A 60,948-nucleotide genomic window follows, 5' to 3' on the forward strand; every position below is an offset into this window, starting at 1 on the left:
TGACCCTGGGCAAGTCACTTAATCTTTAAGTGTGCCATGCGTCCAATGTGACCTATTGTATTTGACAGCAGTGGCCAGGAAACTCATCCCGTACAAAGACAAAAAATGAAAATTTCTTCCCCTCAGGGAGTTCATAGTCTATCTGGGAGAAAACAGGAACATTTATAGGTCAAGATAAAAAGAGAAACAAGGTGATTGGTAGATGAGCTGAAGGCACACATGGACAAGCTTATTTTACTTTGCCAAGGCTTCAGAGCCTTGAAGGGTCCTTAGAACTGGTTTCCCCCAGTCCCCTCATTTTACAGATGAGGGATTGATGTGTGCTAAGCGTTGGGAATGCAAAGATAGAAGCCAAACCTTCCCCTGCCCTCAAGAAGCTTACATTCTATGGGGTGAAGAGGAGGGGGGAGACAATATGTAGGTATACATACAAAACACATTTAAAGTAGATACCAAGTAGCCTTCGAGAGAAAGGCACTTACAGTTGGTGGGGCCAGGAATGACTGATTATAGAAGAAGGGGCTGGAGCTAAGTGTTTAAGGAAGTGTGGCACAGATGATGGGGCCAGGATTTGAACCGGGTCTTCTAACTGAAAATCCACACATGTGCACCCCTACTCCCAAACAGACCTGTGCCCTTCTTTAAGAAAAAATTCTGGGGGCAGCTAGGTGGCACAGTGGATAGAGCACCAGCCCTGGAGTCAGGAGGACCTGAGTTCAAATCTGGCTTCAGAACATTGACACTTACTAGCTGCGTGACCCTGGGCAAGTCACTTAACCCCAATTGCCTCACCAAAACAAACAAAAAAAATTTATATCTTTTATTGTGAAAACACCTACATTTCTTAGTGTAGCCCTAACTCCTCCTCTTCCCTTCCTGAGTGCCATTCTTTATAACAAAGAATTGAAAAGGAATGGTTAAAAAAGTACAAGAAAACTAATCAACATGTTGAAAGAGTCTGACATTACATGTAGTGTTCTATTCCACTAGCTCCCTGTCTCTTCAGGGGGGGGGGGGGAGTGTCTTCTCCTATCTCTGTTTTGGGGCCAAGCTTGGTCATTGAAATTCCACGGTTTTCACTTTGGATCGTCCCCCCCATGTCCATTGTTGGAGTCATTATTCGTTTTCTTCTGACTCTACTCACTTCACTGTGCATTAGTTCATATGAGTCTTCTGACGCTTCTCTGAATTCTTCACATTTCTGGTTTCTTAAAGACTAGTGAGATTCCATTTCATTCATGTACTACAACTTGTTGAGACATTCCCCAATCTCTCTCTCTCTCTCTCTCTCTCTCTCTCTCTCTCTCTCTCTCTCTCTCTCTCTCTCTCTCTTTTTGGGTGAGGCGATTGGGGTTAAGTGACTTGCCCAAGGTCACACAGCTAGTAAGTGTCAAGTGTCTGAGGCCAAATTTGAACTCAGGTCCACCTGAATCCAAGGCTGGTACTCTTATCCACTGCACCACCTAGGTGCTCCACCACATAGTAGATTCTTTTTTGTGTGTGTGTGTGTTTTTTTTTTTAACTTTTTTTGGTGAGGCAATTGGGGTTAAGTGACTTGCCCAGGGTCACACAGCTAGTAAGTGTTAAGTGTCTGAGACTGGATTTGAACTCAGGTCCTCCTGACTCCAGGGCCAGTTTTCTATCCATTACGCCACCTAGCTGCCCCTTACATAGTAGATTCTTAATAGTTGAATTCAATTGAGGCACGGTGAGGAGAAGAATGGACAGAAACCATAGCCATACAGCTAGTAAGTATAGAAGACAGAACTTGAAACCAGAGGCACTTGAGCAGCTTATTCACACCATAGGTCAAGGGTTATTATGTGTTCTGCCTTCCAGGGGTAGAAGGGAGTGGAGAAGACCAGGATGGTGCAGGGACACACTAGCCCCAGAGCTGGAGGAGCTGGGTTCAAATCCAACTCCTGATGGTTGCTACCTGTATGACCTTGGGTCAATTTCTTGATGTCTCCTTTGTGAAATGGACTTGATGATTTCTGAGACTCCTCTTGGATCTAGATCTATGAGCCTCTGGGTGACCTTGGCCAAGTGACTTCCTTGCTGCTGGCACTCCAGGACAGGGAACATTCCCAAAGAAGGATTCACTGAAGGGCCCTCGGTCAGTCTATACTAAATACAGTCCACAATCACTAGGGGGAAGATAAGGCATCTGCCCAGCATCTTGAGGAAGGAGCCAGAGTCCAGGGGCGGTGAATCCAAAGGTGCAGGGGGCTGAGATGCATTCAGAAGAGGGATCTAGTAGTTCTGGAGTTGGGTTCAAACCTTACCTTTGATGGTTACCACCAGTGTGGCCTTGGGCCGGTCACTGCTTCTCAGGCCTCATTTTCTCATCAGTAAAATGAAGGCCATTGGACTACCCGGCCCCTCAGGCCCCTTCCAACCCTAGATGTGTTATCGTCCTCTCTTTCCTGTCCTTCAGGGTGGTGGAAAGCACAGGATTTAGAGTCAGGAAGAGTTGAGTAAGAACCCTCATTCCGACACCCTTAGTGACTATGAGATCCTGAGCAAATCACATGACCCCTCTGAACCTCGGTGTCCTCTGTAAATTGGGGATAATGATAGCATCTGCCTGACAGGGTTAGTCTGAGGATAAACTATGTCTAAAGGGATTTAAGCTTCAGAGTCCTGGTGAAAGTGCTGGTAGTTATTATCATCCTTCCTGTGCTCTGCTCCCCTCCGAAGAGTCGCCCCATTCTTTGGCCTGGACTCTGATCTGCTCTGAGTGTCTCTCTATCCATCACCCCATCCTGGAGACTAGGGTATCCCCAGTGCTGGGCAGCCCCACGTGTCCACTCCAGCCTGGTAAGGCAAGCTCGGAGGACAGGTTAATAAGCAGACAAAAGAGCAGGTACTTTTCACAGCCGAGCACCCAAGGAGGCTTCCTGCGGGGGGGGGGGGGGAGCGGGGAGTTCATTGGGGTTTGGGGAGGAGGGATTGACCCTCTTAGGCAGCTAAGAACTGCCTGGTTTCTGGAATGAGGACCAGAAGCTGAGCATGAGTCCCGCAAAGTGCCTGGCTTGCTGAGGCCCTCTGCCCGGCCCAGCAGCATCCCAGCATTCCCTCTGCCGCTGTTTGTCTTGTGGCACCAAACTATTTGGCTTCAGACTGCTGGTCTGGATGCCCCCAAACTGCCTTGAATATTGGGCAGCCGAGAGGGGAGCCAGGGAGCTGTGGAATGAGCTCTGGGCATGGAGTCAGAGGTCCTTGGTTCAAATTCCAGCTCCCTGCTACCTATGAACCTACCTCCTGTCCCTTGACCTCAGTATCTAACACTTCTCTCTCCTAACCTTGAAATTCCATTTTCTAAGGCTCCTCCCAGCCCTGACATCCCCTGTTCTAAAGCCCCTCCCAGCCCTGACATCCCCTGTTCTAAGGCCCCTCCCAGCTCTGACATCCCTTGTTCTAAAGCCCTTCCCAGCCCTGATATCCCCTGTTCTAAAGCCCTTCCCAGCCCTGACATCCCCTGTTCTAAAGCCCTTCCCAGCTCTGACATCCCCTTGTTCTAAGGCCCCTCCCAGCTCTGACATCTCCTATTCTAAGGCCCCTCCCAGCTCTGACATCCCTTGTTCTAAAGCCCTTCTCAGCCCTGACATCCCTTGTTCTAAAGCCCTTCCCAGCTCTGACATCCCCTGTTCTAAGGGCCCTCCCAGCTCTGACATCCCCTGTTCTAAGGGCCCTCCCAGCTCTGACATTCCCTGTTCTAAAGCCCTTCCCAGCCCTGACATCCCCTGTTCTAAAGCCCTTCCCAGCCCTGACATCCCCTGTTCTAAGGGCCCTCCCAGCTCTGACATCCCCTGTTCTAAAGCCCCTCCCAGCTCTGACATCCCTTGTTCTAAAGCCCTTCCCAGCCCTGACATCCCCTGTTCTAAAGCCCTTCCCAGCCCTGACATCCCCTATTCTAAGGGCCCTCCCAGCTTCCACATTTAATGTTCTAAGTCCCCTCCCTTGCCCTTAGCTTTGACAGTCTCTCTGGATCATTCTACTTCCGACATTCCACATTCCAAGGTGCCTTCTGGCCCTTTCACCTCTGACTAAAAACATTTTAAGGCCTTTAGCAGTCCTCATTATCTTGGGGTCCCGTGATCTGAGGAACCACCTTTCTTCCAAAGTGGCAAAGTCAAGTCCCAAAGGTTTGACTTAGGAGGGGCTCAGTGCCACCCCTGCTCCCCTTTGCTCGGGGACCTGGTTGGCACCTTTCCCCTCAGGAGGCCAGGACAAGTGTGACCTAGTGTCTAATAAATCACTTTATTTCCTGTTCCCAGCAACTCCGTGGAATAGGCAACCCAGCTATTAACACTCCCATTTTAAAGAAGAGGAAGCTGAAAAGAACTTGTGGAGTTACATGGCCTTTAAGTGTCTGAGGCAGGATTTTGAACCCAGATCTACATGACTCCAGGTCCAGTAGTCTTTCTTTAACACAGTAGAATGAGAACTAGGAGGAATCACAAAGGTCACCTAATACTCCAATCCCTTTTATAGGTGAAAAAACTGAGGCTGAGAGAAGGGAAACCACTTGCTCAAGGTCACATTGGTAGTAAGTGGCAGATGAAGAATTTGAACACAAGTCCTCAGACTCTAAATTAAAAAAAGACAAAAACTAGTATTTATTAAGCACCTGTTCTGTGCCAGGCACTGTGTCCAAGGCTGCACCATCTACCTCTGACTGTGCAAGGTCATAATGAGGCGGGGAAGGGAGAGAAGGAGCTGGGCTTGTCTTCACGATAGGACTGTGGCTTGTAGTTTCACTGTGAGTCAGGGGCCCACTGGGACCCCAGCTTCCTCTTGGCTCCTGCTGTGCTGTCCTTGGAGGTCCCCTTTAGAGAGCAAGTTCTGCTTTTCTGGGGAGGGCCCTACAGTGAGCTGGGTGGGTTGAAATTCTTGTTCTAGGAGGTGATTTCCAGAAAGGAAATGAAGTGTGGGTCCTCTGTAGGTCATGGAAGTTTGAAAGCAGCGCCCTTTGAGGCTGAGATGAGCACACTTGTCATATTATTTCTATTTCCTTCAACAGAGCCTGGTGGCAGTCAGGCCATTTGCTCATTAATGAAATGCTTGTTAGGGCTCTGTGGCAGTGAGTAACGGGAACTGCCCTTTCCTTCCAGGCTACCTGAGGACAAAGGGTTCCTGTCTAGTCTCTGGTATATGTCTCACACAGGGTGGAGTGGACAGAATGGTTGGTGTTAACTGACCACAGACAGATCATTCTCCAGCTAGGGGTTGGTGATGTCACTACCTAGTTTTGCTTGAAACGGTTAGCTAGTGTGGGGAAGTTTGGGGAGGTGGGACTGATGAGGCAGCCATGACATCAGGGATGCAGGTTAATAATAGTAATATTAATAATTACTAGTATTCATTTATTACTTTAAGGTTTACAAAGCCTATTCCAATATTTTATTCTAAGGACTACAGGTACTCTTGTCCCCATTTTGTAATGAGGAAACTGAGTTTAGAGAAAGGATGTGACTTGTCCATAGCCATATAGCTAGTAAGTATAGAAGACAGAACTTGAAACCAGAGGCATTTGAGTAGCTTATTCACACCATAGGTTAGGGGTTGTTATGTGTTCTGCCTTTCAGGAGCATTTACATTGTAAAAAGGAAGGTGGAGAGAGGGCGATCCCATCCTCAATCCAACCAACCCAATTCAGTCTAATCTAACCCCATCTAACCCCAACCAGTCCATTCCATTCTAATCTAACCCAGTCTGATCCAATCTAATTCATCCCAACTCATTCCCATCCAATGTCATCTAACCCAACCAAATCCCATGTCATCCTAGCTAATCCAACCCAACCCACCAATCTAATCCAAGCAAATCTAATCTGATCTCATCCAACCCAACCCAATTCTATCCAACCCATTCTAACCCAACACAATCTCATCTAATCCAGCTCAATCTAACCTAACTCAATTCATCCCAACCCAACCCAACCAACTCTAACCCAGTTCTGATCCAATCCAATCCAACCTAACCCAGTCCAATCTCATTCCACTCAGACATAACCCAGTCCGGATTTAACTCAATCCATTGTAATCCAACTCAATTCAATTCATTCCCAATCCAATTTATTCCAATACAATCCAGCAAATATTTATTAACTTCCTGCCTTGTGAAAGTCACTGGAAACATAGGCTTAAAAATGCAGAACAGTGCCCTGCCCTCAAGGATTTTACATTCTGGTGCAGGAAGAGAGCACACAAATAGATTATAGCCTCCTCCCAAATAAAGAAACAAATAGATTATAAATCTATAATTCGAGGAGGAGCAGAAAGAACACTGATAAGTAAGTGAATGTGAAATCACTCCCATAGGAAATCGGAGCTCAAGATGAGCTTTGAAGCTAGGTGGAGCTTACAGGAGGGAGTGCATTCCAGATAGATGTAGGGGAGAGCTAGTGAAAACTGGAGGCAGAAAATGGGAGTTCTAAATCCAGGGAAGAGCAAAGTAAGGCAGTTTGACTCAAATAGAAGTCAAACACTAGGCCTCCTGGCCAAACAGCAGCCCACAACACTCCCCATCTGGATTCTGGACCAGATTAAACCGCAATTGGGAAATATTTAACAAAACAAATAAAAATACAATAAAGCAAAGATAATGTTAATTTGTGGTTTTCTAAGTCAATATGCAGCCATTTCTATTTGAGTTTGACACCACTGGACTGGAACATGGCATACAAAAATGAAAGGTAGGCAGGGGCCAGGTGGTGAAGGATTTTAAAAATGACAAACAGACAAGTTTGTATTTGATCCTAGAAGGCAAGAGAGAGTCCCTGAAGTTTCTTGAACTAGGGACTGGCCTTTTTAGATCTGAGCTTTAGGAAGACAATTTTGGAAGCTTTGGGGAGGATGGGTTAGAGAGAGGGAAACCAGGCGGACAATCAGGACTCTTGCAATAGTTGGGACAGGAGGTGATGAGGTCCTGAACTCTGTGTGAGGGGAGAGAAAGGAACAGATGAGAGAGAAATTGTGGGGATAGAGATGATAGGACTTGGTAACTGACAGCATATGGGGGTCAAAGGTGAAGGAGTCAAGGATGACTAAGATTTCAAACTTGGGTATCTAGAAAGGTAATAGTGGCCTCGGAGACAGAAATTGAAAGGAGAGGTAAGTTTGGGGAGGGGAGGGGCAGTATCCATCAGTAGAACTTTAGGCATCTATGGTAGGATATTGTTGGCAGGGGAACCTTCCTTGTGCCCATCTGGTCATGTGATGTAGGCAGCCAGCTACTCTGCCCATGCTCAAAACTAGCCATGCATTTGTTAAGCTCTCCTGGGGTCTGGCTATGTGGACATTGACAGCTAGGGGAGAGCCTGGAACACTGCACGGTCAGCTATACATTGTGGTTTTTCCCAAGTCACCTCTAGTCTATGGTATTGTGGTTGTAATTGTTGTCTTCTTGTTGTTGTTATTGTTTGTCCTTTGTTCACAAAAAGGACTATGACATCGGGGTGATGTCATGACTTGCACCGAACTGGATGTGAGGGAGGGCCGTGCAAGGTCACCAACCTCACTCTTTCCTCCAGAGCCATCTGGGTCCAGTGGCAAGATATCCATCAGGATGACTGGAGATGCCCCGGATGTTGAAAGCAATTGGGGTTTAAGTGATTTGCCCAGGGTCACCCAGCTAATAAGTCTCCGAAGTGAGATTTGAACTCAGGTCCTCCAAATTTCAGGGCCAGTGCTCTCTCTATCCACTGTGCTACCTAGCTGCCCCCGTGGCTGTAATTAGTATCAACCTAACCATCCCCAGGTCACATTTGAACCCAGCCAGGCGTGTGTGTAAGGCAGGAGAAACTGAGGGGAGAGGAGAAATATGTATTTCAATACAGACATTATAATTCTGGGCTGGAGACACCATCAGCTGGGAAGACCAGGAGGTGATGTTGGAGATGAATTTTGAAGTAGACTAGGGTTTCTAAGAGACAGAGTAAGGAAGGAACACCTTCCAGGCATGGATATATCCAGTGCAAAGTCCTGGAGATGGGAGATAAAGTCTTGTGTGAGGAACAGTAAGATCAGTTTGACTGGATTGTAGAGTGCCTAAACAGGTGTTTAGAGTCTGTGAAGGGCTTTAAATGTCAGCTAGGAATGTGTATTTGGTTCTGGAAGAACTAGGGAGCCCCTGGAGTTTATTGAGTAAGAGAGGGCAGATCTGGGATAAGGAAAATCACTTTGGCAGCTATGCGGGAAAGGGGGAGATTTGAGGCAGGGAGATGATTAGGAAGCTATTCCAGTAGTCCAGTTGAGAACTCAATTTCCTTCTCTGTAAATTGAGAGAGTTGGATTAGATGATCCTAGAAGGCCCCTTTAGATCTGACATTCCATGACTCCATCTCCTTCTTTGTTCTGTGGGAGGCAGTGACGAGGGGCTGGGGAAGAAGGGGGAAGAGTGGGAATGAAATAAATTCTGGCTCTTATTCTCTCCTTTCCTCTTATACCCATTAGACCTCCTTGCCTCCCCTGGTGTAGGGATTGTTCCGAGGAAGGCTATCAGGGTGGTGGAGGGCCTGGGATCTGGAGGATGGGGAGAAGAGAAGACTGGGGGGGGGCGGTGGGGGCGGGATAGCTCCTGAGGGCAGTGCTGTGGGACAGAAGGGGGATTAGCCTTTTTCCACTTGGCTCCCCAAGGGCAGAATTGGGAGAAATGCTGGGCAGTACCAGGAGGCAGCAGATAGAGGTTCGATATCACCGTCAAAGGAAATCCCCCAAATACTTTCTACGTTCAGAGTTTACTCCCCTGGACAAGACTAGATTGTCCTCCTCCTCTTCTCTTTCCTCCTTGTCTCAGGTCTCCATCCCAGCAACTGCGGCGGGGGGAGGGGGGCATTTCAAAAGGCATTGATTGGGTGGAAAGCTTTTTGGACCTCCAAGGTGGCATCCTGCAATCCCTCCAGCCCCTGGTCTCCCTATCGTCCCCATCTCTTCCAGCTTCGCCCTTCCTTCCTGCCCTCCTGCCCTCCTGCCTCCCTCCTCAGGGGCAGCCTCTGCCCAGCCTGTGAGCTCACAGCCTTCAGTGTGGCGTGTATGGGATGGCTTGGATCCCGGTGAGTCACTCCCACAGAATAGCAGCATTGCTTCAGAGATTTTGGAGCCGGGCGCCGGGCAGGGCCCTGTTTGTGTTGGGCCGGCCCTTCTCAAAGGTGCACTCAGAGACTGATCCAGGCCGGGCAGGGGCGCACACACAGGAGCTCTGTGTGAGGGAAGCGCCGTTTGGAGGGAGCACAGGCTGTCCCGGGCCCGGGCCGCGGGTGGGGTGAGGAGGGATCTCTGTACGGGCAGCCCAGGACAAACAGCTTCTGTGTCTGAGCAAACAGGAAGCCTGACAGGGCGGGCACAACCTGAGCCCTACTAGGTAAATAAGCTGCAGGGCCCAGGAAGGAAAGGCAATCGGGGCTCAGCGATGGCGTGATCCTGCCGCCCCCACCCTGCCCATCCCAGCTCTCCTCACCCCTGGCTGCGGGGCCAAGCTTTCATCCTGCCAGGGGAAGTCGTCACCCCCTTCAGTTCTACAGCATCTTCTACGCGACAAACAGGGCCAAACTTCTTCCTGGCTTGCTCAGACCCAGCAAGGCTGCCCTGAAAGTGACCATCCAGACCCTTGGGGGGCAGCTGCTTTCCCCGGGGGGACCAGAGAGCCAGTCTCAGGCCAGCAGTAAGTAGCCTTCTGATTTCAGGCTCTTCTGCCTGGCTCCCCCAGACCCCCAGATGGCCTTACATCCACTCAGTGGATCTTGTATGAACCTAATTGTTTGCGCATCGTCACCCTGTTAGAATGAGCTCGTTGAAGGCAGGGTCTGGGGATTTGCCTCTTTGTATGCCTGAGGCTCAGCCTGACACACAGTAAGGACCCAATAACTGTTTGTTGTCTGACTTCCTGACTTCCCCTCCTCTCCCCTCTGCATTTACTCCCCACCAGCCCCTGTGGGTGAATAACAAAGGCAGGAGGGATGTCCCAGGATGCGCACGCACCATAACCTGGCCTGGAATAAGCTGCGCTTAGTAGGAGGGCCTGTCAGAAGTCTGAGGGTCCCCTTGTGGGGGAGGGAGGAATGAATGGCCCCAGAGAGCCAAGCATTAACACACACAGTCGCATTCCATTTATCGACCAATCAGTCGATCACCAAACATTGAAAATACAGAGTTGGCCTCAGAGTCAGGAAATTGTGCTGGCTGTGTGACCCTGGGCATGTCTCTTTGCTTCAGGAAGCCATCTAAGGTTGTCCTCTGCAGAGAAGATGCACAGGATGTCATCACCAGGAGCTCCCTACGCCTCTGAGAGCACATGTCCAGCCCAAAAAAGTGTGCCTGGCCCTGAGCTCTGTGCCAGGGAGCCATTTGGTGCCCATCCCTCAATTTCTGCCCTTTCCCGTGGGTCCTCGCCTCTTTGTTTCCTTTAGCATAACTGATCTAAGGCATCTTTTTAATAATAATTAGCACACAGTCCAGGAATGTGCTAGACGATATGCGAGAGTGGTTGTGATGTGAGTCATGCATTCACTCACTCACTCACTCACTCACTCACTCACTCACTCACTCACTCACTCACTCACTCACTCACTCATTCATTCGTTCATACATACATACATACAGACCATAAGCATTTATTAAGCACTTACTGTGTACCAGGCCATATTTAAGAGGCTGGGGATGCAAAGACAAGTGAAGCAGTCCCAGGCTTTAAGGAGCTTACTGCATTCTTTCAGGGAGAGGGGAGGTAACATGTACCTAGAAAAATCAATGCAAAATGTTTGCAAAATAATTTCCTAGAGAGGGGCACAAGGAATCCCTGGATTCCTTGTCAGGTCAGGTTAGAGCGGCCACTAGAAGGAGAACACATTGTTGTTTTTGTTTGTCCTTCGTTTTCGAAGAAAGCCAGTGACCTCACGGGGTGATGTCTTGACTCATGTGTGAACTGAATTTAATTGAGGCAGGGTTGTACAAAGTCGTCAGCCTCGGTCTGTCTTCCTGAGTCATCGAAGTCCAGTGGTAGAACAAAAGTCAAGATGACTGGTGGTGGCCTGGGATGATCTTGTCGTTTTCCCTTGGTCTAGAAGTTTCTTTTTCTTTCTTTTTTTTTTGTGGGGCAATGAGGGTTAAGTGACTTGCCTAGGGTCACACAGCTAGTAAGCGTCAAGCGTCTTAGGCTGGATTTGAACTTGGATCCTCCTGAATCCAGGGCCGGTGCTTTATCCACTGCACCACCTAGCTGCCCTGATCCTGGCATTTTCAATGTCTGACTAAAGCTCTAAGCCCTACACAGAGCCTGCTTTAGTGGCCTTCATGGCCATTGCAATAAATTGTTCTCATCTGCCCATTTCACTGGGGAAGTCTTCTTCTTCTTCTTCTTCTTCTTCTTCTTCTTCTTCTTGGCAATTGGGGTTAAGTGACTTGCCCAGGGTCACACAGCTAGTAAGTGTTAAGTGTCTGAGGCCGGATTTGAACTCAGGTACTCCTGAATCCAGGGCCGGTGCTCTATCCACTGCGCCATCTAGCTGCCCCATGGGGAAGTCTTCTTATGCCTGGGGTAGCCATCCCCCTCATTCACCACCTGTCAGTTACCCTTAACTTGGTTTATAGTCCGGGATGTGGCCGCCGCACATGCTACAGTTTCTTGGAGCCACAGGTGAGGGTAAGGACACAGGTAAAACATGAGCTTTCTCCAAGGCAGAGGTGAGAAGGGGCGTCCGGCTTCTTCATGTCAGGCAGGAGGGGACTCCTGTGCGAAGACCTGGGGGTGGGGAATGGGACTCATATACCAGAACAAGCAAAGAGGCTGGATGTTGTCTGGAATAGAGCGTGTAAAGGGGAGCAGGTGCAATCAACTCAGAAAGGTAGGTTGGGAGCTAGATTTTAAAGGGCTCTGAAAACCAAATACAGATGGAGGAGCTTAGTAGATACCCTGGGCACTGTGCTAAATGCTGGGCAAAAAATACAAAAATTAAAATTAAAAGGGCAAAACCAGCCCCTGTCCCCAAGGACCTTACATTCTAATGAAGAGATTATATGTGTGTGTTTAAGTCATTAAAGTTTAAAACTGTACTAAGAGGGGCAGCTAGGTGGCGCAGTGGATAAAGCACCGGCCCTGGAGTCAGGAGGACCTGAGTTCAAATCCGACCTCAGACACTTGACACTTACTAGCTGTGTGACCCTAGGCAAGTCACTTAACCCCAATTGCCTCACTAAAAAAAAAAAAAAAAACCAACCCCCCCAAAAACTGTACTAAGACTTTTGGGATGCCTTGTATTTAACAAACACCTAGAAACTCCTGGCTGGCTTCTTGAGCTGGGGGGTGCCGTGGTCAGGACTGTGCTGTGGGAACATCACAGCGGTGTGCTGGATGGATTAGAGCTGGGAGAGACTCCAGGCAGGGAGATGAGTTTGGAGGCTCTTACAACAGCCCATATTCGAGATGATTGTGATTAAGGGTGGCGATGGATGAGTGGAAGGAAGAGGACTTTTACAAGAGATATTTCAGAGAAAAATAACAAGATGTGAAAACTGATGGAATGGAAGGGATGAGGGAGAGGGAAGAGTTGAGGACGACTCCCTGGTGGTGAATTTACAGGTCCTGAAGTCAAATCAACAATCATTTTAAAAGTGAAAGTCAAGCCCTGAGCTAATCCTTGGGAATACAAAGACAGGCCCGAAGAAAGTCAGTTCCTGCCCTCAGGGAGTCTTTCTTTCTTTCTTTCTTTCTTTTTTTTTGCAGGCAATGGGGGTTAAGTGACTTGCCCAGGGGCACACAGTTAGTAAGTGCTGAGGCTGGATTTGAACTCAGAAAGGAGTCATCCTGACTCCAGGCTGCCTAGTCACCACTCTTCTGGATAACATTCAGTTTATAGATGCCTTTCCTAAAATGTGGCCCACAGAACTGAATACAGTTCTCCAGGTGTGGTCTGGTCAGGGCAGATTATAGAAGGACTTCCTCTCATTCCTAGATGTTGTCTCTCTTAATGTAGCCTTAAAGGGCATTAGCTTTGATTGGCTATAAGGTCATACAGCTGTCCTGAATTGAGTGAGCTAATTTCCTAAAAAGCCTAAATCTTTCCCAGTGAATGGCTGTCTAGCCATTCCTCCACCATTTTATATTTGCGAAGTTTATTTTTTCAAACCCAAGGTTAAGACTTCCTCTCCCTTTTGAATTTAATCTAATTAGATTCAGGGGGCAGCTAGGTGGTGCAGTGGCTAAAGCACCGGCCCTGGATTCAGGAGGACCTCAGTTCAATTCTGGCCTCAGACACTTGACACTTACTAGCTGTATGACCATGGACAAGTCACTTAACCCTCATTGCCCCCCCCCCCCCCCCCCGCAAACAAATCTAATTAGATTCAGTTCCTGTTCTAACGTGTCCTGATTTTTAAAGATTCTTATTTTCTCTTGTAATGTGTTGGCCATTTCTCCCAGCCTGGTGCCTTCTATATATTTAATCATCATGGCATCTCTGCTTTTATCCAAGCCACAGAGAAAAATGTTAAATAGCACAGTGCCGAGCAGAGATTCCTAAAGTACTCTATAGGACACGGCTTCTTAAATTTTTTCCACTAGACCCTTTATTGCCTGATAAATTTTTATGCGACTCCAGGTATATAAAATAGGTGTACATAACCTTTTGTATGTTATTTTTTTTTGTTTTGGTTTTTTTGTGAGGCAATTGGGATTAAGTGACTTGCTCAGGGTCACACAGCTAGTAAGTGTGAAGTGTCTGAGGCTGGATTTGAACTCAGGGACTCCTGAATCCAGGGCCAGTGCTCTATCCACTTCGCCACCTAGCTGCCCCTGTACATAACCTTTTACTGTTGCCAAATTTTTCATGACCTCCACATTCAGTTATGTGACCCTATATGAGATTGTGACCCATAGTTTAAGAAGCTAGGCTAGAGGAGATCCCCTTTCCAGTTTGTTTGTTCGTTCGTTCATTCATTCATTCATTCATTCATTCCCTCTGATGTACCAGCCTCTGTGAATATAAAAGCAATAATGAACAGTCTCTGTTCTCAAGGAGCTCACAAGATACAAAATACAACAAAATCCAAAGTAATTTTAGTGTGTTGAGGAGAGTGCCCAAAACTGCTCTAGTGAGAGAGAAACAGACACAGATACAGAGACAGAGTCAGGAAAAGCAGTGCTAGGAGTTGACACAGTGTCAGGGGTGAGGGGAGAGAGAGCAGTCCAGGCATGGGGTTAGGTATGGAGATCAGAGGTAGGATTTTATGCACAGGGAACAGCAAGTAGTCCGCTTAGCTGGAATGCATTGTGCGTAAAGGAAGTATTCAGGTGAAAGAAGTCTGGAAAGGTAGGCTGGCTTCTGACTGGGCAGGGATTTAAGTGCTAAACAAAAAAGGTGGTATTTTTTCCTAGGGATAATAGAGAACCACTGAAGATTCTTGAAAGGGGGAGTGACGTGGTTGGACATCTGCCTTAGGAAGATTATTTTGACTCCTGTGCAGAGATTGGATTTGAGAGGGGAGAACTGAATGCATGGGCTAAAGGGATCAGAACTAGTACATGGGTGACAGGAAAATGGATATTAAACCTTTAAAGACTATTCTTTGGGTCTGGCCATTCATCCAGTTCCATATGTACCTATTTATCCTATTGCCTGGTTTTTTGCTGAAATCAAGGTGAATGATCTCTATAACTTTCCTCTGGCCTGTTGTTGTTTAGTCTTTCAGCTGTGTCTGACTCTTTGTGACTCCATGGACCTTAGCGTGCCAATGTGGTCCAAGGGAGTTTTCTTGGCAAAGACCCTGGAGTAGTTGGCCATTTCCTTTTCCTGTGGATTAAGGCAAATAGAGGTTAAGGGATTTGTCTAAGGTTCCCCAGCTAGCAAATGTCTGAGGCTGAATTTGAACTCAGGACTTCTGACTCCAAGCCTGGCACTCTATCCACTGTGCCATCTAGCTGCTGATTCCCCTGACCTAGCTGTCTCTTAATTCTGTCAAAAAACACAGTGAGGTTAGCCTAGCACTATCTATTCTTTTAAAATAAAAAACCCCAACAACATTATTTTAAATTAATAAACACTTTCCTGACCCATTTTTCTCCCATGATTTGGTCTTGACAGTACCATGCTGGACACTTGGGTTCTTGATCATTGCTTTCATTTCTGCATATTCACTAGCCATCCCTTTAATTTTACACTCTAGAATTTGTCAATAATAGAAGTCAAGATCACTGGCCTATACTTTCTTCCTTTTTTGGAAAATCACAAATCTACAATTGGAAAGGACCTTAGAGGCTACCTAGTGTAACTGGGACTCAGGGAAATTCAGCCATTCACTCATAAGATCTTTGAGCTAAAGCTAGAAGGGACTTCAGAGGCCCTCCAATTTAACCTCTCTTTTACAGGAAACTGAGGCTCAGGGAAATTCAGTGACTTGTCCAAGGTCACACAAGTGGTAGATGTCTGAGGTGGGATTCGATGCCAGGTTCTCTGACTATAGAGTGGGTACTCTTTCCATGACCCCATGCTGCCTCACTCAGGACCCCACTGGCTTTTCTTCAGTCTTGCAGCACCCCTCCCATTACCCCATAATGTTTCAGAGGTCATCAGCCACTTTTATCAGTTCTTGCAGAAGCCTGGACTCTGATTCATTTGGAATAGGTGTGCTCTGCACAGGGGCTCCCTTCTATTTAGGGGAGGCTTATGGCCCCATCTCCAGCAGTGGGCCTCGGCTGTACAAGACTCGCCCTAGGAGGAAGGGGCCTGGCTCTCTGGCATCCTCTCTCAACAGGGCTGTGGGGCTCTAGGCATGTTAGAACTTGACCCCGATTTAAGCAGCTTTTCTCCATCACGTCATCAGGACAGAGGGATTTCATACTTGCCAACATTAGCATGAGATCAGGCAGAGCCTGATGGTTCTACACATGATTTCCCTGTAGCCCAGAGTGGAGGGGGAGTGGAGGGGAAGCAGGATCCATCCCTTAGCACACATTCCCCAGCACGTGCAAAGGGCCACAGACAAGAGTAACAATAACTTGGATTTCTATAACTCCTTTAGGTTTGCAAAGTGCTTTACATAGATTAGCTCATTTGATTGTCTTGAGACTTAGGTGCTGTTAACCTCATTATAGGGATAAAGTATCTGACCCAGAGGGCAGCTAGGTGGTGCTGCAGTGGATAGAGCACGGGACCTAGAGTCAGGTTCAGATCCAGCCTCAGATACTTTACTAGCGTGTGACCCTGATCAAATCACTTCACCCTGTTTGCCTCAGTTTCCTCACCTGTCAAATGAGCTGGAGAAGGAAATGGCAAACCACTCCAGTATCTCTGCCAAGAAAACCCCAAATGGGGTCAGGAAGAGTCAGATACAACTGAAATGACAGCAGCAACAATAGTCTGGCCCAGAGACATAGCTGAGATGACTGAGAAGGAAGAAGCGTCACAGAATCATAGATTTACAGCCAGAAGGGACCTTAGTGATCAGGTCCAACTCTCTCCTCTTATAAATGAGGAAACTGAAGATCAGAGAGATTAAGGGACTTGTCCAGGATCACAGATCTACTGTCAGAGGCAGGATTTGAATTCAGGCCTTCTTGACTTCAAGTTCCATGTTCTACACTACCTACCTGCCTGATAATAAAAAGAATAACTCAGATTATGATAGGGCTCGATAGTTTCCAAAGCAAACTTTACATTCCTTATGTTACTTCAGTCTTATAACCTCTTTGTCTGTTTGTTTTTTATTGTTGGTGGGTTTTTTTTTGTTGTTTTGGTTTTTTTGGTGAGGCAGTTGGGGTTAAGTGACTTGCCTGGGGTCACACAGCTAGTAAGTGTTAAGTGTCTGAGGCTGGATTTGAACTCAGGTCCTTCTGACTCCAGGGCTGGTGCTCTATCCACTGCACCACCTAGCTGCCCCTATAAGCTCTTTTTGAGGGAGTGCAAATACTATTATGGCCATCTGACAGATGAGATGACTGAGGGGTCCAAGTCTGTGTGGAAAGAAGTGGCTGAGCCTGGGACAGAGGGGCAGTGGGGTGAAGCTGAAAGAACCTGGCGTCTGCTGTCTAAGAATGGGGATGTGAATCCTGCCTTAAACACTTCCTGCCTTAGGGGCTGGAACAAATCTCTCACTTAATGTCTCTAGGGTAACAGACCCCATGTCTCTGTCAAAGGAAATGGTTGGACTAGATGGTCGCAAAGATCATGTAGCTTAGAATGGATTCTCCAATGAATTGACCAAGATCACACAGGGAGGAAGGAGCAGCTCCAGAATCTTCAGATTCCCAATTCATCCTTCTCTCCATTATACCATGCTGTGTCAAGTTAGGGCATTTATTAAGTGCCTACTGTATGCCAGACACAGTGTTAAGTTGCAAGAATACAAAGAAAAGCAAAAGACAATCTTTGATCTTGAGTTCTTAGTCCAACGTGAGAGAAAACATGAAAACAGTTAATATAGAAAAAAGATATTTATTTATATATGTAAACATGGGAGACAGCGTATGATCAAAGACCTTCATCAGAGAGAGTTCCAGAGCTGTCACTTACCAGCTATGGGACTTTTAAGCCCCAATTAAAGACTTCTGCAAAAAAACCTTTCCCTTTATGCTAGTGCCTTCCCTTTGCTGATTATATCCAACAGGGATAATAATGACACCTACTTCATAGGGTGCTTGTGAGGAACAAATGTGATAACACATCCCAAATCTTAAAGCCCTATATAATATTAGTTATTAATTTTAACATTAATTATAATTATTTATAATCTACTATAGTTATTTATTATAACTATATACTATAATTATGTACAATACTAATAATTGTTATTATAGATGTGACCCAAGGAAGGATTAGACTGCGCTGGGATACAGACCCCTCTCCCTCAGTCCCAGGTACAGCAGCTCACCAAGTATTTGAGCCAGGGTGGTTACAGTGGAAAGCCAGTCTTGGCTTTGCCACTTACTACCTTGTAGTACTACCTGTCATTTTCCTGGTCATCCCTCAGTTTCCTCATTTGTAAAATGAGGGGTTTGGTTTGGATGACCTCTGAGCCTGCTCTAGAACCATGTATGGGATGGAACAAATTCTTGGGATTTTCAGTAGCCTTGAGGCTGGAGATCCTGCTTCCCTGCCCCTGGTTTGCTCTCACAGGGACTGGTTAGGCTGGTTTCTGGCCCTGGGGCATTAGTTGACGTGGTGACTAGGGTTAGTAGTGGATCAGGATGGAGATAGTCAAGAAAGTCAACAAGCAGAGGAGTTGATGGAAAGGTCACTTTGGGGTTGAGTTTGGGGTTTCTTCTAAGATGGTGATTCCCCAATTTTTCCATGTGATCCCCAAATGGGAGTCCTTGGACCCCCCATCCTATTCTCACTCATCTAATGACTGATGTTGAAATAATGCCTTAAAGATACAGATTTAGAGATGGAAGGGACCTTAGAGGTCATTGACTCTAGCCCCCTCATTTTGTTATTATTCATTCATTCATTTTCTTTCTTTCTTTCTTTCTTTTTTTTTTTAGTGAGGCAATTGGGGTTAAGTGACTTGCCCAGGGTCACACAGCTAGTAAGTGTTAAGTGTCTGAGGCCAGATTTGAACTCAGGTCCTCCTGACTCCAGGGCTGGTGCTCTATCCACTGCGCCATCTAGCTGCCCCTTCATTCATTTTCAGTCATGTCTGACTCTTTATGACCCCATTTGGAATGTTCTTGACAAAGCCAGTGGAGTGGTTTGCTATTTCCTTTTCCAGTTCATTTTACAGATGAGGAAAATGAGGCAAACAGGTTGAAGTGACTTGCCCAGGGTCACACAGCTAATTAGTGTCTGAGGCCAGATTTAAACTCATGAAGATGAGTCTTCTTGAATCCAAGCCCAGGAAAGTGTGGCTTAGGGCAGCTAGATGACACAGTGGATAGAGTGGAGCCAGGAAGACTCATCTTTCTAACTTCAAATCTGGCCTCAGACACTTACTATCTGTGTGACCTTAGGCAAATCACTTAACTCTGTTTGCCTCAGTTTCATCATCTGTAAAATGAACTCGCAAAGGAAGTGGCCAACTACTCTGCTATCTCCTCCAAGAACGCCCCAAATGGGGTCACCAAGAGTCAGATGTGACTGAGATGACCCAACAACAACAAACTGAGGCACAGAGAGATTGAGTTTTTACAAACACTGCCATTTGACCTTCATAACTACCTTATGAGGTAGCTATTATTACCCCCATTTTATAGATAAAGATAGTGAGGCTAAGAGAATGACTTGCTCATGATTATGGGATCAGATTTGTTACTGATGTTATATCTAGCCAGAAGGTATCTCAGAGGCCATCAGTCCAACCCCTTCATTTTATGGATGAGGAAATAGAGACCCAAGAAAGCCAAGCGACTAACTCCACATTGTCTGCCGGGTCACACTGTCTCTCCTATTGCTCTGCTCTAGCACAGAATAATTGTGGGAGATGTCATTTGCTGGACAGTGATAATGGTTTGGGCTGGGAAGAAGAATTTAGTGAGTGACCTAGAACAATCCCCCACTTTTTGCTGCACCAGTCTAGGAACCAAGGGACTCCCAGTGTGAAAAATCCTATCCTTGACGCAATTACCATTCTAGACTGAGAACCCATCATTCTAGAGCTGAACAAACATTGAAGAGAACCATTTTTCTAGGTTCTAGGTTCATCTGAACATGGTGAAAAATCACATAGGGTAGTAGTTGTAGGTACATTCCTTAGCAGAACAAGGGTGGAAGATGACTGAGTTGTCAGGAAGTTGTATTATATCCCTAGCTTCACTACAGAGAGGTTGTGTGACCTTAGACAAGTCAATTCCCCTCTCTGTGAAGAGTCTTAATTTCCTCCTCAATAAAAAGGAGTTGAACTAGATGCTCTATAAAGTTCCTTCCCAGCTCTGACATTCCTAAGGCCCTCTTAGATCTGACATCCCCTATTCTGAGGCCCCTCCCAGCCCTGACATCCCCTGTTCTGAGGCCCCTCCCAGCTCTGATATTCCCAGTTCTATGTTCTAAGGTCTGAACTATCCTCTGTGCACATATGGCTATTAGCAGGCCATCTCTTAGATTATAAACTCCTAGAGGGCAGGGATAGAGGCTTGATACAAAGTAACCAGCATAGCACTGTATTCAGTTAGGCACTTAGAGGATTTTTGTTGAGAATGAGTAAGTGACTTCTATAAGCTTGCAGAGCGGATAGTTGGCAAAAGAGAGGATTTGAACCCAGGTCCTCACTCTTCAGAATCTATGTGCTTTCCTTTCTAGCTCTGAGATTCTGTAGTACTGTCCCTTCTCGTTGTTAATTGCATGATTCTATGCCCACATATGTGGTCAGACATAATCACATGTACCCATGTAAACACAATCATCCTTTCACGAGTGCATGTGCTTTCGTACACACACACACACACACACACACACACACACACCCTGCTAAACTGTTATTTAGTTCCAGTATGGAATGTAAAATTACATGGTTGGAAGACTGATTTGAACAAGAAATAAACTCGTACCCGACCACAACTGACATGGCTCCATTTGGAAGAGAAGAGTTGCTGTTCCTGTGTACTAAGAATTCTTTTCATTTACCTGTTTCTACAACAATCAGGCAGTCCACAAACATTGATTAAGATTCTACTATGTGCTGGGCGCTATACCAAGATCTGGTGAGTCTTCTTCAGGGCCAAGTTGATGCCAACAGCTCCCTGGCTTTGGCTCACCCAACTCTGTTGGTGAAGATGGCACTGCCGGATACTCTGGATGCCAGCCACCACAGGGAGGGGCAGCGGTTTCTCATCCTGGTGCCATTGTTACCCCTTGACTTGGATCAGCAGGATTCTTTTGAAGTGAGCTCTATTTTTTCAGTCAATCCTTGAGAGATACCATGGAAAAGTAGGCAGAGTGATAGACTTGAAGGCAGAGGATACATGGGTTCAAATCTAACCTCATATACTCACTAGCTATGGGACCCTAAGCAATAACAATCATAACAGCTAGAATTTATATAGCACCTACTATGTGTCAGACAATGTGCTAAACACTACAGATATTATCTCATTTGACCCTCATATTGACCCTGTGAGGTAGGTGCTCTTATTACCCCCATTTTATTGTTGAGGAAACCAAGGACCAAAGCAGAAAGAAGTTAAATGACTTGCTTAAGGTCATACATGTAGTCAGCATCTGAGGCAAATTTGAACTCCAGGTTCAGTGTTGTATACACTGTGCCAGCTGACAGCCCTAAAAGAAAGTCGTTCATTTTCTGAGCCTGAGTTTCCACATCTATAAGATTGTGGCTTCATGGTTAGAGAGCTGATCTCATAGCCAGGAAGGTCTGGGTTCAGTTCTTGCCTGTGACACATTTTGGCCATGTGACCCTGGGAAAGGCAACTCTCCCTGGGTTCTTTGTATTTTTTTCGGTGCCCCGTTAGTTGCAGTTGGGTGAAGCCTGTGTACCCCTTGTCAGAATAATGTTTTTAAAATAAAATATACAGGTTTGCAAAGGACACCGATTATATTGAAATACATTTATCAAACTATTGAAAAACTGACCCCAGGTTAGGAACCCCTGCTCTAAGACTAATTGCAGAGAAGGTGTTGACCTGAATTGGTGAAGACAGTTCTCTCATTGGGTAGTTCTTCATAGCAATGAAATGGTAGGTCCAGGCCCTATCTTCTATCCTATAAAATCTGTAGTATTTGTCTTATAGGGGAGCTATGAGGGTCAAATAAGAAAATCAAGCAGGTGTTCTTTCTTTGCAAACCTGAAAGAGTCATATATATTTTTGTTAGTCATATCCAACTCTTCGTGACCCCATGCATGTCTAGCAGTTCATTTTCTGGATCTGGGGATATGTACATTTCAGTCACTCTCTTTGCACAATTAAAATTTGTTTTTCAGAGTAGTTGGATGAATCCGCAGATCCACCAACCATGCATTAGTGTGCGATGGATTATTATTATTATTATTATTATTATTGGTTCTTTTCTTGAGTTTTGTTTACTGTAAATTTCTGGATGTCTGCTGTTTTTCCTTCATTTTCCATTGCACCTACCTTCCTTGGAAGGTATGACAACATTTTTCCTTACTTCTTTTTCAGTTTCAACTTTGTTCAGTTAGATTGGCAGAGTTTGGGAGGATACATTCATACAAGCTCTAGGAGGATACATTCATTCATACAAGCTCTTTGTAAGTGTAATTAAGTCCTAGCCAGGAGTTGATAATTCCTATACTTTTAATTCAGAGATCCAAATAATTTTCTCAAACATCAATTCTTTTTTAAAAAATAATATCTCCCCAATTACATGTAAAACACTTTTTTAACATTATTTTTTTTTTAGTATTTTGTTTTTCCCCAATTAACATGTAGTGGGGGGCACTAGTAAGTTGGAGGGGGACAGGAAAGGTCTCATGTTCTGAAGAGGTAGTACTTGAGTTGAGCCTTTTTTTTTTTTTGGTGAGGCAAGGGGGGGTTGGGTTAAGTGTCTTGCCCAGGGTCACACAGCTAGGAAGTGTCAAGTGTCTGAGGCCGGATTTGAATTCAAGTCCTCCTGAATCTAGGGCTGGTGCTTTATCCACTGTGCCACCCAGCTGCCCTCTCCAATTAACATGTAAAAATAATTTTCTATATCCATTTTTAAAACTTTGAGTTCCAAATTTAAAATTGATCTTTTAAAATTTTGAGTTCTAAATACTTCTCCTCCCTCCCTGAGACGGTAAGCAATTTGATGTAGGTTATATATGTGCAATTATGTAAAACATATTTCCCTATTAGCCATTTTGTAGAAGAAAACTGGAACCAAAAAAAGAAAAGAAAATGAAGAAAGTAAAAAAAAATAGTATGTTTTAGTCTGCATTAAGACTCCATCAGTTCTCTCTCTAGAGGGAGATACCATTTTTCATCACGAGTCCTTTGGGATTGTCTTGGATCCAATACAGCTAAGTCATTCATAGCTGATCCCTGTTTCAATATTACTATTGCAGTGTATGCTTGTTCCCCTAGTTCTGCTCACTTCATTCTGCATCAGTTCACGTAAGTCTTTCCAGGTCAAACACCAGTTCTTAATAAAAAACAACTGTCATTTATATAGCTCTTTAAGATTTGCAGAGAGTTTTATGAGTGTCATTTCACTTGATCCTCACAACAACCTTGGGAGGTTGGTGCTATTACTATCCCATTTTATAGGTGAAGGAACTGAGGCAGAGGCAAAGTGACTTGTTCAGGGTCACACAGCTAGTAAGTGTCTGAGGCAGGATTTGAATCTAGGTTTTTTTCTGACTCGGGTGGTCTTTATTAATAGGATCATAGGTTTAGAGGGAAGTTATTGAATTCAACGCATTCATTTTACAGATAAGGTAACCAAGATTCAGAGAGACTTGCCTATAGTCACATTGCTTTTATTTATTTATTTAGTTTTTTTTGTGGGGCAATGAGGGTTAAGTGACTTGCCCAGGGTCACACAGCTAGTAAGTGTCTGAGACTGGATTTGAACTTGGGTCCTCCTGAATCCAGGGCTGGTGCTTTAAGTCACATTGCTTTTAAATGTTGATATCACAATTTGAAGCCAGTTCTCTGGACTCCAATTCTAACCTTCCTTCTAATATTCCATCGAAGACCAGTTATGCTTAGAGCTTGATGTATGGTACAGACATTAAGGTTTGTAAGAGTGGGAGCCCTGGATTGGAGCAATCCAGATAGACTCCCTGGAAGAGGATGTAGGATTTGTTTTGGGCTGGGAAGGACAGGGGTGGGATTTGGAGAAGCGGAGAGGAGGGCTAAGGATATTCTAGGGAGGGACGGTGGGATGGGAATAGCATGAGGCATCAGGTATGTCAGTTTTGGAGCCAAAGGTCCTGGGTTCAAATTCTGGCTGTACCACTTGCTGCCAGTGTCACCTTGGGAAAATCACTTCTAACAATAATAATGTCACTAATTTTGTTTGTGTGTTTTTTTTTTTTAGTGAAGCAATTGGGGTTAAGTGACTTGCCCAGGGTCACACAGCTAGTAAGTGTCAAATGTCTGAGGCCGGATTTGAACTCAGGTCCTCCTGACTCCAGGGCCGATGCTCTATCCACTGCGCCACCTAGCTGCCCCATAATGTCACTAATAGTATTTCTGTGATGCTTGGTTTGCAAAGCATTTTATGTATTTTATCTTATGTAGTTCTCAGAACAACCCTATGGCAGGTGCTATTATCATCTCTGTTGTAGATGAGGAAACTGAGGCACAGAGACATTCGGTGATTTGTCTAGGGTCAAACAGCTAGTGAATGTTTGAGTATGGTTAGCTATCCGATCTCAGGCCTTCTTGATTTGAAGTCCAGCATGGTGCCCACTAAACCTTTTTTTTTTTTTTTAGGCAATTGGGGTTAAGTGACCTACCCAGGGTCACACAGCTAATACATTTCTGAGTCCAGATTTGAACTCAGGTCCTCCTGACTCCAGAGCTGGTGCCCTATCCACTGTGCCACCCAGTTGTCCCTTTTAGTTATCTCTTGACCTCAGGATCCTCCTCTAAAATTGAGGAGATTGGAGTAAATGACCTGCAAGGGCCCTTCCAGCTCCATATTTATGAGCCCATGAGCCTAAAGGGTAGCCAGTGTGGACCTTGTAGCTGGACGTCCTCATTACACCGGATGGCTTCTGAGGACCCTTCCACCTCCTTCAGTCTGTGATTCCAACCTGGTCAAGTTACTGAGCCAAGACCTGAAGTTTTCTGACGTCAAGTGCAATGGGATTTGCATTCTAGCTGAGGACTTGGGTTGTTACTCTTGGGGTGGGGAAGTCATTGGGGCCTTGGAGTTGTGGCAGGACAGACAGGGTGGACACAGGGATTTGGGTCCCTGGGCTGCAGGCGGTCAAAATGGCCAAGAGTTCACTCTTGGCTTGAGTGTCAAATCAACCCATGGATCTCTATTCAGCACCTGCTTTGTGCTAGGTACTATATCAGGTATTGGTGATACCAAGACAAAAATCAAACAGTGCCTGCCCTCAAGAGACTTACATTCCATTAAGGATCTGCTGAAGCAGTCCATCAATCAATAAGCATTAATTAATTAATTGCCTTTTATGTACCAGGCACTGTCCTAAACACTGGGACACAAAGCAAAAGCAAAATCAGTCCCTACCCTCAAGGAGTTTACATACTATCAAGGGCCAATCAATCAATCAATCCATTAGTCAATAAACATTTATCAGTTACCTACTATGTACTAGATACAGTGTTAAGCACTGTGGACACAAAGCAAAAGCAAAATCAGTCCCTACCCTCAAGGAGTTTACATACTATCAAGGGCCAATCAATCAATCAATCCATTAGTCAATAAACATTTATCAGTTACCTACTATGTACTAGATACAGTGTTAAGCACTGTGGACACAAAGCAAAAGCAAAATCAGTCCCTACCCTCAAGGAGTTTACATACTATCAAGGGCCAATCAATCAATCAATCCATTAGTCAATAAACATTTATCAGTTACCTACTATGTACTAGATACAGTGTTAAGCACTGTGGACACAAAGCAAAAGCAAAATCAGTCCCTACCCTCAAGGAGCTTACCTTCTAATGAGTGAGACAACATATGCAAAACTAGGTCTATACAAGATACACACAGAGTAGACACAAGGTATCATTGATAGGGGAGGCTCCTGTGCCTTGGAGCATCAATACTATTATTATTTTTATTCATTAATTCATTCATCTATTTATTCATTCATTCATTTATCTATCGATTCATTCATTCATCTATTTATCTGTTCATTCATTTATTTGTCTATTTATCCATTATTTATGGTTTTATTTTTGTTTTTTTTGCGGGGCATTGAGGGTTAAGTGACTTGCCCAGGTTCACACAGCTAGTGTCAAGGTCGGATTTGAACTCAGGTCCTCCTGAATCCAGGGCCGGTGCTTTATCCACTGTGCCACCTATATGCCCCTCAATACTATTATTATTATGAAGATGATCTGTATAGAATTCTTTCCTGATGAATGAGGGGCTCCTGAGGGTCTGGGTGTATATGTAGGGGGAAGGGTTCCACCTAGGAGCTGAACTTTGCTTTGCCTCAGAGCTCTGATATCTAAATTATATCACTCTGGGGGCAGCTAGGTGGCGCAGTGGATAAAGCACAGGCTCTGGATTCAGGAGTACCTGAGTTCAAATCCAGCCTCAGATACTTGACACTTACTAGCTGCGTGACCCTGGGCAAGTCACTTAACCCCCACTGCCCTGCAGGAAAAAAAAAAATTATATCACTGTGGTGGTCCCTGCACTATATTAAACATCTCACTAACCCCTCCAGGCTCTCCTTGGCTGCCCAGGAAATGAAGAGACTTGTAATTAACAGACTATTCCTATTAATGACATGACTGACATCCCCATCTGCTTTTCCTGAAGGAAGATGGTTGAGTGTCAGAGATGAACTGGCCAGCCCATTCCCAGAATGACTGGCTGGTCCATTCCCAGAACAACTGGCCACCATGCCAAGTCTAGTGGTTCCAAGCCTGCCATCCTGGCAGCTGGGTGGCCTAGTGGACAGAGTACTGGGCCTGAGTCAAGAAGAATTGACTTCAAATCCAGCTTCAGATATTTATTAGTCATGTGAACTTGGGCAAGTCACTTAACCACTGCCTGTTTCTTCATCTATAAAATGGGGATCATAACAGCACCTATGTTGCAGGTTTGGTGTGGGGATCAAATGAGTTCATATTAATAAAGCACTTAGCATGGTGCCTGGCACATAGTAGATGCTTAATAAATTCTTGGTCCTTTCCCCACCCCTTCCCTTCCTTCTTCTGGGAGAAGTGGTCCCCAGGTTAGGGAAGATATGCTGTTTTCCTCTCTAAAGGGCTCCCACTCTGGCTGGGTCCTTGATGACCCTCCCTCCTTTCTCCCTCCTCTCCCTTAGGGTGATTCTCAACTCTTCCTCTGACCTAGGGACTCTTAGCAATTTTTGTTCTTGGCTGACCACAGGACAAACAAAAGCCAAATGATTGATTTATTACTATGTGTACGTGTGTGTATTTTTGTGTGTGTGTGGGGAAGTGTGACATGAGGAATGTGTTTGCGCCGATTAAGAAAAACAAGCAAATAATTTTCAGACAACCCCAAGAGTGAGAGGGTCAGAAGCTCCAGGAAATTTGCCCCCAGCGCCAAGCCACCTAACCAAGAGGATGCATTCTTTCCAGGCTGTTGTCCACAGAGGGCTGCCTGCTCCTGACCTTGGCTTGGGCTCCCTCCCTGCAGGTGGGCCTCGAGGGTGGCAGTCGTGGTAAAGAGAGGATGTGGGTAGGTCCTTAGGATCTAGGGCTGGCCAGGTCCTTTGAAATAACCCAGTTGAATTCTCCATTTTACAGATGAGGAAACTGAGGCCCTCAGAAGTCAAGTGGTTTGCCCAAGATTTTGTCGTTGTTTTTTGGGGGTCTGGACTTATGAATTTATTGGAGGTGGTGGTGGAGGGGAAGGGACTGACTCCCAGTATGGAAATTCCCTCCCCAATGCAGATCGGTCACTCATCTGTAACTTAATGTCTTAGACACTCCTTGGGAGCATTGAGGGGTTGAGTGATTTGTCCAGGGTCACACAACCAATATCTTTGAGAGGAAGGACTTGAACCTAGGTCTTTCTGAACCAGAGATTTGTCCTCTAACCACACTTCCTTTATACACATAATAAAAATAGCTGAAATGTCAATGGCTCTTTAAGGTTTGCAAAACACTTTACAAACATTGTTTCATTTGATCCTTGTGACAACCCTGGGACATAGGTACAGCTGCTATTATTACCCCTATTTTTCAAATGTGAAAACTGAAGCTGAGGTGAAATGAGGATCATAGATTGAGAGCCAGAAGGGACCTCAGAAGCCATCTAGTTTTATGTTCTCATTTAAAAAATTGTATTTTATTTTTTCAATTATATGTAAAACAATTTTTTATGTTTTTTCTAAAAAATGTGAGTTCTAAATTCTTTCCTTCCCTCTCTCCTTCACCTCTCTTCTTGAGAGGGCAAAGAATTTGATATAGATTATACGTGTGCAGTCATGTAAGACATCTCCATATTAGTCATGCTGTGAAAGAAAATACAGACCAAAAGATGCTTCCCCCCCCCCCCCGACCAAAGTGAAAAATATTGTGCTTCAATCTGTATTCAGACTCCATCAGTTCAGCATTTTTCATCATGAGTCCTTTGTCTTGGATCATTGTATTGCTGGGAATAGCTAAGTCATTCACAGTTGATCACTGTTACAATGTTGTTGTTACTGTGTATGTTTTCCCAGTTCTGCTCACTTCACTTTATATCAGTTTGTGTAAATCTTCCCAGGTTTTTCTGAAACACTCCTGCTCATCATTTCTTACAACCATGTTATCGTTTTTTAAAAAATGATTTTTTTTAACACTCTCATTTTTACTGAGTACAAAGATGGTCAGGAAGATTTGTCCAAGGTCTCCCAGGTAGTGGGCAGAAGAGTCAGGATTTGAATCTAGGTTCTCTGACCCCAAATTCAGCTCTTATTCCAAGTACTATGCAACTCCCAGTTTATGCCTTGCTTGTCCTATAGGGAGGGAACTCTCTGCCCTCCTGTCCCCACCCCCACTCCCCTACTGCCTTGTATCCCCCATTCCTATCCTCTCCACCCTCTGACCCAGTTTCTCAGCTTCTGAGGGCTCAGTTCAAGGACATTTAGGGAGGGGCAGCTAGGTAGCACAATGGATAAAACACTGGCCCTGGATTCAGGAGGACCTGAGTTCAAATCCAGCCTCAGAAACTTGACACACTTACTAGCTGTGTGACCCTGGGCAAGTCACTTAACCCTCATTACCCCACCAAAAAAATAAAAATAAAAAAAGGACATATATAGAGAGAAAGTATCATAGGCTCATTGATCTGAACAAGAAGGGACCTTACAGTCCTTCAAGTCCAATCTCTTCCTTTTACAGAGGAGGAAACTGAGGCCCAGAGAGGTATCATAGTTCACCCCAGGTTACCCAGGAAGTAATTTCATGATTTCATAGATTTACATTTGGAAGGGACCTCAGAGGTCACCTAGTCTTTCCCCACCCCCAATCTTACAGATAGGGAAACTGAGGCTCAGAGAGCCTGGAAAAAATTACTCTCCCAATCACAAAGCTAAGTGATAGATGGGATTTGAATTTAGATCTTCCTGTCTCCAGGTTCAGCATTCTATACTGTATGACAAGATACCTCTCATCTCGTCTATCTTCCTCATTTTACAGCTGGGGAAACTGAGGCTCAAAGCAGTTATCATTCACTTGGAATTGCCTAGAAGTGTCAGAATCAGTATTTGAACCTGGCACAGTGTGGCATGTTCTAGGGGCCTGCTCAGGTTCTGTGGCTCCAAAGCCAGGTGTCTTCCCCTTCTTACCACTGCCTTTGCACATCCTGGCTCCCAGGCTTGTCCCCACTCCCTTAGGGAGCTCTACCCTCTTCTTGTCAAGTGTCCAAGTCTGGGGGCTTTCTGTGTGGGTCCTGGGTGGGTGGGGGAGGGGGTATGCTGTCCTCTTCTAAGTACTGGCATTCCCTTGGTGTATCTTGGCTCCTGGGCTGGGCTCCTGTGGTCACTCAGTATTTATAGGTTCTATGAAAGAGGGGCCTGTTCTGTGCCCCGCTGCCAGGGCTGGCCCAGCACAACCACATCTAGGAGAGGCCTCTCGTTCCCTGGTTGAAGTCCCCTCTAATTACAAGGGCTTCTTTGAGACGACAGCCAGCCCCGGTCCCAGTGTCTGCAGACATGGGCTGCCTGGGCAGGGGGCCTTTAGCTCAATCCCCCAGCTTGCTCTTAGGGGGGCCTGGGTGGTCATAGGCGCTGGCCTCTCCCACAGCAGAAGGGCAGGGTTTCTTCAAAGCCCTGGGTGGCCCTCCCTAACTAGGGAAGTCAGTTCTCCACCCCTCTAAGATGCTGTTCATCCCCCACCTCCACCTCGGCTCACCTTTCTTTCTCCTTTCTTGTAGAGGAAGCCATTAGTGGGAGAAAACCGGGTGCCAGGCATGACGGATCCCGAAGACCCCCCCAGACCCAGCCCTGGGGAAGCAGGTGAGCCCCCTGGGGATGAGAGCGGACCTCCAGGAGAGACGTTCCCCCTCTCCTCCTTGGCTAACCTGTTTGAAGGGGAGGATGGCTCCCCTTCGGCAGGAGGGGAGCCGAGCCGCAGCCCACCTGCCCCGGGGGATGCCCGGCAGAACCTGCGCATGAAGTTCCATGGGGCATTCCGCAAGGGCATGCCCAACCCCATGGACCTGCTGGAGTCCACCATTTACGAGTCCTCCGTCGTTCCCGGCCCCAAGAAGGCCCCCATGGATTCTCTCTTTGACTATGGTACCTACCGGCACCACCCCAGTGACAACAACAAACGGCGGAGAAAGAAGATCGTGGAGTGAGTATCCCTGGGCCGTGGGTGGCCCTTCCTTGATATCTCTAACCACCTCCTGAGTTACCCTGGGCAAGTCATTTCCTTCCCCATGACCTTAGTTCCTTCCCTTGGGAAATAGGGACAATAGGGACGTTGGGTTAGATGGCTTCTCTTATTCTTTCCAGCTTTTTGCCGCCCGTGTACCCTGGAGCAAAAGACTCAGCCTCAGGGGTAGCTAGGTGGTGCAGTGGATAGAGTGCCGGCCCTGGAGTCAGGAGGATCTGAGTTCAAATCCAGCCTCAGACACTTAATATTTACTAGCTGTGTGACCCTGGGCAAGTCACTTAACCCCAATTGCCTCACCAAAAAAAAAAAAGAAAGAAAGAAAGAAAGGAAGGAAACAAAGACTCAGCCTTGGTTTCCCCATCTGTCAAAGGAAGAGACTGGAGCAGATGTCATTTGTGGTCCCTTCTAAAGCTAGAGGTCTGAGGCTCTCAGAGTGAGAGGGGCAGCATTCTCCTCTGGCATCCTTCTTTTTGCCCCCTTTGGAAGGAAGTCAGAGAAGACAGGATCCTGGGCTGCAGGCATTCTTTGCAACTGGCTCCTTTCCTCTGGAGACCCCAGCCAGTGGCTGGTGCCATGGGGAGAGCCTGAGAGTTACCCTGATTCAGGGCTGGAAGTGATCTTAGAGCTTATCAAGTCTAGCCACCTTCACTTTACAAATGGGGAAACTGAGGCCCGGATAGATGAAGAGACTGGCTTGAGATTGCATGACTAGTGAAAGTCTGGTAGGATCTGAACTCAGGTCTTTCTGTCTCCAAGTCCAGAGGATGTGGTTACAGTGCCCAATGCTGCCACTTTCTACCTGTGTGACGCTGGACAAGTCTCTTCCCCCTGTGTGGCCCTTGTTGTTCAGTGGTCTCAGTCATGTGTCACTCTTTGTGACCTCATTGGGATTTTCTTGGCAAAGGTCCTGGAGCAATTTGCCATTTCCTTCTCCAGCTTATTTTATAGATAAGGAAACAGGGCCAAACAGGGTTATGTGACTTGCCCAGTGTCACACAGCTAGTCAGTGAGGCTGGATTTGAATTCAGATCCTCCTGACCCTGGACCCAATGCTTTATTCATTTGTCCTTAGTTTCTCCATTTGTCAAATGAGAGGATGGGACTAGACTGACTGACTTAGTTTCTTCATCTGTCAAATGAGAAGGTTGGACTACACACCTCTAAGGCCATAGACAAGCTTTAAATTCTGTGATCCTGTAGGTGGGGACTCCCAGGAAGGAGGAAGGAGAGATGTGTTTGAGTCTTAATTCTCTTTGTCTTTGAACTGGGTGTTTTACTTCTCAGTTTTCTCATCTCTAAAATGAGAATACAGAGTTTCCCTCCCCATACGACTGTTTTGAAGAAAGCTCGATGTAAACATTGTGAAAGGTCATGGGACTTGGCCAAGGTCACACCCTGCAAAATAGGGACAATCCAGGCCTAGAACCCAGGCCTCCTGACTTCCCAGTCCTGGGCTCTCTCTGCAATGAAGAGGACATGAGGAAGCACACGTGGAGATAAGACTTGGGGAGTTCTGAAAGGCCATTCTCCCCACTCGGCTACCTGAAATTTTAACTATTTGATATTCATTTATTTGGATAAAGCATTGTTCTCTCCCTGTTATCAGAGCGTCCTGAGCAGGGTAGTAACACACTCTGCCCCTCACTCCTTAGTTTAAATACAATTTTCAGATATTTGGTGGGCAATGAGGTTTCAGAATTGGGGTTTGGGAAATTGTTTAGAAGGTTTAGAAGGACCTGGATCCTAAGGGACAGAGATACTGAAAGAGTAGCAAGATCATAGAATTAAAACTGTAAAGGTCTTTGTGGGTGGGGACTTCCTCCCTCCCTCCTTCCTTCCTTCTTTCCTTCCTTCCTTCCTCCCTACCTTCCTCTCTCTCTTCCTTCCTTCCTTCCTTCCTCTCTCTCTTCCTTCCTCCCTTCCTTCCTTCCCTCCCTCCCTTCCTTCCTTGTCTATTGCAATAGTCTACTCATTGGTCTATTTGCCTCCAGTCTCTCCCTACTGTCCCTACTCCTGTCCTCCACTCAGTTACAAAGTGATTCTCCTAAAGCTCGGGTCTAGTCCTTGTCATCCCCTCCCACCCGCTATTAAATAAACTCCAATAGTTCCTTCTCATTTTCAGGCTAAAGTCTCTGCTTTGGAGCTCGGTGCTGCATGACCTCTCCCATCCTCCCCCACGTCACACTCTCCCTACGCTGGGACCCAGCGATCCCGCCTCCTTGGCCGCCTCTTCCTCCGTTTTCTCTGGCCGTCCCTGTGCCTGGAATGCTCTGTTTCCTCATCTTTGCCTCCTTCCTGGCTTCCCTGACTTCCTCCAAATCCCCACTAAGATCTCGCCTTCCCCAACCCTCTTCGTTCTACTACTTTCCCTCTACAAACCATTTCCGATTTATCTTTTTTTTTTTTCAGTGAGGCAATGGGGGTTAAGTGACTTGCCCAGGGTCACACAGCTAGTGTTAAGTGTCTGAGGTCGGATTTGAACTCAGGTCCTCCTGAATCCAGGACCAGTGCTCTATCCCATTTCTGATTTATCTTGCATGCAGCTCGGCCGGATGTGGCTCTGGGCATTCTTGTAACCCCATTAAGACTATGAGCTCCTTGAGGGCAGAAACTGCCTTTTACCTCTCTTGGCTCCCTAGCACGGTGCCTGGCACACAGTAGGTGCTTAATAAGTACATGTCTGTTGACTGACTGACTGACTGACTGAAAAGCAGTCCATGTCTTTGAGGATCTCACAGTCTAATGGAGGAGACAAGAAACTACATACAAAGCAGATGGAAGGTAGAGTCTTAGAGTCCACAAGCACTTGTTAAGAGCTTGCTGTATACCAGACTCTGGGCTAAGTCCTAGAAATACAAAGAAAAGCACATTCTCTGCCCCCAAGGGGTTTATGTTCTAATGGGGGAGACAACATGTGAATAACAGAAGAGACATCAAGCATAGGTGGAAGGTAGTCCAAGGGGGGAGACACGAGCACCTGAGGCATTGAGAAAAGGCAGAGAAATAGCGTTTTCATGACTTTAAATATGCCTGGGCTCGGGGAGCTGCTGACCCACTTGAAGGCTCCGGGGGTGACCCAAGGCAGGGACATGCCTCTCCTGGCTCCCTCAGGCTGCACCTCTTTGTGGGGCTGAACAGGGGAAGGAGGAGCCGTCACCTAGACCCTGGCTGGCTGAGGGGAAGCTGGAAGGTTAGTGCTCAGAGATGGCCGAGCCCCCTCCTTCATGCTCAGAGGACAGGGCAGAGGGAACTTGTTCTCTTGAGTCTCCCTGGACCCACCCACCCCTGGTAGCTGCTGTGTGGCTTTCGAGGGATGGCCCTCCTGGCGCCAAGAACAGACTTGGCTTTGTGAGCTCCCTGGGGCACCTCCTGGCTGCTTGCTGCCCACCCTGTCCAGGGCTGCCTTCAACCTGAATGAGACCGGTATGCTCCTGGGGCCTGGGAGAAGCCCAAGAGGTCCCAGCCCTCAGCTTGGGCTCTGTAGCTGGCAGCTGCACAAAGACCTTCAGAGGTTGGAGGGCTGTTAGAACATAGAACATAGATTATCAGGTCTGGGAGGGCCCTTAGAACAGGGGATGTCAGGGCTGGGAGGGGCCTTAGAACAGGGAATGTTAGAGCTGGGAGGGGCCTTAGAACAGGGAATGTCAGGTCTGGGGAAAACCTCAGATCAGGTAAGTTTTAGCAAAGGGAACACTGCAGTTAGAATCTGTGGAAGACCACTATTAGTCCATTCCTTTTATTTTAGAAATTAAAAAAAACAAAACCCCAAAACCCAAACTAAAAAGCTTAGGCTTAGAGAGGAGGACTTTGCCAAGGTCACACCGCTGGGCCTAGAATGCAGGTCTCCTGACTCCCCAGGCCTGGGTCTTTCAGTCCCTCCAGGATCACTTTTTTTTTTTTTTTTGGTGAGGCAATTGGGGTTAAGTGACTTGCCCAGGGTCACACAGCTAATAAGTGTTAAGTGTCTGAGCCTGGATTTGAACTCAGGTCCTCCTGAATCCAGGGCAGGTGCTTTATCCACTACACCACTTAGCTGCCCCAGGCTCACTTTTTTTTTTTAAACATATAAGGTATTTTATTTTTTCCGTTACATGTAAAGATAGTTCTCAACTTTTGTTTATACAAGCTTTACAATTTCAGATTTTTCTCCCTCCCTCCCCTCCCTCCCCCCTCCCCTAGACAGCAGGTAATCTGATAGAGGTTATATCTATATATCTATATACACATACATATATATAGATATATATATCTATACACACACATATATATATACACATAATAACATTACTCCTATTTCTGCATTAGTCCTGTTATAAGAGAAAAAATCAGAGCAATGATGAAAAACCTCAAAATAGAAAAAAAAACAACAGCACCAAAAACAAAAGAAATAGTATGGTTCATTCAGCATCTATACTCCACAGTTCTTTTTTTTTTTCTTGGATTTGGAGATCCTCTTCCATCATGAGTTCCCTGGAACTCTTCTGTACCATTGCATTGGTGAGAAGAATATAGTCCATCACAGTAGATCAACACTCAATGTTGATGATACTGTGTACAATGTTCTTCTGGTTCTGCTCATCTCACTCATCATCAGCTCACGCAAGACCCTCCAGGTTTCTCTGAACTCCTTCTGCTCATCATTTCTTACAGCACAATAGTATTCCATTGTATTCATATACCACAACTTGTCCAGCCATTCCCCAATTGATGGGCATCCCCTCAACTTCCAATTCCCTGCCACCACATAAAGAGCAGCTATAAATATTTTTGTACATTTGGGTCCCTTTCCCCTTTCCATGATTTCTTTGGGAAAAAGACCTAAAAGTGGTATTGCTGGGTCAAAGGGTATGCACAGCTTTATCGCCCTTTGGCCCAGGCTCACTTTTGAAAGCTGTCAGTGCAGAAACAATTGATGCCATTTGGGGGCACGGCATCCCACATCTCATTTGCATGTCATTTACATGGTTGTTTCCATGGTGCTTTACACATGGGATGATCCGTGACCCCGTAGGCACTGAGTGTGATTTGTATCACTGATCCCTTCCCTCCCTCAGTATCCCAGCTCCTCCTCCTTTGTAGGCTGGGGGCTGGTCCGGTTTAGAAAAACAACTGCTTGGACTTCCTACACACACACACACACACACACACACACACACGTGTGTGTGTGTGTGTGTGTGTGTGTGTGTGTGCTTCACTGCTCTCCAGGAATGCCCCCTGGGGTAGGGGCCACTTGGTTCAGGCTGGCAGAACCCCTGGGGAGGGGAAAAGTGGGGGCAGAGCAGAGAGTAGGTTGGTCTTGCTAATCTGCCTTCCACTTTGGGGGTTGAGGAAGAAGGGGCCCAAGATGCCTCTTAGAATGAGCTTAGGGCCCCAAGTCTGGAAGCTGGGGCATGGGAGCAAGGCAGGCCTTTGCATGAGATTGGGCACCACTACCTTCCTTTGTGTTGTCAGGATTCAGGGCTGGGAGAGACCTTTGTGATTGTCTAGTTTCTCATTTGACAGATGGTTTAACTGAGGCCCAGAGAGGTCAAGCAGCTTGCCCAGGGTCACGAAGGAGCGAAGCTGGGACTTGAACCCTTGTCTTCTGGCTCCTAATCCAGTGCTCTCTGCTCCCAAGCCCAGAGACTGAGAACCAGTCTGTGTCTGTGTCTTTGTCTTGGCCAGAGCTTTCTCTGGGTCACTGGTTTCTGGGAATGAACGCCCAGGTGGCTTGCGACTGTTCCTGCTGCTTCATACTAGGCTTCCTTCACAGCTGGGACAGTGGAGGCTGGGCTGGGGAACAGTCCCAGGGGGCCATGTGTGCAGTTAGGTTTGGGAAAAGGGGTTCGGGTCACACAGGGGAGAAAGACACCTGGGGGTCCTTGCCTTGCCATCTGCCCAACTGCTGGTCCTCATTCTCTGTGTGTATATTTATGTATGTTTGTGTGTATATGTGTTCATATGTATGTATACATGCACGTACATTTGTGTGTAGGTATGTATCCATTTATATATCTACATGTACTTGCATGTGTACACGTGTGTTTATTCATGTGATTGTGTGTATGTCTGTGCACAAGCATGAATTTAATGCGTGTTTCTGTGTACATGTATGTTGATATATTTAAGTACATGTGTGTGCTGGGGGGGGAATAATGGCAGGACCCCCAAAGCCAGCCTAGTTTGCTTTTTCCCTGAGGTGGTCATGCATGAGTCCGCCTAGCTTCAGATCTTCATTCTCCCACTGACTAACAAGTCACTTCCTTTCTGTGCTTCTATTTCTTCACCTGTAAAAATAGAGTTAACACTTGTAGCAACTAATTTATGAGATCAAACCAAGGAAGAAGCATTTATTAGGCACCTACTGCATACTGGCCTAGTAAGATGCAAAGACAAAAAAGAGGCAGTCCCTGCCCTTAAGGAGCTTACATTCTATCAAATGAAGAAAAAAAAAAGGATTTTTTTTTTGGCACAATGAGGGTTAAGTGACTTGCCCAGGGTCACACAGCTAGTGAGTGTCAAGTGTCTGAAGTCGGTTTTGAACTCAGGTCCTCCTGAATCCAGGGCCGGTGCTTTTTCCACTGCGCCACCTAGCTGCCCCTCAGTCTAAGTCTTCCTGCCTGATTCATTCCTCCTCTCTCCTGCTCTCTATCTCTTACTTTCTATAAGATCATCATAATCTATAGTCATAGGATTAGAGCAAGAAAAGTCTTCAGAAGCCATCTAGTCTGACTCCCTCATTTTACAGAGAAGGAAACTGAGGCCCAAAGAGGGGGAGTGACTTGTCCAAAGTACCACAGAGCTGGGATTCTTTTTTTTTTTTTTTTAGTGAGGCAATTGGGGTTAAGTGACTTGCCCAGGGTCACACAGCTAGTAAGTATTAAGTGTCAGAGTCTGGATTTGAACTCAGGTACTCCTGACTCCAGGGCCGGTGCTCTATCCACTGCGCCATCTAGCTGCCCCCAAGAACTGGGATTCTTGAAACCAAATCTTGTGCCTTTGCCAATGTGCTATGGTATACCCTCCCCATCTCCACTTCAGTGATAGTAATCCTGGATTGTGGCACTATAAGGGTATTTATTTCTATTTTACAGATAAGGAAACTGAGGTTTAGAGAGGTGAACTTAGAGTGGTGACACTGTCAGTAAGTGGTGGAACTGAGATTAGAATCAGCTCCTAACTCCAAGTGATGATTACTCTAACTCACTTAGGTCTCTGTCTCTCTTGTCTCCTGTCTTTCTGTTCTGTTTCCTCCATTTCTCTCTCTGTCTATCTCTCTGTCTGTCTGTCTCTGTCTCTCTTTCTGTCTGCCTCTGTCTCACTGTTTGTCTGTCTCTCTCTCTCTCTCTCCCTGTCTCTGTCTCTGTGTCTCCCTCTTCTCTCTCTCTCTCTCTCTCTCTCTCTCTCTCTCTCTCTGTTCATTCTCCCTCCCCTCTCTTCTACTTTCCTTGTGTCTCTGTCTTTGTATGTCTCTTTATCGGTCTTTCTCCATCTATTTCTGTCTCCATTTTTGTCTGGGTCTCCCTGTCTGTTCCACCCTGTCCTGCTTTTCTCCCCATTTAGATCTCCTCCAGTTTTTCTCTCCTTCCCTCCATGCTGTGTCTCCCATCCCTTCCCCTCTGGTTGCTAACTCAGACCACCCTGGGCAAACCCCGTGATGTGGAGGCCAAAGTGGGTGGAGTCTTCTCTGTGTGGGAGCAGTGAGACCCCCCCCGATGTCCTCTGCAGGGGCTCAGAAAAGCCTGTTTTCCCTTTCTAGGAAGGAGTCCCAGAGCCCCAAGGCCCCAGCTCCCGATCCACCCCCCATCCTCAAAGTCTTCAACCGACCCATTCTTTTTGACATCGTGTCCCGGGGTTCCACTGCTGACTTGGACGGGCTCCTCTCCTTTCTGCTCACCCACAAGAAGCGCCTGACAGACGAGGAGTTTCGGGGTGAGCTGTGGGAAGGGGCTTCGTGATGGGAGCAGGGGTGCGGACCTGAAGCTTGAGACTGCTGCCTCCTTCCCTTCTGCGGTGCTGCCTGGGCTCTTTCTGCTTCCTTGGGTTGGACTTTTCCTTCTCTCTTCCTCTCCCTGACCTTTTCTGCCTTTGGCCTCCCCTCCCCCCCAGGTCTCCCTAGTCCAGCATTCCCTTGGCAGTGCCCACACTCCTTAGAAACTGAGGCTCAGCTTGGTCCCCAGAGGGCAGAACCAGGAGCAACCAGTGCTAGTTGTTGTAAAAAGGCAGATTTAGATTTGATGCCCTGAGCACTCAAAAACTGCCCCCCCCACCCCTTCCCAACAAGGGTTGCCCCAAAGTGGGAGGGGGTGCCCTGGAGGGTGACAGCTTCCACCTTCCTAGAGATCTTAACTTGAAGCTGGACTACTGATCGTTCGATATTTGCTAGTGGGGATTCTTCTTTGGGTATGGGTTGGGTCAGGTGACCGCTAAAGTTCCTTCTATGTACGATGCTAATTAATTCTCTGAATTAGAACTCAGACCTCTTGACTCCCGGATCGAGCTCTTTCCATTGCTCCCTCCTAATGAATACCTTGTATTTCTATACCATTTGCTTTCCAAAGCAATTAATACCCCTTGCTAAGGTTGGCCAGACAGGCATCCTCAGCCCCATTGGTTGGACTGTCTTGCTGAAAGTCCTACAGGCAGTGAGGGGCAGAGATGGGTCTCGATTCTAGGACTCCCTTCTCTCCTCTCCCAGCGAAGTTTATTCCATTCTACCTTGCTGCCCTACCCCTGCCAGCTCTGTGGGCAGCAGGGCAGGAACCTCTGGATACCTGCTCATCTGCCAGGCATCCATCCTTTCTGCCTTTGCAGAACCTTCCACAGGGAAGACATGTCTGCCCAAGGCCCTGTTGAACCTGAACGGTGGACGCAATGACACCATTCCTCTGCTCTTGGACATCGCTGAGCGCACTGGCAACATGCGGGAGTTCATTAACTCACCCTTCCGAGATGTCTACTACCGAGGTAGGGAGGGAGGGAGGTGCTGGGGGCAATGTGCCAATTCTTTTAACCATTTATCTCCCTAGACTTTCTGGGCCATCATGAAACTAAATTCTCCTTCCTTCTTGGATCTCAAAGGAGGGGAAAGAAATAGGTTGAAAGAGCAGAGAAAGTGAATCCATCCAATTCAAAGAGGCAGCAAAGATTTGAATGAATGCATGCACGCATGAATGAATAAATGAAAAACACCGATTTTAATTAGGAAAGTAAATATTCTTTTTTAAAAATAAAAGTATTTTATTATTTTCCAGTTACATGTAGAAATAGTTTTCAAGATTTGTTTATATAAGATTTCCAATTTCAAATTTTTCTCCATCCCTCCCCTCCCTCCCCCACCTCCCCTAGACAGCAGGCAATCTGATATAGGTTATATATACATAATAACATTAAACACATTTCTTCATTAGTCATGTTATATGAGAAGGATCAGAGTGCAAAGGAAAAACCTGAAATCAGAAAACCAACAGCATCAAAAGCAAAAGAAATAGTATGGTCCAATCAGTATCCATATTCCACAGTTCCTTTTTTTCCCCCTGGATTTGGAGAGCCATTTCCATCATGAGTCCTTTGGAACATTCTTATTCCATTGGATTGGTGAGAAGAATCTAATCTATCACAGTTGATCAGCACATAATGTTGATGATACTGTGTATAATGTTCTTCTGGTTCTGCTCATCTCACTCATCATCAGTTCATGCAAGTCCTTCCAGGGGAAAGTAAACATTCTAAGGGCACAAAAAGAGAAGCAAAGACTGTTCTTATTTTCAGGGTTATATTCCAATAGAGGAAGAACACATAGATAAGGGAGTTATGACCAAGGAGAGGTGGGTCCCAGGGTACTTTGGTTCAAAAAGTTACAGGGATTGTGATTTTTGATCCAAAGGCCTATGCTTCAATCCTGGCTCAGCTGTGTACTTGCTAGATGACTTCAGACCAATCACTTAACTTCTTTGGGACATAGTTTCCATATCTAGCTGACCTCTAAGGTCCTTTCTGGACCCAAATCTATGATCCTGCAATGTGAATGAATGGAACTTGTCCAGTACTGTGGCCACTGGGGTGTCTCTGGGGCTTGCTCCGTGGGGAGCCCTGAGTCAAAGAGGTAGAGGCCAGGTCCCATCCCTACCCTGCTCTTGGGTTCCTCTGACATCACACACTGGGAACATGTGGAACATTATTTCCAAGTGGAAAGAGTAGGGGGGTCTGGAAGAGAATGGGAAATATAAACCCCCAGTACCTAGGACAGCGCCTGATACAAACGAAATGCTTAATAAATGCTTGTTGGGTGCATAAATTAATAGGTGTATGAATGCTGCAGGGAGGTGGGTTTCAGTCCAATATAAGGTAACACTTATTAAAACTTGATATCTTTCTATCTATTATGTTCACATCTTTTATTTCTAAATATATTCCCCACTCCCTTATTCAATGAACCATCCACTGTAAAAAAGACTAAAAAAAGAAATGGAAAAAACCAGCGGGGGGGGGGCACAGCTAGTGGATAAAGCACCAGCCCTGGATTCAGGAGGACCTGAGTTCAAATCTGTCCTCAGACACTTGACACTTACTATCTGTGTGACCCTGGGCAAGTCACTTAACCCTCATTGGCCCACACAAAAAAAAAAAAAAAAAGCAAAATTTACCAACATATTTACTGGGTTCTAATGAGAAGATTGCTGTCTAAAAAATTAGGAGGTTGTTCAAAGTAGTGAGTTTCCCATAAGTGGAGGGATTCAGGTAAGGCTATGTGCTCCGGGGTTACCATAGAGGGAATTCCTGCATTGGGTGGGAGGTTGGACTCGACCTGTAGGGTCCTTTCCTTTGGGCTCTTAGGGTCTATGGTTCCCTATTGTAGGGGTGGGAAAGAAGGGAAGAGGGGATGCTGAAGGTCCTGGGCTTCTTGGTGATATTCCCATTGGTCTTAGGTCAGACCGCCCTGCACATCGCCATTGAACGTCGCTGCAAACACTACGTGGAGCTTCTGGTGGCCCAAGGTGCTGATGTCCATGCACAGGCTCGTGGGCGTTTCTTTCAGCCCAAAGATGAGGGTGGCTACTTCTACTTTGGTAAAGGAGGGTCTCAATTGAGGAGGAGTTGGGAGAGGGGCAGGATTGGAGGAATACTCAGTCAGACTGAGACACGTCCCACCCCAGGCGTATCTCTCAGCTCAAACACAGATTCTAGCTCTTCTCTCCCCCATCAGGTGAGCTGCCCTTGTCCCTGGCCGCCTGTACGAACCAGCCCCACATTGTGAACTACCTGACGGAGAACCCTCACAAGAAAGCAGACATGCGGCGCCAGGACTCTCGGGGCAACACAGTGCTGCATGCGCTGGTTGCGATTGCTGACAACACCCGGGAGAACACCAAGTTCGTCACCAAGATGTATGATCTCTTGCTCATTAAGTGTGCCAAACTCTTCTCTGAGAGCAACCTGGAGGCTGTGGTCAATAATGATGGCCTTTCACCCCTGATGATGGCCGCCAAGACGGGCAAGATTGGGGTGAGTGGGCATAAAATAGACATTTACCGAATGCTTTAAAGTTTGCAAAATTATTTATGGACATAGCCCTGGGGTCCCACCTAACACAAAGCTACCCCATGATTGTTCAAGGCATTCTTTGAGTCAGCATCCACTCAAAACCCTGGTTCAGAAGCCCCCACCAGCGTGTTGGCTTTAACCTACCAACCTGAGAGCACAGGTGGTCAAAGCAAAATAATTTCACCAAACAGTATAGCAAATGAAGTGACAATAAAAGATTTTCCTTCATCGTGTACACACGAGATATACTTTGCCTATAGGTATAGGGATATATATAGGGATATACACACTTGTGTATGTATGTATATATGTGTGTGTCTTTTTAGTCTTTGTTATAGTGGATGGTTCATTGGGTAAGGGAGTGGAGAATATATTCAGAAATAAAAGAGATGTGAACATAATAGATGGTTAGGTCACAAGTAGAGAACTTATATGATCACATCACACAACTACTACATGGTGCAGTAGATAGAAGACTGGAACTGAAGTCAGGAAGACCTGAGTTCAAATCTAGACTCTGACATTTACTCGTTTTATGATTATAAGTTCCATTTCAGCTTTAACATTGTCCCAACTCTGACATACCCTGCTCTAAGGCTCCTCCCAGCCTTGACATTCCCTGTTCTAAGGCCCCTCCCAGCTCTAAACTTTGTGGGATCCCCCTGCTGTCATTGTCTGAATCTTACCCCAACTTTTTAGCAGCTAATATGATATATTTCTATCTCTATATTTATCTTTCTATAGGTATAGCTATACTAATGAATCTGATCAATGCTGCCACCTGCTGGCTCTTCATAGTATTCTGAGCTGCCTTATTTCAACAAAACTGTTCCCAAAAGTCAACCAATGAACCTTAATAAAATGATGTATACCCTTTCCCCTAAGCTTCCAGAAGTGGATGGATGGATGGATGGATGGATGGATGGATGGATGGATGGATGGATGGATGGATGGATGGATGGATGGATGGATGGATGGATGGATGGATGGATGGATGGATGGGTGAATGAACAAATGAATGAAAAAGCATTTATTAAACACTACATGTTGAGCACTGTGTTAAGCATTGGGGATACGATGCAAAAAAAAAAAGAAAGAAAAAAGACAAGCCTCTATCTTCCAGCTTCAGGATTGTCATAGGATCATACATTTAGAGCTAGAAGGGACCTCAGAAACCATTTTCATTGATGAGAAAACTGAGACCCACCCTGGGGAAGTGAGATGCTCAAAGTCACTCAGCTAGTAAGTGTCTGAGACTGGATTTGAACCAGGTTTTCCATTAAATTCCGTGGCCTTTAAAAGGTGCCTTCCTAAACCCTGAACCTTGGGCATTTCAAAACAAGCTTCTCTTCCCTTCTTGCCCTCCCAGAAGGGTTTTTCTTCCCCATTCTCTACAGCTCAGCATCTGTTTTCTTTCTCCCTAACAAAACCGCTCATTTCTCTGACTTTTCTTCAACCCCCTCTTTCCTCACCCCCTCACCTCAGCCCCTGATCCTGTCTGTTTCTCAGACGGTGGCCCAATGGAAACAGTCCTTGGCAGACCCAAAGAAGCAGCACAGGCCATTGGGAAAATCACTGCCTATAGAATTAAAGGACCTGGGGGGCAGCTAGGTGGCACAGTGGATAAAGCACCGGCCCTGGATTCAGGAGGACCTGAGTTCAAATCTGGCCTCAGACACTTGACACTTACTAGCTGTGTGACCCTGGGCAAGTCACTTAACCCTCATTGCCCTGCCCCCCCCCCAAAAAAAAGAATTGAAGGACCTGCTTGTGAATCCAATGCACTTACTATTTCTGTGACCTTGGGCAGGTCACTTGGCCCTCAGTTTCCTTATCTGTAAAATGAAGCATAGTCCAGATGGCCACTAGAGGCCCTTCTAAACTGCTAACCCAGGATCCTATGCCCAAGGTCCCAGTGCTCACTTTGCCACTTTCTAAGACTCTGGGACATTTTGTCTTTCTGAGCCTCAGATTCCTCCCCTACCCCCAGCAACTTCAGAGTTAGATTGTAGGATACGTGACATTTCAGTGTTGTAAGGTCTTTTCTGGATCTGATGTTTTAGTATGTCTGTGTTCTAAGGCCCCCTCCCAGTCCTGACATCCCCTATTCTAAGACCCCTCCCAGCTGTGACATTCCCTGTTCTAGGTTCCCTTCTAGTTCTGACATACTGTGGTGGTATTGGTATTATTTGAAGTATTTAAATGCTCTGAATTGTAAACTAATATTCTGAATAACATTATGAGGTTCTCATAATCTTGTCATAATTAGGTAATACAAGTGATGCCCGTGACCGCTGCTCACATGGGGAAATCCAGTGTCCTGTAATGCCCCCCAAACCACACACCCTCCCTTGGACCATACGAATGGGTTTTCTAGGGATGGGAAGAGGAAAGGGGAGCAGGAGCTTCTGATCCCTGAACCCTCAGCTTCCCACGTGTCCCCAGGAAGATGTCTACCGCCTCTCCTTCTCCTTCCAGGTTTTCCAGCACATTATCCGACGGGAGGTGACAGACGAGGATGCGCGACATCTATCTCGCAAGTTCAAGGACTGGGCATATGGGCCTGTGTACTCTTCTCTCTACGATCTGTCCTCACTGGACACCTGTGGGGAGGAGTCCTCAGTTCTGGAGATCCTGGTATATAACAGCAGAATTGAGGTAAGGCCCGGCTGGACCAACAGGGCTGCCATATGTTAGCTGTGTGACCTTGAGCAAGTCCTTTCTCCTCTCCACTCCTCAGGATTCTTATCTGTAGCATCCAGATGGGGGTTTGGAGTCTCAAGCCTTTTCTTGCACTAGATTCTATGAACCTACTGTTTGTGCAAGAACCCCTGAAGGGCCTCTTTGGGTTTCAGCTCTGATATTTTCTGGGTTAGCTGCCTACGGCAGGGACTAGAAAGTGACTTAGGCAGTACTTGACTCCTTAGAATGTGAGCCCCCTGAGAGCAGGGGTTATTTGGCTTTTCCCTGTATCCCCAGTGCTTAGAGCAATGTTTAGCATACAGGAGGTGCTTAATAGATGCTTGTTGATTAATGGGAGGAGGAGGTATTCCTGACTCATGGAACTTGATTTTGAAGGGTGACCAGCACTTGGAGAGATGGGAAAGAAGAGGAAGGGAGAGGAGATTCCAGGGGCTGGGTTAGATTAGCAAAGGAATGGAGGCAGGAGGGTCTAAAGAGGTTGGTGTAGTGGATAGAGCACTGGCCCTGAAGTCAGGAGTACCTGAGTTCAAATCCGGCCTCAGACACTTGACACTTACTAGCTGTGTGACCCTGGGCAAGTCACTTAACCCCAATTGCCTCAAAGAAAAAAAAATAAAGATATTGGTGTGCCATTGGGAATTCCAGGTACATGGAGGAGAGGACTGGAAGACAAATGAAGTTGGGTCTTGAATACCAGGCAAGGCAGTGTAGACTTGCTTCTTGTCCTAACCTAGATCTCTGGAGAGCTTTAGGGAAGGAGTTGGAATAGCAGAAAGGGCCTGCTGGGGGTGGGGGTGGGGGGGAGACGGCCACTGGGTCTTCATGAGCCCAAGGACACTGGAATTGGCTGGATCTCAGATCTGGGAAATGGGGGCAGCTAGGGACCCCATCCTCTCCTTGATTCTCCTTCCATCCCCTCCTCCCTAGAACCGCCATGAGATGTTGGCCGTGGAGCCAATCAACGAGCTGCTTCGAGACAAGTGGCGAAAGTTTGGGGCCGTCTCCTTCTACATCAGCGTCGTCTCTTACCTGTTCGCCATGATCATCTTCACCCTCACTGCCTACCACCAGCCCCTGGAGGGCACTGTGAGTCCAGAGGCTGTCCCAAGGGCAGGGTGGGAACCTGGCCCCAATCCTGTGGGCCAACCAAGCTGGTGGAGTCTCTCGGGGACTTCCCAGATCTCCCTGGAATGGATGCCACTGGTGTTGGAAGAGGTCACTCTCAAGTGGATCAAACCTCTGGTCTTGTAAAACAAGCCTTGGCCATGCCCAAGAAGCCAGCCTAGGGCAGCCCAAGCCGCTAGAGACCCCAAGGTAGCAAGGGAGACTTGGAATAATAGAAGGGAAGCTTTGGAGGTCATGGGAACATCTGCTCCTAGGGAAGGCTGGGGCTGCTGGGGCAGCTGTCTGATGCTAGGTCTGCCTTTCTCCTGTCCTCCCCAGCCTCCGTATTCATACCATACAACCGTGGACTACTTGCGGCTTGCTGGAGAGATCATCACCCTTTCCACCGGAGTCATATTCTTTCTCTCCAGTGTGAGTGCAAAGTTCTCCCCCTCTCTCCTCTTCTCCCTAACTCCTCCTTCTCCTCGTTTCTTCTCCTCCTTTCATCTTCTGCTTCCTTCCCCTCCTGTTCCTTGTTCTCCTTCCCCTCTTCCCTTTTCATTGTCTCTTTCATCTCCCACACTCCCTTTTTTCTCCTCCTTCCCCTTTCTTTTCCTTCTCTTCTTCCTCTCCCTTCCATCCATTTCTGCTCTTCCCTTCTTATTCTTTTCCTCCTTCCCTTCTTTCCTCCCTCCTTCATCTTTTTCTTAAAGGATAATGTAATAGCTTTCCTCATGTAATTGAAAGACTGACATATTGAAGAAAGACCATCTTAGTTCTGCTTGGCCCAAGAGGAAAGAGCTAGGAGCAATGGAAGCTGCTGAGAGGCACAATTGGGCTTGTATAGGGAGCTGTATGGAAGAATTGGCTGCCCCCAGAAATACAAGACCCCATTAGAGATCTCCCGACAAAAGCTAGATGACCACTTGTTGGGAATACTTTAGGGAGGAAGGACTCTTTTTTAGGCATGGGTTGAATTGGGTGAACCATGAGGTTCTCTCCATTATGAGATTTTGTAAAAGGTTTCCCATCAATGGGGGCCTTTAAGTGGAGGTGATAGACCAGTAGTCCAGGACGTCGCAGAGGAAATATTCTGCTATTATTTGGATTGGCCCTTGGGTTCCTCCCAGTTATGAAACTCTGTGTTTCTCCTCCCTCTGATTCTCTTTTACTTTCTCTTCTACCTCTTCCCCCTCTATGCTTGAACATGGCTAAACATGGAACACTGGACTTGGGGTCAGGATGACTTGGGTTCTAGCCCCACCTCGAACACTGGTTATGTGACCCTGGGAAACTTAACCTCTGTGTGCTTCACTTACCTCATCTATAAAATAAGGGGGTTACACTTTAGGGCCTCTAAATTCCCTTCTATGACCCCAAAACTTAGCACAGTACCTAGCCCATTTGTTGTTGCTCAATCATGTCTGACTCTTCATCACTCTATTTAGGGTTTCCTGGCAAAGATACTGGAGTGATTTGCCATCTCCTCCAGCTCATTTTACAGATGAGGAAACTGAGGCAAACATGGTTAAGTGATTTATCCAGGGTCATACAGCTAGTAAGTGCCTGGCATATAGCAGCCTCTTAATAAATCCTTGTTGACTGACTGACTTCATCTCCCTTCCACAGATCAAAGACCTTTTTATGAAGAAGTGTCCTGGGGTGAATTCTCTCTTTGTTGATGGCTCCTTCCAGCTGCTCTAGTAAGTTCCAGGACGGACATCCTTGAGGATATAATAATCTTTCCAGCATAGATAGGGAATACTGGTTAATCCAGTATTTTGGTTGACAGAGAGTCAGCATGTCCAATGTTGTTCATGGCTTTCCAATTTTCAAAGAATTAGGACCAAATACAATTCACTCCACCAGACAAAGTGCCATTTTCCTTTGATCCTAATCAATCCAATTAACCCCTATGAAGCCCCTACTATGTGCAGAGCACTAGGGATACCAAGGCAAAAAGAAACATATGAACCAGAGGATGCTTGTGGATTAGGATCCTGCCCTGAGATTCCCCTTCTGACCATCATTTACTCCATGGAGTAGTCCTGTGGACTTGTTGCCTGCACCAGTAGGATATAGGCTCTCTGAGGGCAGGAAGTGCTTTCTTTTGGTCTTTGGATACAAAGAATGCTGAATGAACCAATCGGTATTTATCAAGAACTTAGTATGTGCCACGCCCTGGGGATACAAAGAAAAATGCTTGTTGATTGCTTGTTAGGGTTAACTCTATGGTGGACAACTGAGAAAGACCACTGGATAATAATAATGATAACAATAATGACTAGTATTTATATAACCTTTCAAGGTTTTATAAAGCATCTCATTTGGTCCTCAGAACAACCCTGGGAGATAGGTGCTTTCAGTCTCCCCATTTTACACTTGAGGAAACTGAGGTCGACAGGGTGAGGTGACTTGCCCAGGGTCACACAGCTAGTAAGTGTCTGGAGCTGGATTGGAACTCAGGTCTTCCTTTCTCCAGGCATGGGGCTTTATCCACTGCACCACCTAGTGGCTCCTATAGGAATAACAGCTCAGTATGATTTCTGGAAGGTCATGGATACCTCCTATTCAGTCTCCCTCACTGCCTTCCAATTTCATGGGAGATTGGAAACTAGAGTTGCATTCTAGTGAATAAAAAGGGGACATTTGGGAGTATAGGAAATCCCTTAAATGGAGGCAGGGGGCAGCTATCAGAAGATGTTTTCATCTGAACCAGAGCCTGATCCCCCTCCAGTGGCTGGATACTGTCAGAACTATGGTGGGGACACAACTTACTCCTTAAAGATATATATAGATTGGCGTCCTAGATTTGGGCAGAGGACCTGAGTTCAAATCTCAGCTTTGCTGTTGGCTAGCTGTATGACCTTAGGCAAGTAAATTCCCCTCTCTGAGCTTTAGTTCCCCCCCCAAGAAAGGGAGCTGGACTAGGGGGTCTCTAAGTCCTCCCCAGCTCTTACTTCTCCCAGCGGTTCATTTCCTAGGTTCAGCAGAGTTCCAGGCACATGGTGGCCTTTGTCCAGGCTCCTCCTATTAACGCCCCCCCTTTCCTCCCATTTCCCCCCAGCTTTATTTACTCGGTGCTAGTGATTGTCTCTGCTGGATTGTACCTAGCGGGGATCGAAGCTTACTTGGCAGTCATGGTCTTTGCCCTGGTCCTGGGTTGGATGAATGCCCTCTACTTCACTCGGGGGTTGAAGCTGACGGGGACCTACAGCATCATGATCCAGAAGGTGGGCTGGGATCCCGGTCTGTGTACCCATGTTGCATTGAGGTGGTGGAGTGATTAGAGCACTTGATGGGGAGCCAGGAAAGCCTGAGTTCAAATCCCTCCTCAGACATTCCCTAGCTATATGACACTGAACAAGCTCATTCTTTCATGTGAACCTCGGTTTCCCCAATCTCCTAAGGGAGCTGATAATAAAAACTGTAGTTTTTATTATCTGTCACTGGGTGGTTCATCCAATGGGGCAATGTAAGAGAAGCACACAGTTTGGGGAAAGGGAGACGAGCTTTAAGTCTTCCTTCTTTCCCTTCACATCCTGGCTGGGCATCTCAGATCCTGTTCAAAGACCTCTTCCGTTTCCTGCTCGTCTATCTCCTCTTCATGATTGGCTATGCTTCAGGTAAGCTCTGGGTTGTCAGGTGTGATTTGGAGGATGGGGAACACATGGAGTCAGAGAGGAATTCTTTGGGGACTGGCTCACCTTCTAGTCGCCAGGGTGCTGAATTTGAATTCAGAGGATCTTTTTTCAAATCCTAGCTCTGCCCGTTTACTGTCTACATGACTTTGGGCAAGTCATTTAACCTTTCTGTGCCTTGATTTCCCCATCTGCAAAATGATTTATTGGAGCTCATAGTAGGAGATAAAGGTGTATTAATAATCTGGATGACAATTCCTACAATTTATAATCTGTAACCTAGATGTTGTAGGACCATAGATTCAGAGGTAAGGGACCTCACGGGTCACTCCTTCATTTTATCCATGTGGAAACTGAAGCTCAGTGACTTACCTGTCTATGGTTCTACAGTAAATGTCCGAGGCAGGATTTGATCTCGGGTCTTCCTGATTCCAAGCCCTGTGTGCTGTAATGTTGGGATTGAATTGAATGACCTCTAAGGTCTGTTCCAGTTCTAAATCTGTAACCTAAAGGTCAGTTGCGTCCAGTTATAATGTTCTAGCCAGTTAAATTGTCCTTCTTGGCTGGCTAGAAAATTTTAGTTAGAAGCTAGGGGCTTGGAGCTGTCCTGGCCCCATCCCGAGCATTCGGGGCATTCAGGAGCTCTGGGTACCCCTGCCAATGACCCAGAAGGTCTGGAGTCTTGGTCACTGGTTCTTGCTCCTTACTCCCCCAGCTCTGGTCTCACTGCTGACCCCATGCCCCAGCAGCACCATCTGCAGTGGGGAGAGGGCCAACTGCACAGTCCCCGGTTACCCATTCTGCCGGGACAGCGAGACCTTCAGCACCTTCCTGTTGGACCTCTTCAAGCTGACCATTGGCATGGGCGACCTGGAGATGCTGAGTAGCGCCAAGTACCCCGTGGTCTTCATCATCCTGCTGGTCACTTACATCATCCTTACTTTTGTGCTGCTGCTGAATATGTTGATCGCTCTCATGGGGGAAACGGTGGGCCAGGTGTCCAAGGAGAGCAAACACATCTGGAAGCTACAGGTGGGGAGAGCGACCAGAGCCCAGCCCTTGGGAGTCAGGAGATATGGGCTTGAGGGCTTGAGGGTGGGGGGGAGATCTAGAACCTGGACATCAGAAGAGATGGGCCGTGAAAGTTTGGGGAGATGCATTTGAGCGTCTGAAGGCCTGGGTCTGGGGAGGCTGGAGAGGTGACCTTGGGAATCATGAGGCAGTGCCTGGGACATAGCCCTGAGCCCAGGAAAGGGAGGAGAAATTCAGGGTTGGAGAACATTTTAGAGCTACCTTCTTTAAGGGACCATTCCCTGGGTCTTGGAAGTCAGGAGAACCTAGGACTCTGGAGACCCGGGTTCTAGTGCCCCCTCAGCCATTGACTTGCTATGTTCCTTCGGACAAGTCATTTTTTTTCTCCCCACGCCTCAGTTTTCTTCTCTCAAATGGGAGATGTTTTCCCCTGCCCTATTTGCCTCCTAGGGTTAATGTGAAGGACCATGTGAGACAGTGGGTGTGAAAGGACTTTTAAAAGAACCGAGAGGGCAGCTAGGTGGCACAGTGGATAGAGCACCGGCCCTGGAGTCGGGAGTACCTGAGTTCAAATCTGTCCTCAGACACTTAACACTTACTAGCTGTGTGACCTTGGGCAAGTCACTTAACCCCAATTGCCTCACTTTAAAAAAAAATAAAAAAGAACTGAGGTTTCCTTTGGGAGAACCCCCAATCCTTAATGTTCAGTGACTTTTGAATGGCTGGTGGGCATGGGGGGGAGCCCTATGAGATCAGAGCACTGAGAGGCCAGGTGGTCTCCCCAAAGCCTAGCACAGGGGACCCCCCTGACCTCCACGCCTCCAGAAATGGGACCACTCTCTTTTAACCCTTTGAGTACTGGATTAGCCACTTCTTAGCCTATGAAGGGATCATTTGCCTCTCTAGGTCTCAGTTTTTTCATCTGTGAATTGGGGAGAACATTCCTTACTTTACTCACTTTGTTCTTTGTTCTGAGGTTTCCTTCCAACTCAGCCATTTTAGATTCTAAGGCACCTTCCAGTTCTCACATCTTATCGTCTACAGCCTTTTCCAGCTGTCCGGTTCTATTGTCTCTGTTCTAAGGAGTCCTCCCCTCTCCCATTCTTTGGTCTACGTTCTATTGAAATCACTAGGAAAGACGGGCTATGATAGCTGTCACATCTTTTGTCCCCAGCCAACCATTCTCCCCACAACGCTCCCTGGAAGTGGCTTCTTCTGAACTGATCAACCAGCCCAGTGTCTTTAGGTGTTTCTCTTGTTAGGTTAGAACCCCCCCCCCCCAACAAAACCCAGCACCGCCCTGTGACGAGTTCTAATGACTTCCATCCTGAGGCAGTGGATTGAGCTCTCTTATTTGAAGGCAGAGAACCTCACCAGAGGGGGTTGCGTTTCTCTGGGCCTCAGTTTCCTAGTTTGTAAAATGAGGAGTTTAGACCAGATTGTCTGTAAGATCCCTTTTTTTTGTGGGGCAATGAGGGTTAAGTGACTTGCCCAGGGTCACACAGCTAGTAAGTGTCAAGTGGCTGAGGCCAGATTTGAACTCAGGTCCTCCTGAATCCAGGGCTGGTACTTTATCCACTGCACCACCTAGCTGCCCCTGTAAGATCCTTTTTGATTCAGACATCCTTTCCTATGTTCTAAGATCCCTTTCAATTCTAACATTGAATATCTGTACTCTAGGTCCCTTGGAGCACTGCTATTCCATGTTCAAAGGTCCCTTCTGGATCTAACATGTTCTGTGTTCTAAGGTTCATTCAAGCTCTAACATTCTAGGCTGTTTGTTCTAACACCACTTCTAATCCTAATGTTTTCTGTTCTGAGGTTTCCTCTAGTACTAATAGTCTGTGTTCTATGTTCTGAGATACCCCACCCCCAGCTCTCCCATTCCATATTCTAAGGTGATTTCTAGTTTTAACATCTTATGTTCTGTATTAAGGGCCCTTCTGACTCTTGTAGTCTAGGTTCTATGTCCTGAGGTCCCTTCCAGATCTATAGTTCTGTGTTCTAAGGGTTCCGCTAATATTCTCTGTTCTATGTTCTGGGGCTCCATCTAGCTCTGACCTTGTGGTTCTGTGTTTGAAAGGCCTTCTGAGGCCAGTGTTCTCTCTGTTAGAGGTTCTTACAGCAGTAAATCCTATGATCCTTGCTCATTGGGACCAAGCAGAAGGTGTGATGGGACCTCACTTGCATTTTTTTCAGGCCTTGATTTATTTCTTCCAGGTGTCATGCAGGTAGTACCTGGGTGGAGGGTGGGTTTAACTAAGCATATTAAGCTGGAGGCAGAATGGGTGGGGGAAAACGGTGGCCTGATGGTTCTTTTTGCCTCTCTTTCTTCCTCTCCACTCCAAAGTGGGCCACCACCATCTTGGACATTGAGCGTTCTTTCCCGGTGTTTGTGAGGAAGGCATTCCGCTCTGGAGAAATGGTCACAGTGGGCAAGAGTTCGGATGGCACACCAGATCGGAGGTGGTGTTTCAGGTAACTGCTCTTCCCCATTGCTTCCAGGGCAGCCTGTGCGTGGGACCTAGCTGGAGAAAATTTGCATTGTACATGTCCGGGTCAGGTCACCAGGATGCCCTACCAGGATGCTTTCTATCCATATTTCATATTTCTATCCATGCTTCCTACTGGGGAGAAGAGTGAGCTCCTCCCTGCTCCACAGTCTTTAAGCTAAGCTCCAAGGTGGTGGTCCCACCACCTTATGAGAGACACTTCCCCCACTCCACTCCACCTCATCATCCAAAGGGGTCTACATTCCCCCAGCATAAAGTTGTTTTTTTTAATTATAAAAGTATTTTATTATTTTCCAGTTACATGTAGAGATCGTTTTCAACATTTGTTTTTATAAGATTTCTAGTTTCAAATTTTTCTCCCTCCTTCCCCTCCCTCCCCCCCTCCCCAAGACAGCAAGCTATCTGATATAGGTTACATATGTACAACAACATTAAACATATTTCTGCATTAGTCACCAGCATAAAGTTTTAAAGCCCACATGGTTGACCGAGTCCCTTCTCTTCAACTAGCAAGGCTCCAAAAAAGGCCTGAAGCTTCATGACTTTGTCCCTTCCAACTTCCCAAACTCTAATCCCATGATACACTGTGAAGCTCCAGTGACTTTCTCTGTGAATCAATCAGTCAATCAAGTGCCTACCATGTGTGGGGCATTGTGGTAAGTATTGGAGATACAGAAAGGGGGCAAAACAAACAAACAAACAAACAAACCAACCAGTTCTTGCCCTCAAGGAGCTTATGGTCTAATGAGAAAGACCACATGCAAACAACTATGGACAAATGGAGATAATTAAGTGAGGGAAGGCATTAAGAAGGGGAAGAGAAGGCTTCTTAATAAAAGATGGGACTTAAAGGAAGCCAGAAGGTGGAGATAGGATGGGGAGCATTCCAGGCATGGGGGATGACCAGAGAGAATGCCCAGAGTCAAGAGATGGCAGGGCTTGGTTGTGGCCCGGTTGGGAGACCAGTGTCACTGGAGTGAGGAGTATATGGTGGGAAGTAAAGTGTGAGAAGACTGGAAAGGTGGGAGGGGGCCTAGGTTATAAAAGGCTTTGAATGCCAAACAAAACATTCTATATTTGATCCTAGAGGCAATAGGGAGCCACTGTAGTTTATTGAGTAGGGGAGTGACATGATTGGACCTGTGCATTAGGAGAATCACTTTGGTGGCTGAATGGAGGATGGATAGAATTGGGAAAAGACTTGAGACAGGCAGACACTCCCCCCCAACCCCCATCACTGTTGTTGTTATTATTGTTGTTGTTTAGTCATTTCAATTACATTTGACTCTTTTTTTTTTTTTTTGGTGGAGCAATGAGGGTTAAGTGACTTGCCCAGAGTCACACAGCTGGTAAATATCAAGTGTCTGAGACCAGATTTGAACTCAGGTCCTCCTGAATTCAGGGCCAGTGCTTTATCCACTGTGCCACCTAGCTGCCCCCACATTTGACTCTTCATGACTCCTTTTGGGGTTCTCTTGGCAGAGATACTGGAATGATTCACCATTTCCTTCTCCAACTCATTTTACAGATGAGGAAACTGCGGCAAACAGGGTTAAGTGACTGCTCAGGATGAGCCAGCTAATATCTGAGGCTGGATTTGAACTCAGGTCTTCCTGACTCTAGGTCCCTTTGAGCTCTGCTATTCTATGTTCAAAGATCCCTTCTGGATCTAACGTGTTCTGTCTTCTAAGGTTCCTGGCTCACTATCCACTATGCTACTGAGCTGCCCACACTTGATCACTAGTGTCATTTATTAAAGATTACACCATTGACATTTGTTTTCCTTTGTAATCCTATGCATTTTATTTTATACATTTAAAAACATAGTTCTAAGAAGGGGACATAGGTTTCAACAAACTTTTCCAGGTGGATCTTAAAAAAATTTTTTTTTAAATGTTGTGCGGGGGCAGCTAGGTGGCACAGTGGATAGAGAACCAGCCCTGGATTCAGGAGGACCTGAGTTCAAATTTGGTCTCAGACACTTGATACTTACTAGCTGTGTGACCCTGGGCAAGTCACTTAACCCTCACTGCCCTGCAAAACCAAAACAAACCAAAACCAAAAAACACAAAGCAAAACAAAAAAAAAGTTGATTTGGGAGGCAGCTAGGTGGCGCAGGGGATAAAGCACCAGCCCTGGATTCAGGAGGACCTGAGTTCAAATCCAGTCTTAGACACTTGACACTTACTAGCTGTGTGACCCTGGGCAAGTCACTTAACCCTCATTGTCCAGCAAAAAACAAAACAAAACAAAAAAGCGCAAAAAAAAAAATGTTGTGCATTAATATTTGACTATAATTGTTTCCTTTTTTAACGTCTTGGTATATTTCCTTTTTTACTTCAATCAAAATGATCAGTCAGTCAGTGCATGTGTTAAGGTTTTCTTGCCAGGCCGTGGGCTAGGTGCTGAGGGAGACCACATGAAGAAACATATCTACAAGATCCGCACTAAAGGAACACTGGGTTACTTTGGAAGAATTCATTTCTTTCTTTCTTTTTTTTTTTTTTTGGTGAGGCAATTAGGGTTAAGTGACTTGCCTAGGGTCACACAGCTAGTAAGTATCAAGTGTCTGAGGCTGAATTTGAACTCAGGTCCTCCTGAATCCAGGGCCGATGCTTTATCCACTGCACCACCTAGCTGCCCCCACTGGGTTACTTTGGGCAGGGCAGCACTAGCAGTTGTGTGGCTCAGGAAAGGCCTTCATGTCAGTGACCTTCCCTTCACAACCAACAGAGCCCTCCCTCCTAACAGAGAAATGAGCAGAAGAAATCAATGCGTCGGACATGTTTGATGATATATGCTTCACGTCCACCACCTCTTGTCTGGGAGTGAGGAGCCTGGGAGAGGCATTGTGCTTAGGGGAAAGAGCAGTAGATCTGAAGGCAGAGTGGATGTGTGTCCTTGTGGAAAGATTCGAGTCAGAGGCCTGGGGTTCACATCTCTTCTCAGTTGCTTCCTCCCTCGCTGGGCTTTCGCTTCCTTATCTGTGAAATGAGGAGGGTTCCATCTCTAAAAGGATGACTCTAGCCCTCTGGGTCAGTGCTCAGGTTTGAGCCTGTGGAACTGTGGTTCTGAAAACCCTTCATAACTGCCCCTTCCCGCCAATCCCTCCCTACCTTTCTAGTCTTCTTAGGCCTCACTCCTTTCCATGTGTACTTTGATCTCCTTGAATACGATTTTGTAAATATGAGGCTCCATCTCTCATCTCTGCATGTTGTCACTGGCTGTACCCATGCCAGGATCACCCTCCCTCCTTGTCTCTGCCTTCAAGTCTCAACTGAAAAAAGCCTTACTTGCTTCCCCAATAATGCCAGTTCCAGCCCTCTAAGTCTACCCTCAAATTATCCACTGCATATATCTGGTTTATACATAGTTATTTGCATGTGGTCTCCATTCAATGTGACCTATTTCAATCACTTAATAAACATTTATTAAAGAGACAATAAACATTTATTGGGGGAAGCTAGGTGGTGCGGTGGATAAACCATCAGACCTGGAGTCAGGAAGACCTGCATTCAAATCCAGTCTCAGACACTTAGCAGCTGCATGACCCTAGACAAGTCATTTTACTTCTGTCTCCCTCAGTTTTCTCATCTGTAAAATGAAGCAAATGATAGCCCTAACTTCCCAGGGCTGTTGAGAGGATCAAGTGAGATATTGTTTGTAAAGCACTTTGCAGACCTTAAAATGCTGTTTCAGGAGGATCTTGGGAAGAATTGTCAGAGTTGGGCATTGGCCCTAGGCAAGGAGGAAGTTGCTTTGGGTTGGGACCTGGAGGGAGGAGAGACAAGCAGGTCCCCACTCCTGTGTTCTGTTTGGCCTCCTAGGGTTGATGAAGTGAATTGGTCTCATTGGAACCAAAACTTGGGCATCATTAATGAGGATCCAGGCAAGAATGAGACCTATCAGTACTACGGCTTCTCCCACACTGTGGGCCGACTTCGCAGGGGTGAGTACAGAGTGTGAGGAGGAGGCGAGAGGAGAAAGGGCATCTTTTTCTTTCTTTTTTGTCCAATCTTAATAGTATTTTTTTCCAGTTACATGTAAAGATAGTTTTCAACATTTGTTTTCATAAGATTTTGAGTTCCAAATTTTTCTTCCTCTCTTCCTTCCCTCCCTCCTCCCCAAGACAGAAAGCAATCTGATATAGGTTATGTATATACAATCACATTAAACATATTTCTGCATTAGTCATGTTGTGAAAGAAGAATCGGAACAAAAGGGAACCCCCCCCCAAAAAAAAACACCCCACACCAAACAAACAAAAAGAGAAACCGTATGGTTCAATCTGCATGCAGAATCCACAGTTCTTTTTTCTGGATGTGGAGAACATTTTCCATCATGAGTCCTTTGGAGTTGTCTTGGATCATTGCACTGCTGAGAAGAGCCAGGTCTATCACAGTTGATCATCATACAATGTTACTGTTACTGAGTACAATGTTCTGATTCTGCTCACTTCATTCAGCATCAGTCCACTTAAATCTTTCCAGCTTTTTCTGAAATCTGCCTGCTCATCATTTCTTATAGCACAATAGTATTCCATGACATTCATAGACCACAATTTGTTCAGCCATTCCCCAACTTATGGGCATCCCCTCGATTTCCAATTTTTTGCTACCACAGAAAGAGCAGCTATAAATAATTTTATACATGTGGGTCCTTTTCCTTTTTTATGATCTCTTTGGGATACGGACCTAGCAGTGGTACCACTGGGGTAAAGGGTATGAACAGCAAGGGCATCTTTTTCTGAATTGATTTCCTGTTGTAGGGGCAAGAGTTCCAAGGGCTGGAATTCTAGCCTTCCATTTGCCACTGACTTGGCCAGATTTGATTCCTCTAGCCATCAGCTTCTTTATCTTCGAAAGGGGTCTAGATCAGGGGCTCTTAATGTGGGCTCCACAGACCTTCCCCCACCAAGCACATCATGCATAGATTTCAAGGAACTTGGATGGAAAAAATTGCATCATAATTTTCACTGACTCTGTATTCAATTTTACACACTGAAAAACATGATGCTGAGAAGAGGGACATAGGCTTCACCAGATTCTGCCAAAGGAGTCTGGGAGAAAAATGGGGAATAACCTCTGGGCTAGAGGATCATTGCGATCTGTCATTCTTAGTTCTAAGGCTCCTCCCAGCCTTTATATCCCTGTTCTAAGGCCCCTCTCAGTCCTGACATTCCCTGTTCTAAGGCCCCTCCCAGCCCTGACATCCCTTGTTCTAAGGCCTTTCTCAGCTCTTATAGTCTATGTCCTGAGGTCTGTTCCAGTTCTAACATTCTATGTTTTAACCTTCTAAATTCTAAGTCTTGACATTTTATGTTCTAAGGTACCATCCAGCTCTGACATTCTATGTCATGTGTTCTAACATTTCATGCCCTGAGATCCCTTCTGGTGCTAACATTCTGTATTCTAACATTCTAAGTTCTAAGGTCCTTCTGATGCTGATATTCCAGATTCAGGGTTCTCACATTCTGTGGTCTCAATCTACATCCCATGTTCCTCCAATTCTAACATTCTGTGAGTCTATGAACAAACATCTTGGCTTACCTCTTGCATGTAGCCTAGCCTTTCTCCACTCTTCTTCCCTGGGTCCCCCAAGGGGAAGGAACTGGATATTCCTTCATCCAGTGATCCCTCTCTTTGTGTGTTCCTCCTATAGATCGCTGGTCCACAGTGGTGCCCCGGGTCGTCGAGTTGAACAAGAATGCCCACTCGGAGGATGTGGTGGTTCCACTGGATCATCTGGGCACTTCTGCTGCCCCTGCTCACAGACAGAGCTACCCTCATAACTGGAGGACAGAAGATGCCCCACTCTAGTGGGGCCTGGGAGCCTAGGGGAGGGGCCCAGCCAGGGACTCAAGCATCTGCCATGGCTAGTTGGCATGGAAAGCACAGAAGACTTCCCTGCCATGAGTTGAACCTGTTGGCTCCTGCCCAGCTCTAGTTTTTTCCCCGGATGCCTATTGGCACCCTCTTTGTGCCAGCCCAAGGTTCACCAACATTTTCAAGGGAAGCTCCCACTGGTGGCTTCCTGAGTTCCCTGGCTTTGACTCCAAAGATGCCCAGATGAAGAGAGGTCCAGCAGCACCCTGCATTGGAGGGATGGGGTGTGTCAGAGTGTTGAGTAGTATCATCTCTGGCAGAGTCAGCTGGGGGATGTGTGGAAAGTCAGACCATGGTACAGTGGAAAGAAAGCTGGGATTTGGAGTTGGGAAGTCTAGGTTTGCTCCCTGGCTCTGATATTTCCTATCTGTGTGACCTTGGGCAAGTCATTTCTCATCCTTAAGTTCTTCCTCTATAAAATAAGGGGTTTGGGCTGGATGACCTCTGAGGTCCCTTCCAGCTGTAAACCCTACAAGCCTATGATCCTCTCTTGTTCACTTACAAGTCCTGACCCATGTTCACATTCCCACTAGACTCTGGGCACAATAGGCAAGGTCAGGCAAGGAAAAGAAGGTGAATGGTTTTAAGTGGAGGTCAGAGATGAAAGGCTTCCAGCCCCTTTGGCCCTGGAAGAAGCCATCCTCAGCCTCCTCTCACTCCCATGGAGTTATACAGGTCAGTATAGTGTGACCAGTGCAGAAGGGGCACCTTGTTCCCCAGCTGGCTACAAGGAGGCGGTTCCCACCCTTGCCCCAGCCCTGGCCAGACTCTCATTCTATTATTTATTTGCTCTTCTCTAGCTCAGGAAGGAAGTTCATGGCTAGAGGGCAGGGTAGCTGTGCCCTCCATGGAGGTCTCAGGAAATATCCCAGCCCAACCTAGTCTTTCTGGTTCCAGTCCCATGTCCCAGTGTCCACCTGCCAACATGGTACATGCACAGATGATGGCTTTGCTTAAGAGACAGGGAATGTCAGAGGGCAAATCCTCTGTATGCTCTGGATGGTGCCTGGGAAAATGTGGGCAGGTACTCAATAAATATTAGTTTATGATGTTGGTAATTGTGGTGATGATGGTGGTGTGATAGGGATTCAGATAATATTAGTAGGGATGATTGTTAAGGGGGATGATGTGGGTAGGGTGGGGATGGGGAACTAGAATGAAGGAAATGGAAATGGGAAGTGATGGAATAAGGATGGGAGCTGAGATGATGGGCATATGAATGAGGATGGGGATGGAAATGACAATGATGGTTATGGGGGGTGAGGATGATAAGTGGGATAATGAGATAGTGATGGAAACTGGTATGAGGGGAGTGGGTGTTAGAGTGAGAACTTGGACAACAACTGGAATGATTATGATGGTGGTGATGGGGATGGTAATGGAGTGGGAGTGGGAACTGGGAATATGATGTTGAAGATGGAAATGGGAAATGGGATGATGGAGGTGGAGATAGACATGGGAACTGAGATGATGGTGATAGTGGTGCTATGGATGAGGATGGTAACTGGGACACTGAAAGAGGTGGATGGGAATTAGGGTGCTGGTGGGTGCTGGTGCTCTTTTAAACCCTTAGAGATGCAGGCAAATATGATTCTAAGCTGAACTGCATTGGGAGAGGGCTTTTTCTCACTGGGAGTTCTCCTTACTCATGAAATCACAAGTCTGTAAATCACCCCCTCTTAAAAATGTAGGGCATGTAGGATTTAGATCCATAAGGAGATTAGATTTTCTAGCATTCTTCATTTTATAATGAGGAAATTGAGACCATGGGACAGTAAAGGGTTAGAATTCAATCCTAGAGCTTCTGTCTCCAAATCATAATTCTTTCCACTGTACCAGGATGACTTTCTGCATTGTGTGTCTGTATGACATAGAATAATACACATATATGCAGATGTATATCTGTGTATATGGGTATACACATGTACATATGTTCATGTCTTTTTGTTGTTGTTGTTCAGTAGTTTCAGTCATGTCTGACTCTTCATGACTCCATTTGGGGTTTTCTTGGCAAAGATATTGGAATGGTTTGCATTTCCTTCTCCAGCTCATTTTACAGATGAGGAAACTGAGGCAAACAGGAGTAAGTGACTAGCCCAGGGCCACAGAGAGTTAGTAAGTGTCTGAGGTTGGATTTGAACTCATGAAGATGA

At 46.3% G+C, this 60,948-nt stretch overlaps 1 protein-coding gene across 1 annotated transcript; it reads left to right on the top strand.

Annotated features, from left to right (window-relative positions):
- The first annotated feature begins 9,013 nt into the window (after positions 1-9,013).
- Positions 9,014-59,863, top strand: TRPV4 (transient receptor potential cation channel subfamily V member 4). The gene is made up of 16 exons (XM_043978730.1): positions 9,014-9,058; positions 29,931-30,352; positions 38,133-38,305; positions 39,188-39,340; positions 41,302-41,442; positions 41,580-41,878; positions 44,396-44,575; positions 45,548-45,706; positions 46,064-46,156; positions 47,354-47,427; positions 48,792-48,957; positions 49,284-49,350; positions 50,081-50,397; positions 52,748-52,875; positions 56,738-56,859; positions 58,572-59,863. The coding sequence occupies exons 1-16, from the start codon at positions 9,044-9,046 to the stop codon at positions 58,727-58,729; spliced, it is 2,667 nt and encodes an 888-aa protein (XP_043834665.1). The 5' UTR covers positions 9,014-9,043; the 3' UTR covers positions 58,730-59,863.
- Positions 59,864-60,948: the final 1,085 nt, after the last annotated feature.

Source organism: Dromiciops gliroides, chromosome 1 (genome assembly GCF_019393635.1).
Source record: "Dromiciops gliroides isolate mDroGli1 chromosome 1, mDroGli1.pri, whole genome shotgun sequence".
In the NCBI taxonomy this organism is placed as follows: Eukaryota; Metazoa; Chordata; class Mammalia; order Microbiotheria; family Microbiotheriidae; genus Dromiciops; species Dromiciops gliroides.

What these genes read in the sequence shown, in the direction of transcription:
- TRPV4 (XM_043978730.1), top strand. An exon ending in GGGTGGCTACTTCTACTTTG is followed by an intron (nt 41,443 to 41,579) that starts GTAAAGGAGGGT and finishes CTCCCCCATCAG; the next exon opens with GTGAGCTGCCCTTGTCCCTG. An exon ending in AACACATCTGGAAGCTACAG is followed by an intron (nt 50,398 to 52,747) that starts GTGGGGAGAGCG and finishes TCCACTCCAAAG; the next exon opens with TGGGCCACCACCATCTTGGA.